This window comes from Protobothrops mucrosquamatus, unplaced genomic scaffold (genome assembly GCF_001527695.2).
Source record: "Protobothrops mucrosquamatus isolate PMUCROS unplaced genomic scaffold, P.Mucros_1.0 scaffold39, whole genome shotgun sequence".
Taxonomy (NCBI): Eukaryota; Metazoa; Chordata; class Lepidosauria; order Squamata; family Viperidae; genus Protobothrops; species Protobothrops mucrosquamatus.
Window position 1 is genome coordinate 2,208,985 of NW_015386421.1, and position 72,089 is coordinate 2,281,073.

Sequence of the window (72,089 nt, forward strand, 5' to 3'; positions counted from 1 at the left end):
TGCATAAATAACAGTATTGAGAAGAAATGTTATTCTAATGACTAACATGCAGTTTTAATAGTAGTCTGGACCTCAGCAAAGGATGTTGTAGATATTAGATGCAAAGTCATATTTTCCTCCTCCCATAAGCGCTTAATTTCCTGATTTTTTTTTTAAACATTACATACATTGTTTTGTAGGACTTATCAGTAATCTTGAAGGGGGAAAGGTGATTTGTAGTACACGGGGATGCTTATTTTTGTTTTTAAGTGCTCTTCAGAAAAAAAATATCCAAGATTGGTGATTCAGCATTTTTAAGAAATACTATGATAAGTTCATTAATTAGTTAAAGTCAAGGAATTGTAAAAGCTTCCTATATTATTTTACACATGGAAACTCAGAAGGAAATTTCATTAATTTTGATGCAATTAACTCTTAAGTTTTCAGTCTTAATCAAAGCTGAAATTGTTCACATTATGAGATGAAGTGGTCACAACAGCCATTTGTCTTGGATGCTATGGCAAGGTCACCTTACTAGGTATGTCACATGTTGAGTAGTCAGACATTTTTTGGATTTAAATACATAAAATCATAAATATATTATAATACAATCTAGGATCCAATGACTATAATTTTGTTCACAAACAATTGCCATGTATTTTGTATTTAAACAAAAGTAATCTGTGATAACTACTCAGTATAGATACATCATGCTGCATCTGAAAGTCAGTTAGGTGCAGTGGTTGGGATGCAGGCCTAGAAACCAGAAGACCATGAGTTCTAATCCTGCCTTAGGCAGGAAAACGTGGTTGGATGACTTTGGGCCAGTTACTCTCTCAGTCCAGTTTGCATCACAGCAGTTTTGTTGTGGGAAAATAAGAGCCAGACGAATTATGTATGTTTGAATTATAAAACAAGAATTATATATCTTTTTATATATAAGCTTAGATAATATATATAAGTTTATATACAAAAAGGGGAATATAAAACTGTAATAATAAAATAGTAATAATGTACAAATTAGATATTTTAAAAAATATAGACGCGTGAATTCTTGCATCTTGTATTTTGCTACTAATTTATCTTGCCACATTACATTCTACAAGGAGAAAGGCAGAGGTTAGTTTCTCTCATTTTACTTATCTTCATTCCATATACTCTCTTCTTAAAGTTCCACTTCCCATTTTTATTCCCTTGATCAGGAGCTGTGGGCCTAAATCTAATGAACTTCCAAATACACATCCAAGTATGAACACTTATGGTAATATTTTTATTTTAGCTAAATAAAAGCTAGAATAGTTAATAACTGAAGAAAAGCTAGAATAATTCCTGACTCGGGGTAGGTGGCTGATCAGTTAACTAAGACTGAATAGATGTAACTTGTTAAAAAAAGAACCTAGGACAGATGTTCAAGGAAACTGAAGACACTCAGGATTTCAGTGTTAAAGTATTTTAGATTTAATCAGTTGAGTCTAGTCCAAAATTATATTACTAGATCAGAAAAACAATACATAAAGCTGCCTGTCTTGTATATATCTCACACTGGCATCCCAAAACCAGCACAACTTCCAATAGGTCAGAAATTATTGGAGTCCGTCTTCAAGAAATCACAATAGATCATATTTAGATCACATATTTCATCTTGTTCTTTTCTGTACATATAAAGCCTGCTGCAACCTTATACAGAGGTGTGTGCATATATTAAATACTGGGGACAAACTAAGAAAATGGTGCTTATATTTTCAAAAGCTTGTTAAACCATCAATAGGAAGAAGTTTATCCCAATTATGTGTCAAACTTATAAAATTAATCAACAATTTTATTACAATGATTTAAGATAAAACAATTGCAGTTTGACTGGATGAGAGCAACAGACACATTTGTAAGAATAAAATAGGATATAATGATTAAAAGGGCTCTTAAAGAGTTCTTACTGCCTGCTCAATGATAAGCATATTAAAATCCTGTAAAATCATCTTCTAGATTTCGAAATGAATTAAACCAATGTGTAGGTGTACTCAGACATATTTATGATGTGAATTCATTTTTACAAATTCAGAAAGATTTTGAACAACAGCTCACGCTACAGTTCAAAAATATTTTTAAATCCATTGATACATATTAACTAGAGTTTATTTTCAATCTGAAAGCAGAAAAAAAAACTTAAGGAAAAGTCCCTATGCCTGTTGAATGAACCTTTGGCATCATGATTCAGTTTTAATATTGATACAGAAAAGTCTATTATATCTGGGACAGCAGTAACCTCCAGGTTAAGATAAGAAAAGAGAGGGGGGTATCTGTTTCATACTAAAAACATTCCTGGGGAATCAAAAGAATACTAACATAGAGAATGACTTTTGCTTAATACATAAGGGCCAAAAAGAAAAGGCTGCCCATCTTGCTAGATAGCACAAACCATTTAAATAAATACTAGGGAGACATCTATTCAAGACCCAAAAAAAGACTGGAGACATAATACTTTTTAAAAGGTAGCAACTGAGAGCAGTAAGATATTCTCATGTGCTTTATAATTGCCAATCTTACTTCCAACTTGAGAGGCAGTGTCCAATTGCAAATATTTCAAAAGTTGCTCCTTTGTATATATTTATATATATTGTGCTTATGAAGAGAGCCAATCTCTATAGTAATACAGCTTTAAATTCTAAATTAATACAGAAAAGAGATCAATACTGTATACTGAAATGTACATCTCTCCACTTCTTCTAGGTTTCCTCCAAATGCATTCAGGATCCTAATTAATAAAGGAAGAGAGAGACAGAAAAGGCTTTTGAGATTTTGTTCACCTGAACTTTGAAGAATTTTGCTTCTATAGGTAGTCCTCAACTTACAATCACAATTAGGACTGGAATTTCTGTTGTAAGTTGGTGCAGTCATAAAATGAATCATGTGACTGGATCTGATTTTACAACCATTTTTACGTGGTCATTAAGTGAAACGTGGTCATTAAATGAATCACAGTTAACCTGCTTCCCAATTGACTTTGCTTGTTGGAAGATCACAAATCACAATCTTGTCACTTTTTCTGAAGCTGTCTGAACCACTTTTAAATGAATGGATGTAAATATAGGGCTACCTATATCAACTGTTGCCATCATCTGTTGTGTGAACTTTATGCAGCAAGATAAACAGATAAATAAAGGGAAGGAATGCTACAGTCTTTCCTGGAGCCTCTAGTAAACATGAGCACATTTATCTTCCAAGATTAGATGATATGGGCACGTTCCAGATACTATAGACCTAGACTACAAGAGCATGTTTATAAATGGAGAAGTAGCTTTGCACTTTTTCTTGCAATATATCTGGATAAAAATTGTCCCCAATGACTGCACAACAAGAAATGAGACACCTCTTGAAAATGTACCTTCAGCTTCCTTTTTTCTGTCCCACAAAAGATAAATCTAAATATACATGAGCCCTTCTATTAGTCTTACCTATACAGGTTTGGGCAAAAACAGTGCAAAGCTTCCAAATAGAAATACCAATAATGCTGACCTCTGACATAATTTAACGAATATTCAAACTGGATTCAAATACCCCACAATTTGGGGTCATTGCCAGTGAGATGAAAGAATGCTCATTTTCTCAGGCAATCTGGTTGCAAACCTGGGCCCAATTTGTGGCCATTCCAAGCCACACAGGAATGGGAATCCTTGTAGTCCTTATTGCCTTAATTGAGGATATTTCCCAGGATTCTCTTGCCTGAGGAATGCACAGCGCTGAATGGCTCAAAACCTTTTCCTATTACATAGGTACAAATTAAACATATGAGTAAATAAGTCTCTGAAATATAAAATAGGGACAAAAGCTTCAAAGGTTCAAGAAGTTGGGAATAAAGAGAGCTAATAAATTTCACTCTCCATTCTTCAGCTCACTTAGCTCTGTTCTCAGACAGGTGATGCTTGAAAAAAAAGAAGAAGAAGCGTGCTCATGACAAAAAACAGGGTTATAAATATAAAAAGGAATCCATTGTCAAGCACCAGTAACATCACCAGCTTTCTGCAGGCAGGATGAGCTCAGAATGTCCCCCAGAAATAGATATTTAATCCAGGAAAAATGGGGAAAGTCATTTTTAGCACTACGACTATCTGGGCTACTCCTTGGGTGGTAATGGAAAGTTATCCTTCTGTCAAAGAACAGTTTGTATTGAATGAAGAAACTCACAGCTAACGGCGAAGTCATCGAGCTGGTATGAGCCAAATGCTTCATGAACTCAAAGATGTGCTCCGAAATGATAGCCTTGGAGTTTGCCAGTAAAGCGAAATCCATATGTTCAAGGTGCTACAGAGTCAGATAAGCTTATCTCATTTCTTTCTTTCTTTTTTTAAAAAAAGTGGGATATGAAGACTGTCTGTTTGGCTTCTGCTGTGCTGGGGTGCTAGAATCCATTTTGGGGTGGTCACTGCAATCCTGCTGCAAACTACTACTCCATAATGGCCCGGTACAGTGCAGGCTCGATGTAATCCTCACGATAGCGCGAGTTGATCACCCTCTGTCTTTTTCTCTCTTGTTTGACTTCTTTCTCCGTGAAGATCTCTGTGAAGCGCATGTCAGAGGCAACAGACTGCAAATCAAGTAAGGACAAGAAATGTTAAAAGGACAGTGGCGAAAACTGGACTATAGGATATAAGTGATAATGACTCTACACCATTTTCCTCCTGCCGCAGATTACCTCCCATCGGCCTGTACGCTCCCACAGAGTGGGTCTCCTCAGGGTGCCGTCGGCCAGACAGTGCCGGCTGGCGACCCCAAGGGGGAGGGCCTTCTCTGTGGGAGCTCCCACCCTCTGGAATGAACTACCCCCAGAGATCAGGGTGATCCCTGATCTCCCTTCCTTCCGCTGCGCCCTTAAGACATGGCTATTCCAGCTTGCAGGACTGGCCTAGGGGAAAGTTTTTAATGGGGGTTTTAAAGTAATTTTAAATAAATTAGACCAATTATTAATATTTGTTTTTAATTATGTTTTAATCTGTAGTTTTGGGATTTGCATTTTTATCTGGTTGTTAGCCGCCCTGAGTCTGCAAGGAGAAGGGCGGGATATAAATATAAACAATAAATAAATAAATAAATAAATGCATAATAAAAATCATATTATTTCACTGGAAAACAACAGAGGGTAGATTTTGGAACTGTAATTATCCAGTTTAAAGTCGAGTACTTAATATAGATGCACCTCAAGTCTTGAGGCTCCAAGTGGCTGTTTACCATTAATCTGCAAATTTGCAGAGTTCAATAATGGGCTCAACAAACAATATTCTGAAAATCTATTTTTCCTTTCCTTTGAAATGACTTTTGGAACCTTCAATTTAATAATTTTATTATATCTTTGACGTATCTGGAAGTGTCCCAGTGACAGAAGAAATGCCTAGTACTCAAAAGATCAGTTTCCTATGTGGGAACTGATGCTCTCTTGTGTGAGAAGAATTTCATGAATCAAAATCTATTCCTGTTTGGCTTACCAGCCTTGACTTGACTCTTTTAGGAAGTTCTTCATCAAGTGTATACACATCATCCCTTTTTGCCATCAGCTGGGATCCATCTTCAAACTCCACCTAGAATAAGATCAATCGGGTGGCTGTCAGATGAATATAAGCATCAATTACTATTTCTCTGCCATGCAATTCAATACAGAATGTTTTTATGGAGTAAGATCCCAGCCAACTGACATGCAATTTCATGTACTCTACATCATGAAGGAGGTTGGCAGATCAGCTGCTAATAACAGAAGAGAATATCTAGAAACTAGTTTATATAGCCACAACTATAATACATGAGAATTAACACCACTTTATACAAATATTGATATATCAATCAATGTATCCTTTGGAACAGCCTAATTATATGTTATACAACCTTTAGGGATTTCAGAACTCCCAATCTACAAAGAGTTAAAAAGAGAGAAAATGAGAAGATCGATCCCATTCCTCTTACTTACCTGGTACATCTGGATGACATGAGAAGCCACAAATGTAGCTCCATAGACCTGGCCATCTGTCCATCTCACTTGAACAACTTCTCCTGGAGGTGGAGGACCAAGCTGGAGGCAATCTCGAGTCTGTCCATGTTAGAAAAAGTTTGAGAAATATAATCATCTACTGAATAGCAAACAGAAGAAACATTGCCTAAAATAATGGACCCTGGAGAAGCTTGACGATTGAGCCGACACATGGCAATGAGGAGACCAGAAAAGTGTCTGATTTTTACTAAGTACAATTCTGTTAACATCAGAGGAGGTAGTTGCAATGAGCTTAATCTTATAATCAGAATATTCCTGCCCTGAACAGATTACAAGATAAACAAAACTATCCTTGTTCTGCAACTACTCATTTATTATATACAAGAAGTAAAAATCTGGCAACAGAATAGAATCTTCATCTGGAATTATTTTTTTCTCTAACGAAAGAGTCTAAAAGGTACTGAAGAGAGGGAAGGAGAAAGGGAAGAGATTTCTAATTTAGGAATCAAATAATCTATGCTATATTTAGCTTTGCATTATGCAGCTCAAAAGTATTGTCCGGATGCTTTAGAGATTTGACCCACTTCAGCAATCGGGGACTTTATGTTTCCTAGAACTGTATATTTTCTGGTGCAATAATTTTTGTACTGCAAAGCATACCACAATATCTTCTGGATATAGGTTATCACTGAAGGAGCCATCATCAAAGTTGACCTCATAAAATGTTTCTTTTGTCAGATTGATCACTTCACATTGATAGAAACGTCCATTCTTGTGCTTGCTTATCACAGGCTGCCCCACAGCAAGATCCTGTAGACCGGCCTTAGCACGCTGAAGGAACAAAGGAGCTATAATCAATGTTATATTCAGAAGATAAAACTTGATGGTTTAACCACATAGAATACTTTGAAGGTTGTAGAAATGCAAATGCTTCCTATGCATTACCTGGAAAGCACGGAAAGATTATTTTTACATCACTTTTGCAAAGCTTTTAAAGATTTTTATTATGTCTTTATATTTTTACTGCTAATGCAAACTACAGTATATACCATCAACTTTTAATGAAGCTATAAATAGAAGGCTCAGTAATATTGACAATAGCAACAAGACTAGCAATTGCTTTGAGCAGAAAAACATTTTAATGAGGTACAAAGCAAGCATTTCCATAATATAGTGTGCATGTGTGGCCTCCTGAACACTTTTACTACTGTCTTTCCACTGCCTGACTACTGATTAAGTAGTGTCTCATTTACAAATGTTAAGCTGAACCGAATATTAAGCCTCTATTTACTTACTTCTGCTTGAGATGGAATTTTATGTCGAAAGCAGGTAATGAAGACTACAAACGGCCAGTCGTCTGGCTGCATCATGACTCCAGCTGCCTGGGCGCAGCTGACATGGAAAGATGTAGGACAGCGGCCATGAGAGCACTGCATGCAACAACCAGCGATTCTCTTCCGCCTCTTCTTACAGAAGACACATTTCTATGAAGATACAAGTTTAGCACTTCAATCAAGGTGAAGTTCCAAAGGTATCAGATGCTTAGACACCAAAAGACACACATGGGCCTGTCAAATTCAGATGCAGATTGGTTATCAGGTACTGAAATCACGAACTACGTCATGAGTTTTTATTTTCAGGAATTCTGACAAAACCTGCATTCCATGTATATTTCAATAGTACTTACAATCTGCTTCAATGGTCAGGCATTTTCTTTAAAATTAATACTACTACTGTGCAATCTTACGAAGAAGAAAAAAATGCACGCTATTTAGTTACTACATAATTACACAATACGTAATTATATTTCCCTGTAGATTCTTGTAGGAATTGTCTTTACTCATATACTAAAATATATGACTATATATGGGAAGCCTCTGTATGCTTCCTTTTGTTCATAGTATATTACAGCACATACATTGGGTAAAATCAAGGCCCTGGATGTTTTCGTAATTTCCTTTTCCTTTACGTAACGGGAGAGGCTTTGTCCTATCCTGTGTTATTTAACATCTATATGAAACTGTTGGAAGAAACTCTCCAAAATGTTATATAGGGTGAAGTCTCACTCTATCACTATTTTTCCCATGCATAATAAAATCATGCAATGGGATAACACGGGCCTTCTTTACTGAATTATTGTACAGACAGGCCATGTGCTCTATGTCAGGGGTGTCTAACTCAATTTCATTGAGGGCCACATCAGCATTGCGGTTGCCCTCAGGAGGCCGGGTCGGTGTGGCCAGGGTGGGTGCAGCCTACTGGGTGGGCGTGGATGGAGTGGGTGTGGCCTACTGGGTGGGTGTGGCCATCTCTACATCGTTTGCGTCAAGGGGGCCTGTGGGGGCCTGGGCAGGAGTGGGATAGATCTGAGGGTCTCTGGCAGAAGGGGGTGGGACCGGGGCAAGTGCCAAGGCATGGTCCACTGGAGGAGTCTCACTGTTCCTCTCAGGCCATGCGGGGGGGAGGCTTATGGAGCTAAGACTGAATGCGTTTCAGCATAGAGGGCCACCACAAAATTGTACATTGGCTCCCGGCTGGCCTGGGCCAGGGCCAAGGCAGAGGGGGCCGTTCTCTCACTGTTTCCAGGATGTTTCGTGGGCTACATGAAACCACTTTGCGGGCCGCATCTGGCCCCCGGGCCTTGTGTTTGACCTGTCTGCTCTACGCTATTAATGTACAGGTACTCAATTCTACAAGTAATTGCTAAGTTACGCTCCTTATTATACTGCATACAACGACTTTTCTGAATCTGTCACCTTCCAGATATGCTGGGCTCCAACTTCCATAATTTTGGACACCATGACCTTTTCCCCCACAGTCTTAAAATAATAGTTTTGTCCAATACGTTTGAGTGGGAACAAGTGGGTAAAAGCTATGTACAATCATCCAAAATTCCACCACTTGCATTATCACAAATTATCTAATCTGAAAAGATATTTCCTATGTTCTCTGGGTTCTGATTTAAGAATCTCATAAAAGCATAGAATAAACATGCATTAATCAATTCAAAGTACTGTTTATTTTCTTACCAGTCGGAAGCGTTGCAGTGGGATTTTGCTGACATCAACTGGACTACGCTGGGCAATGTTTATAAATTTGGCCTCCAGAACTGCCACAGCACACATAACATGTACCCACCTGAGAAAAATCAGAAGTCTACTTAAGTATTTAGTAAATGTTTGTTAAAAATTGGCTGCAGGATATGGATAACCAAAACTGATATTGGTAAAACAGCTCAAAAACAATATGATCTCCCCAACTCTCAATACAGCTGCATAAAGTATTTGAAAAAAGTGCTTTGCAAAAACATTCAGCACAAAAACAGCCACATACTCTGGAAGGCTGTATGCATGAACAGATAATAGACTATCGGCAATGTGGCTATCTATGCACACAGTCTTTGCAGCAGTTTATGAAGACTATATAGAACGTGGTTGCTTTAAGTATCTGAGGAGGGGATTTTTTGCTTGCAACAGTAGGCTTTGCAAAACATCTCAGATGAATACAGTACTTTACACAACTAGCATTGCATCAGACCAGGGGAACATCACTAAATTTTTGCTTAGTATGAGTTGATGTCTATTAGTCCAGGGGTCTTCCATACTTAATTATCACAAAAACTCACTTGTTATCATTGGCTTTTTGAAGTGCACCTCCACGAAGTGAGCATAAGCAGCAATCCTGATAGACAAAAGAAAATTGCATTTACTTATTTGTACGTATTTGTATACTGCTTTTATTATTTTTACATATTTTTACTCAAGGCAGCAGACATATCCAACACACCTTCCTCCTCTTATTTTCCCCACAAGAACTACCCTGTGAGGTGAGTTGGGCTGAGAGAAAGTGCCTGCCCCAAAGTGACCTAGATGGCTTTCATAGCTAAGGTAGGACTAGAACACATGGACTCCGGCTTTCTAGCCTGGTGTCTTAATCACTAGACCAAGCTAGCTTTCATGTTATTGAAATCACACCAATTAATACTGTACTATTATAGCACTACATTTTATACTATTTTTCTGAAATACAGAAATATTCTGCAATGAGAACTATACAAGTTAAATAATTATTCTATGCATTAATTGTTTTTGTCTTACAGAAGATCTCATAGAAGAAACTAAGCTAGTTCTATAGGAAATGAAAGACTAGTGCTAGGTAGAATGCATTTTATTAAGTCCTGTTAGGGATGCACAAAGCAGAAAACTATCCAGACCAGTGATGGCGAACCTGTTAGAGACTGAATGCCCAAACTGCAACCCAAAACCCACTTATGCATCGTTGAGTGCCAGGTGGGTGTGGGCCATTGGCTGGGTGTGGCCAATTGGGTGGGCATGGCTGCAGTGGTAACGGCAGACTGGGTGGGATCAAAAAGTTCAACCAATCAATTCCAACTTTGCAAGAACTTTTTTCCCCCGCGAGAAGTTGAAATTGACTGATTGAACCTTTTTTTTTTTTTTTGCACATGGCGGTGGAGGCCTAAAGCGAAAAGGTTTTATAAAACCCAGCTGAAGGCCTAGGACTGGGGCGACGACGCGCGTGCCCAGAGTGAGGGCTCTGAGTGCCGCCTCTGGCACCCGTGCCATAGGTTCGCCACCACTGATCCAGACCTATGCGGAAGTGATGTAGGACATGTCTTACTTAGATGATTGTTCAAAAGCCTATTCTATCCTATGTAGCAAGGTGATACTTCACCAATCATGCATGACAGCAGAGTTGCACATCAATGTCTGCACCAAATGAGCCAAATATACCTGCAAAACATCATCTCCTAGTAGTATTCCATTCCCTAAAGTGTCTAAAACAATGATAAACATTTTTTTAAAATAAAAAGTAATCTCATTATCTGCGTAAATGTTTGATTCAGAAGAGATTCAGGGAAGCTACCTCCAGTAGGGATTGCTAATTAAGCCAGCTTGAAGAGGAGGTTTTGGTATCTCAGGACTAGATTCTGGAATACTGATGAATACATTTAATAATGGATGATACTGAATCAACCACACTATTCATTTAAAATATTCCATGAAGTAATGTCGCATCAGAAGCTAGATCTTCTTTTAGAGTCATAGCAATTTTATACTAGTGTGTAGTAATATGGAGTAATTGTGAACAGATTTGGATTATTCTGTGTTTATTTCCTAGATTAGCTTTGGGAAGTCCTGGGGGGGGGGAGGGGGGAAAAGGGTAGGTTTGTATTATAGATTTATATGTATGATTTTTTTTTTTTAAGGAGGTGATACCCCAACTGCACAGGACGGGATGGTTGAGAGTGGAAGGGAAGTAGGAAAGAGGGAGGAAGGAGGAGTGGTGGTAGAATGAGAGGAGGAAGGAGTGGTAAGTGGAAGAGGGTGGTGCGGGAGGGGTACACTGGACACGTCTGTGAATGTTTTGTTAAGTTTTATTCTTTTTGATTGTTATTGTGATAAAAGATTTATGTTTATGTTTTTTTAAATGGAAAATAATAAAAAATTTAAATACAAAAAAAAAAAGAAGCTAGATCTTCTTTCTATTTTAATGAAATTCTTTCATACAAATAAATCTATATCAATAACCATCTCACAACTGCAAACTTTCTAATGCTGCTCATGCATGAAAACAAAAGAATTTTAGTAGACACTGACATACCTCTTCCAAAGCATTGGCTTTGCATCTGGAGCATTTCCAATCTTCAGTTGCCTTCTCTGGGGCTACTCCATAACAACCTATAATAAAAATAAAAATTAGAAGGTTTGTAGGCTAAGCAAAAAAAATCAGCAATGTTTCAATTTTCATATCCCTTTTTATTTTAACAAATATTAATAATGAATTTATGTCCACAAAATAAGTTTGACCAGTCTTGGAAGACCCAAAGAAACAATGGTACAGAATATGACCTTAAGCATTATATCATCCACTTGAAACATACTAACAAAAAAGCAATACTGATCTATCCATAACCTGATCTCTCATTTAAAAAATAAATTTCAAACCTCAAGCCATAAAAATGGGCACGATGGGTCAAATCTATCTCTGGGCTCTGTCAATTCAATGAATTTTACAAGAGAAAAAAATAATTGTTATTATAAATTAACTCGACGTTAACTATTACAGTGTTTTGGGTCTTTGAATTTCTTTTACTGCTTTAAAGTATTAGTGATATCCAAAGCATTAGGAAAGGAACTCATCCAAGCTGCTTAGTAACTGGTATTCCAATGAGATTTTCCCCTCTGTTTACTTATATTGTGGGCTAGTTTTCCAGTGACAGCATCTTAATCTTCATATAGCATGAAAAATACAGTGGTACCTTGGTACTCGACTGCGTTGAAACTCATCAAATTTGGTAACACATTTTGACACAAAAGTTTTGTCCCAGTACTCATGATTTGTTTGGCACTCAACATACAAGCTAGAACTTGTCGTTGTCAGTTGCCTTGTGACTTATTACATTACTCCTTGTGGGAAAAATTTGTCTGGTACTCATCAGTTTTGGTACTCACTACGCCTTCCAGAACCAATTAATGTTGAGTACTGAGGTACCACCGTATCTGGAAGGACATATTTTGTGTTTATTGCACTTTAATTGTAGTTTTCACCCATGGTATTTTCAGATCATTTTGTTCATATGAATCGGGTGGACATTAAAGTGCAATTCCTCAACTTTTTTCTGTGCTCTTCCTTACAGGTAAAAATAACCAGGCATAAGCTGCCCATACTTACATTGCTTCTTTATAAACTATGGGAAAATGGAGGGGTAAATAGTAATATTTTATTTGGGGAGTCAATGGACAATCAGACCTAAATTATACAGTACTCACTGGCATGGACCCGGACCTGACAGTGATTGCATGTGATCAGAATACTGGTCCCATCTTCCTCCAGATATGGGGTAGAGAGATTGACATCTGTGCTACAGCCAGTGGTAGTAAAACACATCTCAGGGATGAGGGGCTTAGTTCTCATCTTTCCATTAGCAGCATTTGGAACTGCTTGTAAGCTCTGACTTCCACAATCTGCCTGCCAATGAGAAATTACACATTTTAGAAAAGAACAGCAACACAGAAATAAAAAGAAATATATGATCAGGAAAGCATTCCATTTTTGTTTGCATACTGAAAGAATTGAACTAAATATTATTTCACTATGTTATGCTCAAGGTAGAATGATTCCAAATTAAGTATGATATTTTTCCTTCCAAAGAGATAAATATTTCTGCCAAACAAATAATCAATAGGTCATTTTTTCATGTCAGAATAAGGAAAAAAATTACGTTTGACAAAATTGATATAAAATAATCCAAATCTTCAAAGATAAATTACATACTATGTTCATCTCAGGCACATTTCTGCAAATATGATTCCAGCCCTAAGATTTTTTTTTTAATTATTAAATAGGTTATTCCCAATATAAAAGTTCATCAAAAATAGTCTGGATTTGTTTTAAGATTTCCTTGTTCTATTGAAGTAAGAACTAAAAACAAATTATAAATTCTTTAACTGTTTTAAACAAGCAATTAAAATACCACTAAACAGTTTCTGTGTTGTGCTATTTAGTGAGGGAAAAATGGATCAGTAATAAAGAATGTAAGAAGCAGAATACATTTGTTTATAGAAAATATATTTGAGTCAGTTAAGTATATAGATACTTTTTGAAAAACTATTAACACCTTAACCACCATGGACCATTCCCATCTGAGATGACTGTGACAACTACTATACCACACAGCATCCATTATTACCAGACAGTTTCCCATCTATGTATTAACCAGGCTTAATCTTGTTTAGCTTCTATAATCAGGTACTAGAATATGTATATGGTTTATTTTTTAAGAAACTATGCACTTGTTAGAGTAACGTGACAGATGCTGTAGAAAATCAGTCCCACTTACTATGGAAACATTGGAACCAGGATTATACTAGCAATAATCAGTCTGAAAACACACAAACCACATTCTATCAGTGCTTCTGTACTATATAGGCCAGGAGAAAGAATCATCTACTTACCTGGTAGGTTTGAAAGAGCATGCACACTGCACAATAGGGGGCCTGCTGAGCCATGGCAATATTATACTCCTTTTCCGCTTCAAAGTTTGGAGGACGATTCTGCCACAGTTGGCTGAGAGGTTTGGCCCATGCTTCCATCTCTTCAGTTTCTTCTTCAGGTGTTAACTGCTCCGACATTTCTGCAGTAAGAATCACAGCGTCAGTCAAAATTTAGATAAATCATTTCCTCTTTTCTCCAGGCTGTCAAAAAGAATAACAGACTTAAACTACGGGCAATACAATAATGTTCCTCACTTTTCAGCCATGCCTGCCAATGTTTTCTTTGTCTTTATTAGCAACCTTTACAAATGCTGCCTTTTACAGTGTACAAAAGTTCAGCTCCACACATGGCTGCTAAGCCCATGCAGTGAGGGGAAAAAAATTATCTGATCCCCTGCTGATTTTGTACGTTTGCCCACTGACAAAAGAAACGATCAGTCTATAATTGTAATGGTAGGTTTATTTTAACAGTGAGAGGCAGAGTAACAATAAAAAAATTCAGAAAAACGCATTTCAAAAAAGTTATAAATTGATTTGCATTTTAATGAGTGAAATAAGTATTTGTGTCCCACTCCTCTTTGCAGATCCTCTCCAAGTCATTAAGGTTTTGAGGCTGACGTCTGGCAGCTCAAACCTTCAGCTTTCTTCACAGATTTTCTATGGGATTAAGGTCTGTAGACTGGCTAGGCCACTCCAGGACCTTAATTGTCAAGGCGTCCTCTTTGGTGCCCAAGAAAGAGCCGACAAACAGGAACGATCGACAAACGGTTGGCGTTTTAATCCATACAGTAATAAAGTTAGCACTGGGAGTGAGTTGCTCCCAGTGCTTTACATAGGTTCCGCGCGCTACTCCCACCCCCCACCCCACAAGCCAGCATCCGGCCTGTGGGGAACAAAACCAATCAACAGGGGCAACACCCCCCCATTCCGGTCGGTGCGCACTCCAGCCCGGCTATGGCATTCCAGGAAGCACAGCAAGGTGAGCTCCTTTTCCCCCGTTGCCGTCTCCCGTCGCACGCTCCTTCCCCTCTTATGTCTTGGCCGCCTGGCTGTCTGGACCGGCAAGGCGGTGGTCCGTGGGCTTCGCTCACTACACCGGGGTTCTTCCATTGGACTGGCAAGACGCTGGTCCGTGGGCGTTGCCCATTACCGGTAGCTGCAGTAACATCCCCGTGCGGCTGGAAGTCGGCAAAGTTCCCCGGCCCTCGGCTGAGAGCAGCCCACAGCGCGGCGACGGACCCCGGCATCCGTTGGCCACGTATCGTTCCGGCCTGCGCCCGTCAGCTAAGAGGAGGGTTGGCGGGAACAGCAGTGGCGGGGCAGGCGGGGTCCCTTCCTGCCGGCAAGTGTTGACCCCGCGGGGCATTCAGCGACGGTCCCGGCCATGGCGAAGGCCTACAGGGCGGCGGCGGTGCAGTAACCCGCTTCCCATCCACCCGTACATGTTGGCTCTGCGGGGCTCGACAAATGTGCTTCTTTGTCAGTGGGCAAACGTACAAAATCAGCAGGGGATCAAATAATTTTTCCCTCACTGTATATTTTGTGAAACCATTAATTTGGAAATAATACACAACCTCACAATTATAAAACCATGTTTTAAATATGTGCTCTCTTTCTTTTGCCTCAGAGATCAAAGTGCTGTATTTGATCCTAACTCGATAGCTGAAAATTCAGCATCAAAATATATCAAGTTCATACAGCCAAGTATACAACCTTCAAAAATTGTGAATCAGACTGTGATTAATGTATTTAGGTATATGTTGTACAAAATGCAAGAGATTGCTTTAAAAATGTAAAGGATGAATTGAGACATTAAAAAATGCTTATTGCTACAGGTTGTCCTTGACTTACAATCATTCATTTAGTAACCTTTCAAAGCTACAATGGCACTATTGCAGCATCCCTATAGTCACATGATAAAAATTTAAATGCTTGGCAATTGGCATGTATCTATGATGGCTGCAATATTCCAGGGTCATGCGATCACCTTTTGCAAACTTCTGACAAGTAAAGTCAATGGGGAAGCCAGATTCACTTAACAACCGTGTTACTACCTTAACAACTGCAGTGATTTACTTAACAGCTATGGTAAGAAAGTTCATAAAATGGGGCAAAATTCACAACTGTCTTGCTTAGCAACAGAAATCTTCAGCTCAATTGTAGTTGTAAGTCAAGGACTAGCTGTAATTCAGCATCACTATCAGGCAAATACCTCTATTACAAAAAAAGGAAGAAATTTAGAACTTACCATCATCACTAAGGCTATCTTTAACCAACAATGGGTGATGACGTGGGAGTTTGGTCAAGGGCTGGCGACGTCCTTTTGACTTCTTATGATCCTTTACAGATCTGATGTACTCCTTTGCCATCTGCAGAAATCAGACCGGATCAGAGACAGCTTGGTCTAGTGGTTAAGGCAACAGGCTAGAAAGCAGGAGACCATCAGTTCAAGCCCCATCTTAACCATGAAAGACAGCTAGATGACTTTGGGCTAGTCAATCTCTCTCAGCCCAACCCACCTCACAGGGTTGTTGTTGTGTGGTAAATAGGAAGAGGATGGTATGCTAGATATGTCCCCGCCTTGAGTTATTTGTAAAAATAATAAAAGTGGGATACAAATAAATATATAAATAAAACCAGTATCCATAACCTTATAGCAGTATAGTAGTAATCAGTTTTTTCAACAAAGTATCTACTGGATGGATTCAAAAACTGAAAAATTACTTATACTTTCTGCACTGTTTAAGCTCCAAGGTATGCAAGATGTGTACTATGGATAAAATAGTGTATTTCAGAACGCAGAACTACATTGACAATGGATTTATTTGATATCTAATGCGGCAAATAGAGTCCTAGAGATATTCTTTGCAAACTGCACATCAGCTGATAATGTCAGAAAATGAAAATTAAATAGAAGATTAGAAATTATAATATTCTACGATAAGTGTGTATTAAGAACTCATCCTATATATCGCTTTACCATTAAAATGTGTCTGAAGCATGTTATACAAGATAGATTGCAGGTATACCCTCTGATGGAATCTTACTTTTGCAAGCTCCTGTTCATCCACACGAGCTGTGGAACTGGTTTTCTTCCGGGAAGGCTGTTCTATCTCGATGACATTCATCTCTTCCTTAGCATAACTATGAACTGTGAGAACTTCAGTTTGGTCAACCAACTGCCTGGAAAGATCAGGGGGTTCAGAATCTGAAGAGCCAGAACAAAAAGAAGAGCTAGACTGAAGGCTGGACACTGGGCTTGGTTTCATAGTAGATTGGGTCAAAACTGAAGACACAGAATGTGAAATGGAAAGATCTAAAACAGCTGCTTCTGGTTCCTCTTCTTCTTCCTCCTCCTCCTCCTCCTCATCATCATCATCGTCATCTAGTTTAACATTTTTCAGTTCTTCAAATTTTACTTCAGAGGAATCTGCATATTCTGCATCAAAAACAATATTTGAAATATTATTTAGTAACTGCCACCAAATAAAATGCTCTAATTTATTAAAGCCTAAAAAATAATCTGAAACTAGGGCTTCAAGATGTGAACTATTAAATGGCCCAGTCTAGCTAGAAGTTTAATATATATTTTTTAGAAAAATACTCCTATAATTTGAATTTCCTCTAGAACTTCATTAACACATAACACAATATCATACCTTTAAATTCTCACTAACCAGGCATTTTGTCAATTTTTAGAATTTTTGTTATCAATTTATTTGTCCCAACTCTGCTCTTTGGTGCTGTATTCTTTTTCTGAGACATATTTCCAAATCTTTTCAAGTTTAAGAAAACAATATAAATTAAACATAGTCTAATGATTTCATATTTTATGTCATAATTGAAAGTCTTGTGAACAATATTTGGATAAATGTGTCCAACCCTGGAGGCTACTTTTCAATTTTTGAATTTCTTCTATGTTTTACTGACACAATTCTATTAGTTCCTTATTTTATGTTGCTAAAGTAAAAGAACATAACTTTTAAAAATTTATCTGAGATCTCTGCAGATGGCCCCCGTTTCTTCAACATACCCTTCATATTCCTAATGAGGCATTACCATCAGTTTTCAACTTGATGTTTTGCTCTCAATGTTTTTATGTCTGTTGAAAGCAGAAGTTGGGTTCATGCATCACACGAAACCTCATTTAGATTGGCTACATTCAGACAACAAATTAGGCCAATACTAAACAAATGTCATTATGGCTAGGCCCAGGGGTAGGCAACCTTGGCTCTTTTATGACTCGTGGACTTCAACTCCCAGAATTCCTGAGCCAGCATGGCTGGCTCAGGAATTCTGGGAGTTGAAGTCCACGAGTCATAAAAGAGCCAAGGTTGCCTACCCCTGGGCTAGGCCATAGTAAAGTTCCAATGAGATTGGCCACCATGAACAGTAGCATCCAAGAAGTTACCTGGAGGTGCAAGCCCTTCATCCCCTTGCTGTACAGGCTCTCTAGCAGGTCCAACTGGAGGGGCTGCTTCCTCCATCTCAAATTGCACTGGGAGCATTTCCTCCTTGGGAAAGGACTCGCTTTGGCTCACCTCATGAGGAACTTCTAAGCAGACTCGGTGCCGCTTGCTTCCAATGCGATGCTTTGGGACACTGCAAGAAGAAATAAACATGTCATCTTTTAAATCAAGCATGTCCAACCCGCAGCCTATGGGCTGCATGCAACCCTAGACAGCTGGAAATCCAGCCCTACAAGATTGTAAACTTCAAACATTATTACATGATTTATTTACACATTTATATACATTAATCCTATTATATATTTTATATGCGTCTGAAGATAATTCCTCTTAGTTCAATGCACCCCAGGCAAGTTGCCCATCTTTTATACAGAACTCAACACAACTTTAATATCAGATTGTTCTCTCTGAAAAATCGGTTGATTTTATAACTTTTCTGAAGTACTTGAGAAAGCACAGCTCTAAAAAGAAATATTTACCACTAGGAAGAAAAAATATTTGACGTTAGTTTATCAAAAGATGATAGAATACACAAGCTTTCAAATTCACATTAATACTTGAAACTGGTTTCTTCTCAGTTGTAAGAAATCCCATTTAAGGATTCAAGTAAAACGCACTTACTATGAGATAACAGATATTTTAAATTCAAAGTATCTGTCATTAATATAAATTTACAACAGGTCAGAAGACAGTTACAAGAGAATCTAGGAAGATATTTTATTTAACTTAAGGCAACTCAGAAATTCCTTTGAAATGCTTTCTCCAATTCTTTGGTCGACAGTCTGGTTCCAACCATTAATTTCTGTTCATATTTCACAGCCTCCAGAGAACTGAAAATCACACACCCATTTTCTAAAACTTACTGAATTTGGTTATTAAACAACTCAAGGAGAAAGGGAGAAGAAACAAGTCCCAATGTCATTGGTAGCCACTTAACATGGAAAATAGAAGAAGCTCCATAGATGCAACTGATTAGTAACACTGGCTAAGTCATGATGTATGAAAAAAAAAGCAAGCATACTTTTTTCTCTCCATATCTTCATCTGCTTTGCATTCTTCCTCTGTTTCAGTTTCTTCAGGGCACTGCTTCTCATTCTTAACTTTTTGAAGGAATTCGCCCTTAAAGAAGAACTCAGTTGCTTCTGGTGTGGGAAGAGTATGATCAATGGCTGTCACATCTTTCCCAGCTTTCCAGAGCTTGTAACGATCAGGCTGATATTTCCTCACAAAGACATCCATGGAGATTTTGACCATGTCCTTTCGGCATGAGCACTGCATGGAATAACAAAACAGCTGAGGCCACTTATGTTTTCGTTTCAATTCAGTATTAAGTTCACTCTGCAACTATGCCTCCTTATAAGAGAATTATACCATTTCCTAGTAAGAATGAATGGTGACCTCAAAGATTGGAGGCTAAAAGTAATTACCTGGAAAAAGGGAGAGGAGAACAAAATAACAGGTATTTAATATTTATTTGATATCACCATATATATCTGTTGTGAGCTTTCTTTCTGACAAAGCATTTGTTGTTGTACTGAGTACTTTGAAATATTAATAAATAAATAAAACAACAGTGCACAGAATGGCCTCTAGAAAGCTGAGGCTGCAGCTATATATCTGAAGCAGACATGAACCTGATGAGTCAACAGAACAAACATTAATCATTAAAAACAGGATATAGGAAAGCTAACATATCTGAAAAATATGAGAACTAAACAAGTATTATTATCTGATTTCCATTTCACAAGCTTTGTTTATATATCTAATGAAAAAAGTATCTTGAGAACTGTGCAAACAGGCATATCTTATCCTTAACTAAATATTTATACCTGGCACCGTGACATTTATATCAAAAACAGTAGTCCTATGTAACTAATTAGAGTGTTCTACATTTCTCCATCTGAAATCTTTCTTTCTTAAACTGTCTTAGAGGCTTTATTTGTATGAATTATTACATTTTTATGGATGTCCAAAGTTAAAACGGCCAGACCTACTTCATAGCGCATGTTTAGCAGCAAAAAATTGTTAATAAGATGCATTCCATCAACCACAAAATATTAAATTGATAAATGTTAATCTATAATTCTGTTTGATAAACATTTAGGAATAAGTAACAATTCTTACCAAAACAGACTGCTTTCCATACTCAATCCAACGAAGTGTGGCAAAATTAGTAGATTCAGCACAGTTGAAGCCATGATTAAAACCAGCATGATATCCATAAGGAAAAGTTATCATGAATTCACCTGCTTCCTGAGTCACCTGAAAGAGAATCAATCAGTATGGATTTCTATAGTTTATATAATCTCTAAAATTCATTTGATATTTTTCAGTACTACTAAGCTGGAAAGAGCCCATATTTCTAGCTTTTTCTAAGAATTATTTAATGAAAATATACCCTAGCAAAGTAAAAAATTGTATCCTTGGAATTTATGGATGTGAATTTATTCACATTTATGGATTATGTGAATTTATTCACATAAATTGTGTGAAAAAAGTATACACAGAGAATATTCTCAGTGTGAAGAATGACATGATTCCTGTTTTTTTTTAATTCTATTTCTCTGTCCCCACATGCTCAGTTCTGATTGGCCTTTTCAGAGTGCTCCCCACACTCAAGCTGCTTTTTCTAAACATGTTTTGATCACCTGTAAAAATAGGAGGGGTTCTCCTAAGTCTCCTGATTACCTCCCTACTGTGTGCAACTATTGCAAACTTAAGAGAGGTGAAAAGAAATTATAGGATGTTTTCTCATGTGGCCTTTTTATTTTCACTTCCTATAATCTTATGAGACTCTCTGCCTTCCTAGATTTCTGTAAAATGCCATCAGTTTTTTCTTACTTTGTCAAATGGGATGCCATATTTCTTCAATATTGATGGTGAGATCAAGGTCATTTTGTGACGGAGAAAAGCTTCACAACTCTGAGCACTTCCAGGAAAGAATCCTATTTAAGAAACAGATATTCAGCAAGTATTGTTGAAAAGGGTTGCTCATACAACATTCATTGGATGCAGGATTGAATAATATGGTATGGCTCTTTCCAAGGATGACAATGTATGAAAGACAAAGTAACCACAAAACCTAGAGGCAACTTTCAGACAAAAGTTCCAAATGGAGAAAAGAGAGGTACACTTTTCTTATCCCCTCTTGACACATAATGAAGCATCAGAGGCTTTTATTTATTTATTTTAGAAAGTCTTCGTTAGTTTTTTCACATGTAGAGAGAACTTTAAGAAAGTTACTTTCTGAAATTCAGTATTATATTTGTTGGACTTTTATAAATAAAATGAAATGTTCCAATATCTCAGGGATTGCCACAAAGAAGAGGGGGTAAAGCTATTCTCCAAAGCACCTGAGGGCAGGACGAGAAGCAATGGGTGGAAACTGATCAAGGAGAGAAGCAACCTAGAACTAAAGAGAAATTTCCTGACAGTTACAACAATTAATCAGTGGAACAACCTGCCTCCAGAAGTTGTGAATGCTCCAACACTGGAAGTTTTTAAGAAGAGACTGGATAACCATTTGTCTGAAATGGTATAGGGTTTCCTGCCTGAGCCGGGGGTTGGACTAGATGACCTCCAAGGTACCTTCCAACATTATTATTATTGTATAAGATTTCCATAATTTTTCTAAATTGTTGCTATTATATTACACATAGTCCTTGACCTATGACCACAATTGGGACCAGAATTTCAATTGCTATGCAAGACAACTGTTAAGTGAGTCATGCCCAATTTTATGACTTTTGGGGCATGATTGTTAAGTGAATCACACAATTATTAAGAGAATCTAATCCTAAACTGACTTTACTACAGATAGTCCTTGATTTATGCCCATTCATTTAGTGACTGAAGTTACAAAGACACTGAAAAAAGAGATTTAAGACCAGTTCTCGCTCTTACAATTGTTACAGCATCCCCGTGGTCTTATGACTAAAAATTTGGACACTTGGCACCAGAATATGTTTACAAAGTTGCAGTATCCCGGGGACACATGATTGCCCTTTGCAATTTTTCCAGGGGTCTTCTGACAAGCAAAATCAATGGGAGACCCCTGGAAAAATTGCAAAGGGCAATCATACTGCAACTTTGTAAACATATTCTGGTGCCAAGTGTCCAAATTTTGGTCATAAGACCACGGGGATGCTGTAACAATTGTAAGAGCGAGAACTGGTCTTAAATCTCTTTTTTCAGTGTCTTTGTAACTTCAATCACTAAATGAATGGTTATAAATCAAGCACTATCTGTAGTAAAGTCAGATTAGTATTACAATTAAGTTAAAAATTAAAAAAAACACAGCTGTCATTGTTCTTTAAGAGGCAATCAACTATACAGACTCATTTAGAGAGAGAGGATGTTTACCTTTAGCAAGACGCTCCAACCGCTTCCCATGCTCTGGAGGAATAGAGTACCTATGGTAGCACGTAAACAAATTACAAATATATTCACACAAAAAAGATGTTTTAGGCTTATATTATATAACAATGCTGATATATAAGCAAATTTAATCATTTCCCATCTTCATCATTATTCCTACACTGAGAAAATGTTAAATATGACCCTCAATTAAAAATGAATGCACATCTTGATATATACACACCCGTACACACACACACACTGACACAGAATATCTCACCAGGACTTGGGTTCTCCAAAATGCAGATAATTTATACTGTACAGGTCCATGTCCTCCGTGTGCCAGGCAAAGGAAGTTTTCCACATCCCAAAGTAGAGATAAGGCGTATTCACTCCCTCAATGGTAATACCACTTTCATTTTCTACTATATCCAGAATTGTATTCAGATGACCAATATTCCACTCAGTTATATGCTAAAAAGATTAAACACAGGTTTTTTCAAAAAAGCAGTAAGCTAATAACATATATTCCAATATCTGTATAAAAAATTCACTTTGAGGGTACTCAAATAATTTTATGAATATTGTAGATTAATTTTGCTTCATATATTCTATCCATGTACACATTACATATACATATTTCAATTTTCAGGGGTCAATCTAGGAAATTCAATAACATTAATGCTGAAAATGTAGATGAATCTTGAATCCATGCGAAAGACAAGTTAACATCAGCTAACAGATACGGAAGCTATTATGTCTCATTACTCCTTTTACCTTGTCATAGAGTGTGCCATTAACATCTGCCCCATAGATGGGAGCATTGAAAGTGAGATTCTTCCAGTACTTGCGTTCAAGATCTTCAAAATCTGTATACCGAGGAGTAAAGTACCTAAGGGAGCACAGGTTGACTGTCTTAATATAACTTGTCCATTTACTTTATTCACTGACAAATGTCATGAGTTATCACCAATTTTAAATAACATATTACTGTAGACAAGCATCCTGGAAATCAGAATTTAAGAAGATAGTCATGCACAAACATCCTAGATGAAAGAGCCAGAGTCAACTTCTCTATCATTTAATATTTGTAATACAATTAACTAAGATTTCAATCGAATCATGCTCAAAGGCTGAAACTGTTCACATATAAAGATGCTGTAACTTCTACCAATATTATTTCATTCTCTTGGTTTTAGTTAAGGCGGATAGCAGAAATAGGTGTCACATCAGCAGTATGTTATGGTTCCAGCTAATGAAACACTTCAAAGAACTTCCAGGCATTGATTTCCCTGCAAATACTGTATATTCTTGCTTTGACACAGTATCTTACAGAATCTTCTGACAGAAATGCATTTAAGAAACTAGGTTTTGATCTAGAAACTACCACACAAATACGGAGCTTGTCAGAGATGAGCCATTCAAATACAGTATTTGCTATTGAAATAGTGCAGTCCATTCATAAGAAATTTTTTTGGAGCTGTAAGAGTAAGGTACAGAAGCAAGTATTCTCAAGAAATTATATTCCAATTTGAAATACACTTATGCCAGATACTGGCAGGGACTTTGTTAAATTAAGATGCTTTTAGATTTGAACCATTACAAACTTATATTACCTATATAAATACATACATATAAATACATATATTTAGAGTCTTTCAAGTTTAGATCATCTTTTCTTACTTGTCGCTATTTGCTATCCTCCTGAATTCTCGGACTGTCATAGGTTTCTTCTGGATGTTATACTGAGTGAAGAGGCCTGACTGGCCAGTAACCACTTGCTGAATGGGAGCAGGGATGACCAGATCATCAATATCATCATACCATGTGCGTGGCTTCCATTCCTTAGGAGGAACAATCTAGAAAATGTAATTTTTATATGAGTAATTAACTGGAAAACTACAAGAATAGAACAAAGGTTATATAATAATACTTCAAATAGACTGACTCTTCAACTATACACAGTAGCAGGATTATCCTTCAGCATCATACAGTAGTAATCCACATGCAACGCTATTAATGCTCTTGACTATAAGTTGGCATTTTATAAAATTTTATAAAATTAAGCACATGGTAAATTAATATTCATAATCAAGAAATCTGTTTCAAATCATTACCATGTATTCGGCTCAGTGATTAGAGGCATATATGCCAAAATGACTCCTGATTTACTGAAGATTCCAAATTAATAAACACAAAGGAAAATGCCTACTTAAATGGTACATGATCTTTCTATTGCAAACAATAAGGATGTGCAAATCCTTTGAAAGCAATGTCTCACAATGTGTCAGTGTTAAGTGTTTTCTTATATCTTTGAAACAAGAAAGCACCCAAGGCAGGCTTTGCTTACTGGCTACACATACACATGCTGCTTATTGAAAAACATGCAGCTGCTTTATTGATTCAACAGAGATGCCTTGCATATGCTACTTCATGTTGTGAAGCCCAACTTTCAACAGATTGGCACAGACCTAAGGAACAATATTACTGCAGTTTTCTTTTTAGAATTCTGCATATCCAAAGTAATAAATCAGTTTGTTTAGGAATTAATCATCATGATAGTGCATACCACAGAAATAAAAGTTGTAAAATAGTTACATGGGTCTCCCAGAAACATTTAGGTTTGATTTCAAATCCTATATCAAACCTTCAAACGATTCTGTCTGCAGCCATCTTTACTTTGTTTTCGGTTGCCACAGCCATGGAGGGGGGAGATGTGTTCTTTTAGTTTAGCCATAACAAATACTTTCTTGTGGGAACCAAGGTCAAGATGCCTAAGTTTTGGCAGGCTGGAGATACTGTTAGAAAGCCCGCCAAAGTAGTTAATTGGGGTAGGGAGTTCAACTTTTACTTTGTAACCTTTGGGGGGGGGTGGGAACTTTCGGTCTTGGGTTCACCTTTGTTTATGCCGATACTATGTGGCCATTAAAAATATTCTTTGATGAAGCAATTGCCTCAAGAGTTCTTATTTCTACTGGTCTCATCAATCGGAACCATGACATCCTATGTCAAATAATTAGTTAAAATAATGTGCAAGAAAAGAAAAATCTAGAACTTCAGAATTTTCATTAAATGTTTGATTTTTTCCCAGCAAAAATGAATACTATTTCCTCATCAATGGGATCCAATAAAATCTTGCCATGAAACAACTTGCTCATTTGTATGCTGAGATTACCCATCAAATACGTTATATATTTCTGAATCAAATTTAATTATACTAAATATGGATGAATAAATTGCAGCATTATCATCATTGTTCCCAGCCCTTCTTACCTTTGCCAGTCCAGCTCTATGGGCTCCTTGAGACTCTATATAGGCAACATAACGGCTGAAATTTTTAAATTCTTCCATAGTTGGACGGAATGTCATTATTCTGGCACTTGGATTTAGGTTCTCCAATTCGGACCCCATGTTTTTTTTTCACACTCTTTCTTCTCATATGTGAACCAGAACTAGTGCACTAATACAAATAATTATAACAATTACAAATTAATCAGTATTATCCAGAGTTATTGAGCGTACAATAAAAAATGAGGAATAGCATCAAAATATGTTCACTGCTGTCCTAATTAAAACTATATCAAATCCAACCCATCTCAATTTTTATTGTAATTATTTTACACCTTTATACTCCTAAATATCAATTTCACATTCAGATTTACAGAAGAAGCCAGGTAAAGTACATGTACCAATTTTATTATTTGATAAAAATGCCTCAACCTTAAATAACAGAAATAATTTGAAACTAGTTACAGAACAAGCAGTCTCAATAGCTGTTGACAAATCAAAACCCGCCAATGTAAACTTCTCTTGATAAAAAGTTCTGTCTTAGATTGTGATACCACTTTCCCTCTTCTTGGAGGCTTGCTTTATATTAAAGAGGGCAGCACCCTTTGGATCTTGTTTTCCATAGAGAAAAGCAAGTTCCTACTCTGACATCTGTTTAACACAATAAATATCCCAGATAACTATCCTGTTATAAATATCCAAACCTGGTCCTGAATCTTCTCCCACAGCCAACTAAGGCTACAGGTATTTGTTTCTGAAAAAAATGCTTCTCCAAAATATCTATATCCTTGCCTTGCTCACTAGGCCCTCAAGAGAAATGGAGAAAAGAAAGGTGACAGATAAAACTAAAATTAATGTAGGTGTGTTTATTGAAATAGAGGCGCTAAGGGGGAATGGAACTTATAGTTACTTTTTAAATATTGAAACTCTTTTCAAAGCTTTAAAAAAAAACTGAAAGCAAAAAGATTATCGGAATGTCCCCAAAATTCTTCGTAATTTTTTCTTCCTATTTTTTTTTTTACTTTCAATTTATCCACTTCTACACATCTCAAGTCATCTCTGCCTGATGTTAAAACCAGTTGTATTTGTTTACCTAGTGCTCAGAGCACCCAACATTTAGAGGCTTTTCCAAATTCTTCATTTTATTTCCCTACCCTCATTCAATTCCTTTCTTTCCTTTTGTCGTTTTCTTTGCAACGTACTGAGATGCTAGATCAGAAAAATGTGTGATCTAAGAACGGCCTTTGTGCTAAATGGAAACGAGAGAGCCTGTTTCGTCTCAAAATTTCGAAACTTGTTCCTCGAAGTTCTTCTGCCTATTGCAGTGATGGCGAACCTTTTAGAGACCGAGTGCCCAAACTTCAACCCAAAATCCACTTATGTATTGCCGGGTGCCGGGCAGGCGTGGTCCGCTGGGTGGGCATGGCTACAGCGGGTGTGGCAAATGGGTGGGCGTGGCCAGGGTGGGCGTGGCCAGCCCGATGTTGCTCATGGGGAGGGACACCTGTGAGGGCCAGGCAGGGTTGGGGGAGATCCAAGGGTCTCTGGCGGGTGGGGTGGTGGGCAGGAGGCTGGTGCTGTGGGGTGAGGCGAGGCAAGGCGAGGCAGGGCGGGGGTGCCATGTCACAGGGCAAGGCGAGGCAGGGGCCAGGGTGGCTCCTGCCTGACACCATCGGCCCCCGCACACAGAGGCCAGCAAGTGCATGGGTGCTGGGATGCATCCGACCACGTGGGACCTCGGCGAGTTAGCGGGCGGCTGGTTGAAGAGGACGGTTGCCATCTCCGGGGCATGGCGCACGTGCCCACAGAGAGGGCTCCGAGTGCCGCCTCTGGCACCCGTGCCATAGGTTCGCCACCACTAGCCTATTGTGATCCTAGCCCTCCTAATTATTATTATTATTACTACTATTACTATGATTACTATAGACGGATTGCCCGGAGTGAGCTCCAAGGGGCAACAGCTGATTCTGGCATGTCTTGCTCCCCTGTGGCTGTGTTGTGCGGGGGAGAGGCACGGAGGAAGCGCCCCAGATGGGTCCTCCTCTCGGAAAGAGCCCAGAAGGCCCGGCGTTGACATAGCAACTTTCGAGCCTTTAATATTTGGCAGGATGGAAGGACGCTGAAATAGGGAGAGCATCCACCATTCACCTCGGGTTTCCATCCCTTCCCCCGGTTTCAAGGAAGTCCACCCTCCCCTCGGTTTTCGGTTCTCCCCAGCGCGATCCAGGTCGACCGAGGAACCCCGCCCGGACGTGGCTTTCCTTCCTCCCTGTGTATAACTCTCCCAGTCCGCTCCAGGACTAACTCTTCCCCGCGGTCCCCCCTTTACCGCATTTTCACTCACCGAAGGCCTCAAAGGAGCCACCTCCACTTTCTGACAGGGCCCGAAATAGAGTTCTGTATTAGCCTGGGGCCAATGCTGCCTTGTGTCCCGCCCCCCGCGTCACGTTCTTGACGTTTCCTGCCACGGTCCAATCCTCAAGAGCTTCCGCACCCGTTGTATCGTCTCATGGGTTACGCGAAGTGCCAATCACGCCCCTTTCCTTCGTTTCGTAAGCGTCGCGACGGCAGATCGCATTAGGACTCCCCGCTGCGAAAGTAGTTCCGTAGCGATTTACGGATTGAGCGCGACGCGGTTTACGCCACTATGCGTTTAAAAGCTGTAGACAGATCCCTCCGCTGGAGTAGCTTAGTCTTCTCTTTCTCTCGGCTTCTTACCCCTTTAGTCTGTAATTCGTCATTCCCTTTCCCCCCGTATCCCAAGTTTCACGTAATTATTGCTCAGATCCAGTCATTAAGAAGGGCCTGAATTGGCCAACCAATCAGTGAGAAAGGCTCTGTGTTACTAGGCGGGTATTGTTTTGATTAGATTTAGAAGAGGCGTTAGAAAAAGCGAGCGAGGAGAAGCTGCTGATGCTGAGGAGGCTATTATCTAACCCAGTGTTTCTCAACCTTGACCATTTTAAGGCATGTGGACTTCAACTCCCAGAATTCCACAGCCAGCATTGCTGGCTGTGGAATTCTGGGAGTTGAAGTCCACATGCCTTAAAATTGTCAAGGTTGAGAAACACTGAGTTGTGAATGCACTGCCAGTATCATGTAGGATTGGTGGAGAACGGTTACGTTTGTTACTGTTTTTTCCCCCCCCTCAGCTTTTATTTTGAATGCTAAACAAATGTGACACTAGATTCCTTCTCTCCTGCGGCGGAAAATGGCTGATAGGCCCCCTATAAATATTGAGTTGACGCCCTTTGAAATTTTGCAGGACTAAGCTTGAAGCTCAAGTCGGATCAGATTCAGGTGAAATACCGTAAGATGGTTGGAAATCTTTGATCAAAGAGGGTGATGGAGGCAGTGAGGTAACGCTGTATCGAGAGAGGACGTTTGTCTGTGGTTCGCCAACTCTAGATGTCTAGTCCTTGAGGCAAAATAACCAGCACTTTTTGCGATATTTTTTTTTTGCGATTTTCTTTCAAGCGCTAAGTAACTTTTATTGGCATTTCCATTCTTTTACAAGCTTTTTACCCCTGTCTTTTACAAAGTTTACTCTGATAAAATTTTATTATGGACTATGATGAAAATATGGATTATACACCTGAGAAATGAAATTAAATCATAAAACTGATTAATAGTAAATCCAGAGAGGACCGCTGTACTTTTAAATTTTGAATGGCACTAGGTTGCTGAAACGTTTTTATGCGTATGTAAAATCAACAGGGTGCATCTAGCAGTCCTAAAATATACCATATTTGCTCATATCTACAAACATTTCCATAGGCTGTTTATTTTTGCCTTATCCACAGGCAGCCTCCTCTGTGGGATATGATGTAAGATATTGCTTAGAAATACAACACACTGCAGTGTAAATCCTGGTTTACAAGTAATGAGATAGGATTTGTCAGATATATTTCTCTCACCCTGAGAGTGCTTATGATTCAGTCATGGCAACATTCAGTATATATTGACTTAAAAGGAAGTCCTGTTAGGCTCAAATATATATTCTCAATCATAAATTAACATGGCATCTGATATTTTGGCAGCACAAATTTGTTTGGAATTTCTGCCTTGATTGTAGGATACAGCTTGCTTGATCAGCCTGGAAAAATACAGTATTGGTGTAGAACTGAAAACAACTGAATGCCAATTGTGAATCTAAGATTCTGAATTTAATACTAAAAGAGGCTAATATACTTTTGGCCTGTGCCTTAGTATGTGGTATAGAAAAAAATCCAAAATTGATAATTTTCAGTTATATTTAATTAGTTCAATAATTTAGAAGCTGGTAGGCGGCATCAAAGTAACCATTATCTATTACAGTGGTTCTCAACCTTTTTAATGCCGCGACCCCAACCGGTCGTAAGTCGAGGACTAAACCGGTCATAAGTCGAGGACTAAACCGGTCGTAAGTCGAGGACTAAACCGGTCGTAAGTCGAGGACTACCCAACCGGTCGTAAATCAAGGACTTTCCCTGCCCGGGAGTGCCGCGCATGCGTGGTTCCACCCCCTGCGCCGGCCGAGGCGTAGCTGGCAAGCGGCAGAGACAGAGCAGGCCGACCACCAGCTGGTCCAGCCCAAGGGAGGTAAGGCACCCGCCGGAAAAGGGGAAAAAATGGTGGACAAAAAAAATGGTGGACAGCCTTGCTTGGCGACCCCCGTGAAATGGTCGATCGACCCCAAATGGGGTCCCGACCCACAGGTTGAGAACCACTGATCTATTACAAGCTTCAACATTGTAATAATTGTAAAACAGGGATTCATGTAATTAAGTTTTTTTCTGGTGGAAGTCCTACATTATTCTCATATTCAAAATAACTGGATATTTGGTTCAATAGATATATTTCAACTCCTACATACACACATAGACGAGTTTATGTGGGATAATTTGACTTTAGAATGATGCTTGGAAGGAGGAAAAGGGAAAAAGATGAGAATGTGCTTCACACTGAACTTGAGCTCCTCTAGTTGTAAAAAACAAACAAAAAAAGTAATGCTTCCTACCTTGTCATATTTATTTGTATTTGTAGATCATCAAATCAAGAAAGGACTTCCAGCAGTATTTACAGCAGTAATAAACAGTAGTTGTGTCTTTTTTGAGTTGAGTTCCACTCTTTGTGAAATCATAGAGACAACCATGTTTTCATGTCAATAATATGAAAATGGTTTATAGCATACAAACCTGGTATTCCCCAGAGGTCTTCCATCTAATTATTAATTGCAAATCAACTTAGGGAACTGAGTCCTGCCATCTGTTGAATCATTTATTTACAGGAGGTGTTACATCATAGTTCACTGCCGCAATATGTCATTGCTGAAATTAAACTATCCAGAAGAGGCTGCCAGCACCAATAGTACAGGCAGTCCTTATTTAGCAACCACAATTATGACCAGCAAGTTGGTCATTAGGCAAAGTGGTTGCTAAACGAAACTGCCATTGTTCTTATGATCTTTAGAGCTTTACAGACTTGCAAAGGTCATAAATATAAGGACTGATCACAAATTTATTTTTTCATCACCATTATAACTGCAAACAATCACTAAATAAGTCATTTACTAAATAGAAACTACCTGCATATTATAAACCCTTTGAAAACGGATTCATGTACACATTTAAAAATGTTTATCCTGAGCCATTGGCGTAATTTGGTATAGAAATCAAATGCATGTTTATAACTGTATATTCCAATAAGCAGATATATACCTAGTATCCCAGGCCAAAGATGCAGGACCTTCTGAGCAAAATTCCTCTTTCCAGACATATGCAAAATATGGTCTAATTGAATCTTTCCAGAACAAATCCAGAAGAAAATGGATTTTTTTTTCTCCAGCAACTGATAAGAAATGTAAGTTATTTTCAAGATTTCCTAATGCTCAGGAGTGTGGTATCAACATGTTTTAGCTCAGAGAAAAGATGGCAAGAAAATATTGTGAGTTGGTCTCTAAAGACTTCTAGAGATATGGGCTAAAAAAGTTTTGTGATGTTGAAAGAGCAAGCTGATGACTGAGAACTAGCTGGGGGGGAAATGCCGTTTCCATTTTCATAGGTTACCAGGCATATTGTTTCATTTCCAAAGTCCTGGAGCAACTTTTAATATTGTGCAAGATGACACGAATCATTTTTTAGAGTGATAAATGGTCTAGCAAAGGAAGTATGTGATGCTGGTGACACTTATTGTTACCATGGCTATAGAGTCTGCTTATTTAAAAAAACAGTGAGAGGGCAGCAGTAGACAGTTGTTGGAAGGAACTAGAATTATCCCTGCACTCAAAAACTATTACAAGAAGGCTGAGTGAAAGAAATTCTCCCTTTAGGGAACTCATAAATGAAAATAAGTGAAAGAAAAAAGTATGATCCTTCTTTGATTTGGTTTCCTCTATAAACCTTTCCATCTGGAGCAGACTTAATAGATTGCAATTTCAATTTACAATAATGCTTTCTTGATTGAAATAATCACACACTTCAGCAATACCAAATAAATTTAAAATGTTTATATTTGGGGTATGTTTTTTTCTTAAGGCAATATTATATGGGTCGTAGCTCTCTTATTTCTCTTTTTATGTGATGCATTTTTCAGTTTTCCCTCATCTGAATTTTAACTCTGAACAAACTAGTTTGTAACCGCTGTGGGGTTCTGTGGTAATTTTGATAGTGAGAGGAAAAGCTTTGGTTCCTATTGGCTGAACTGACAGGCCTTATTATGGCTGTAAATATGCCATCTGCTAAAGAAAATGATCAGCCATGTCTTTGGTTTCACCAGATGAGGTAAATGTTTTTCACAAGAAAAAACTGATGAGTGAAAAAAGCTTGATGGAAAGAGGATCCAGGAGGTAGAAAAGCTGAAAGGCAAATGCTAAAATACAGGGAAGCTGAAGAAAGGTGATATTGAAGCTGATGGAAGAGGAGATAGCGGCAGCCTTGACAAATGAGAAAATTTGTTATCAATTCCTTGCCAGTCTTTCAAGAAGGGAGGGGAGGCAAGATTAAGGAAAGGAATGGCAGTGCAAAAAGAATCATCATGCAAGTGTTTTACATGAGGAAGGAGTCAAACGCTCAAGTGGTGAATAAGGCCCTTGGGAAATGCATGATAAAGAAGACTTGAGAAAGGTAACAGCCAAACATATGCTTTCTGATTTAGCTTATAAAGTAGGATTAATCTCTATCCTTAAAGGGGCAGGGAGGATGCACATCCACTATTTCCGTCCATTCCACTACTTAGAAAGGCTGTAAAGTAATGCAATACTACAAAGATATTAGTTTGCAATAAAAAATTGTAAGAAATATTAAAACAAAACCTTGATATGATCTTATCTGGTTTGAAAGCAGTACTCAAACATGAGTGAGAGAGTAGCCTTTCCAAAACTAGGACCATTTAGATGTATTGGTCTTTCACATACTGTAAGATTGGGAGACTCCAGAATAGAACATACAACAGACTTCAGGCATCTCTGATGACGTGAAATAGAAACAGGATGGGGATCAGCAATGGAGACAGCAGACCTACACTGATACAAATTTCTGCCTCTTCAAGATGGGTGGACAGTGCTTTTAACTCAGCATTAGTGAAAGGAATAATTCAAAATGTAAACCAATGCATTACACCAGCTCACGCTTTTAAAGGAAAATGATAGTGATAATGATGGAATGATTTTAGCATTCAGAAACAAATTTGTATTGGCTCTGGAAAAATGAGAAAATCCTCCTACATTTAAAATCCATGAGACCTCAAGAAAGACCTTAGATGCAATAGACAAATGTCAAGGAGCAGACATAAAGACCATAAGTTTCAGCTTGCGCTATCTCAGCCTCTCCAGCTAATAATGTCGCTCCTGGAATGAGGGGGGGAAACCTTCATAATCAAGTTTGATTGCATTTTTTCTGAAGGAAGACTAAAACAAGGAGTTTTGTTTGCAATTCCATCCTCAGTAAAATCTAACATAAATGACAATAATCCTGGAAAAGCATTCTTGACTGAATTGGGCTTTCATAATAACTTAAACATCCTGGCACTAAGAAATTAATGGACATCGGTAATGAAATAAAATCCTATTATTCTATTTAGTACAGAGGTGACAGCCCTTTGTTAATTAATGCTCCAGTAGACCACTTTAAGAGATACATTGTTTTTCTGCCATTATAATTTTTCTGTTCCTTAGCTAATGTTAAATTATACTTTTACCATACATTAAAGAAGAGTTCTTTTCTATGTAGAAGTTGCATTTGAGTTTGGAGTATAATCCGTGTTTGCATATCTGGTATTTAGCCTTTATTTATTTATTATTTATTTATTTATTACCCCATCTTTATTATTTTTAAAATTAATTCAAATCAGTGAGCATAAGTAATATTTCTATTTTCCCCACAACAACCACCCTGTGAGGTAAATTGGGCTGAGAGAGAGTGGCCCAGAGTCGCCCTGCTGGCTTTCATGTCTCAGGTGGGATTAAAAGTCAATCTTGTGGTTTCCTCCTGCTACCTTAAACACTAGACCAAAGTGGTGAGTTGTTAGTGAGTATCTATATTAGATTATCGACTACAAGTAGTCCTCAACTTCTAACCACAAAAGTGTTTTGTTTAATGTTCCTATTGAGCCATAGAATATTTATTGGTCACTCTTCCAGAAACTGAGCCAAATGCCCATTTTTATACTTTATTATTATTTTCTTACATTATCAGGGAATATTGAATTTTCTAGAAACATCTATTTCAGAGTAACTTTTGCTCTTCCCTCTCCACAAAGTAGAACGCTAAATTAGTTTGGAAAAGAAAGGACCGATTTTACTTGTTCATGAGTATTTCTATTCAATATAATGGCAAAGGCATTTAAAGTCCCTGGGGTCCTTGCTTTATATCTGTAATTTACCTTCATTGAGTTTTACAGATGCCTGTTAGAGCAAATTCTTAAAGTGCAATTGCATTAGATGGGAATGCAGAAGAAAAATTACAAATACAAAATACATTAAGAGAATCAAGAAGTGGGATAAACCTCATACAAAAAGGAATAAACCCTGAATACATTATAGCTAATGATTGTCTGTGGGAAACAAAGACTAAAAGAAGGACTTGCGAAAAGGTTTAGCTAAAACTTGTTGGAAGAGGTGATACCCTGGAAAAGAAGATAAGGTGACATTTTAATGGAAGGTGAATAATGGGGAATGTGCAGCTTAATAAAATTTATATAAGAATGTTAAATTAATGGGATTATTTAATGGCATTTTTCTTGTTTAAATAAGAATGAAATGTTAAGCACTATTCAGTACAAAAATAATATATGAAACTTGAGTATGTCCAGATTTGATAATATGTTTTTTCCTTCTTATCCCATGTAGCTTACACAATGAAGTCTCCATATTTATGCTACATGACAGATTCTGATTGTCTGGTTTGTCGCTATCTGACAATATAATGAGCCACAATTAAGAGCCACAATCCAACACTCTCTTCCTTTTCCTACAGTTAATATTTCCCAAGTCCCTGTATCTGTCTTTCTTTGTGCTGAAACAGAACTTGAATGGTGCAACCATAAGAATTGGAGATGCACTTGGGATATATTAGCAGCCTCTCTTCCTTTGGTGCCTCTCCCTCTTGACCTCTGTCATTAAAAATAACATTTTCTCCCTTTTACTTCTTGACCAAAGAACAAATTCACAGAGGCTTTGCTTTGGTCTCGTCCAGAGTAGATCAAGGGAATGTAGAGGAATATATGTTTAGTTAGTTTCCGTCACTGATAGCATTAGGTAGTGTTAGAAAAGGACTACAAGTGAAGAGTGCATTTAGGGGAAAAAAATAGCGATGGTGGTTGCTCCAAGTAAAGCTTTAAGATGAATTCTGAATGTGGTCCTGCTAATTCTGTTAGATCTTTATTTTAAATGACAATAATGAGTTTGAAACTTTGAATCTTCGTTAGATTTGTTTGTAGCTCATTCTACCAATGTTAAAGCAATATATACACCCCACATTCCCTCTCTTTAGACTGAGCTATGAGCATGGTTATGAGCTGTATAATGATAAGAAGAAAAAATGGTATGAAACATGCTTCTCAAGCAAGTTTCTTCCTTAATGAATTGTATTTAATAGTACTGAAATTCCACTCTCAGCTGGCTTCTTCAGCATCTTGTTATTTTCTTCTACCTAATAGCTTTATGTTTTGGAGCAAAATTGCTGTCTGATTAAAGAACAATTCTTCCTATTCTTACATAAGGATAGCCCAAGTGCTATAGCTTGGATTTGGAGTTTTATAATGTTGTAATGATTTTTCTTTGGCCACAAGGAGTTTTTTGATCTGCCTGAACAGGGATGAGAAATATGTAGCATTCTGGATGTTGCTAAACTGCAGCATATAGCAGCTGAAAGCTAGAGTGAGAGTCTAGTGGCATCTGGAAAGTCAACTGTACTCCAGAAGGAAGTAGGCTGCTGAACTAGATCAATCAAGAAACAACCAAAAGGAATGCACATTCAGTTTACTCAGTTTTAAAAAGAAGAAATTGTTGGAGTTTCATATTAGACACAGAAAACTCTACCTTCAGGATCTAAAAATAAGTATTTTATTTGTAGTTAGTTTATTCTAGTTTGTGTTATTTGTAAGTATCTTAAGCCACAAGGCAATGAACTTCATGATTTCCCCTATAATTATTAAATTATTTGTTTGTGTTATTTGTGAGAATATGCTAAATGTAAAAACAATGGAGCTGGAGAGTAATGGAGTTAATGTTTCTCCTAGTATCTTGATAGAATCAGAAGATAATCACAAAACCAATCTGTAGGTGGCAAAATGCTGCCTAACCTGAATGGGGAGTAAGCGGGGATGACTTTAATATGAACAATTTATCTCCCTTGAAATAGGAAGTTAGCATCAGAAACTAAAATTTGAAAAGATTAAACTTCAGTTACCTTATGTTTTATTCTTGGTTGTAAAACAATTGTTTTCTATTGGGTGGTTTTTTTCAATAAGTTCTAAAGTTCACAGGAGGTCCAAAAAAATCCTCTTTGGGAACTGAAACTTAGAAGGTGGATATCCTACTTACAAGGAGAACTGGAAACGTAAGAAAATTATACTGCCTTATTTATTAAATTTGTTGCCGCCCATCACGCCACAAGGCGATTTGTGATACTTAAGAGACTGGGAGAAAGAAATAATGTGCATAAGTGTAATTATATCAGAGCCACTATGATATAATGATTAAAGTGCTAGAGTGAAGACACTTAGATTCCAGAGCTGCCTTGCAAACTGAACCTGGCCTTGGGCCAGTCAGTCTCTCTCAGCTGTCAACTTGAAAGTCAAAAAACATCTACCTTCTAATCTAATCCACACTGCATCAACATAATAGAGTATGGTTTATAATATTTAATGAAGAGGCATTCTTCCTGCAATGGATTAAATCAGGTTGATAATAATTATTATAATTGGCAAGCAAGATACATTCAAAATTGTGAGAGAAGGAATGGATGTAAGTTAGTTAATGGGTATAGTTTGAATAGGAGAAAGGATGTGTAATTGCAGTTGGGTTTGAGAGCCAAGTGTTTCTACTAACCAGCTGTGTATATCACTTTGAATACACGTTGCCTTTTAAAAGTTATGTAACTAAGGATTTATGAATCCTTATTATTAGGACAGTTGGAGATTTGAAATTGAAGGAATAACATGCAATTTAGAACATGAGTAGGCATGCACATGGCTCCTGTACGGAACATCTTAAAACAGCTGAGGCTTATCTTAAGCTCCCGTGGCTAATTATGTGTTCCATTATATGCATGCCCTTGAGCACCATGAATCACAGTTTGTCCATAAAATTCAGATCTCTTCAAAGCTCTGTTATGTTACTATTATTTACTACTGTAATGAATTCCATAGTTTGACAGTTTTTACCTTTTAATTTCGTTTTTACTATTCATGCATACATGCATATATATTATCTACATCATATACATTGATCAGTATTGCTTAACCGTTGTGAAATAGATAGGAAGTGTAGAATTTAAATGCAACAAATAAGCAATAATGGTAGAAGAACTTCTCTTTTTAAGCTATTCACTTCAGTCCTGACTAAAGTACAGATAGTCTTTGACTTACGACCACAACCGAGCCCAAACTTTCTGTTGCTAAGTGAGACATTTGTTAACATTTGCCCTATTTTACAACCTTCCTTGTAATTGTTAAGTGAATCACTGACGTTAAGTGAATCACTGATGTTAAGTTAGTAACATAGTTGTTAAGTCAATCTGGCTTCTCCATTGACTTGGCTTGTCAGAAGGTCGCAAAAGGTGATCACATGACCCTGGACCAGTGGTGGGATTCAGATATGTGAACAACCGGTTCTCTGTGTGGATGCCGCTTCCGGAGGTCCGTTCTGGGCCTAGGCAACAAAAAATTAGCTACCGGTTCTGCTGAAGTGGTGCGAACTGGCTGAATCCCACCACTGCCCTGGACACTGCAACTATCATAAATATGAGTTAGTTGCCAAGCATTTTAATTTTGATAATGTGACTATGGTGATGCTGCAATGGTCATAAATCACTTTTTTCAGTGCCGTTGTAGCTTCAAATAGTCACTAAATGAACTGTTGTAAGTCGAGGACTACCTGTAAAAGAAGTGTGGGGAGGAATGTATTTTCATTTTCTCCCATAACCTCTGTAGCAATGCTAAGGCTTTCAAAGTCTCTAAGCCCCTCTCCCAAAAGCTCTCTGGGTCTTCACATTCTAGTCCCACTCCTTGCTTTGGGATAGTGGGTTTACTTGTTTCTGTTGATGTGACCTATCTGCTCTCTCTGTGTATCTGTGTTTGTATTAGTGTGAAAAAGGCCTTTCACACACCTCCTGGCCTGTTTTCTGATTATTAATGAGTAAAATAATTGCAAAAATGCTTCCTCTTTGACCATGTGGTGTAATGATATGATGGCTAAAGGATTCAGCCCTTCCTTTCCTCACCTCTTTACCTTTCATTTGGGAGATAGACCAATGTCAGGTTAGGTAAACAAAACTTTAAAAAGACAAAATATTCTTTTTCACTCTGAAGTCTTATTTAGCACGAAAGGAAAAGATTACAGAGCTGCACATAACATAGAAATACAGCAGCTTGGAAATTAAATGAAAAAAAAAGCAATATCTTGGAATACTATAAATAAAAAAAAAATTGCCCAAATCTCTAAGGAGCCTGGAGAGCGTTAAAAATATTATAGATCCCTGTTTAATAAAAAAAATCTTCATGTAATTACACAGCCTAAAATTAAGCACTGATTATTATAACTTGTGCAGACATATGAAGAAAATAAAACTTATTACAATGTCGAAATATAAATTAAAAACCTAGCAACCCTGTTCCTTGCTACAGGTATTCTGTATTTCTGTAGGAGTATACCCACTCCTAGAGAAATAGAAGAGTTCCTGAACAATATTGCTATCTGTTTCCACTTCCTGGACTTTTCCAGCTCCTTGGAGATTCCCAATGATGATCAGAGGCTGCTGGGAATGATTGAAACCCTGTAGTATATCCAGTCTCTCGTCACTCCATTTTTTCCCCTCTGTCCCTCTTTTTAAAACAGACCATTTTTTCTTATATCCAGCAGAGGGAGGGGTTGAGATAATTTGAATCTGAATCCATGTACGTGCAGAAAGTCATAGCTCACTTCTGGGATTCTATGGTGGTAGATAGTTTGTTATCCTTTGGACAGATGAAGCGTTGAGTTCAGTTTTGTGCATATGGAGGCTTTTTGCTTATCTTGGTTAAATCCACAAATATTTCCTCAACATTTTGTGGTGTCTGGATCATAAGGCTGGGAACTAATATATATACGGAATATTATGGAACACATAATTAGCCACATGATAAAAAGAAAGGTGGAAAAACAAAGCAACTTTTCAGGATTTCCAGTCTATTGGCTTCTTAAACATAAAATACATTATAACTTGAGTTTTCAGAGTCTAGAATTGTGTCTATTTTCTCATTCTGGGTTACTAAAACTCTTCTAATTACATTTGGGGAAGTACGCTAGGGGTGCTCTCTGAGCTTGTTTGTTTGGTTGCATACATTTTATTACCCAACATCATCAGTACTAGTGAGTGAGGAGTTTGCTCCCTATTTATTTACAGTAGCTTGCCCTGCCAGTATTGGTGGAGATGTGGTTTTCTGTTTGATAGTTCCTTAATTAGGATATTGTCTGATGTTAAAATCTCCTTATCTGGGTGTTGGTTGCTGGAGTGTATGTGTTCTGTTTTTTTTGTTTTCTTATCTTTCTATTGTATCTTCTATTGGAAACACAATATATATATGTGTGTGTGTATGTGTGTGTGTGTATGTATGTATGTATATATATGTGTATATGTATATGTACATATATATATATTCATTCTATCTTAACTCTCTTGTTTTTGGTTCAAACTGTTCAATTCAGCACGTGTCCAGTAATAATTCCAGAAATGTATTGTACTACAGGTTTAGTCAAGATATTGATGGTTTTAATGGTGTTTCCACCATTCAAATTTGTCTAGCACTTTTCTCACTCTTTGGATGTATTCACTAATCACATTTTTAACTTGTCCATGCTTGATGTTATCCAACTATCAAATGCCAAGATACCTTTAGACTTGATTCTGATATCTCCTGATGGTTTCACTATTTGATATTTCAATTCATTATTGTTTGTGATTTGATCCCAATTTATTGCTACTATAGCACATTCCTCTAGGCCAAATTATATTGCAAAATGTGTGGCAAATTTTTTTACAGTATTTATCAATGACTAGATTTTGAATTTTGATTTTCCATAAAACTTCAGATTATCCATATAAAGCAAATGTGAGATTTCATTAGCTTTTTTTTTGCTGTTTATTAGGCAAAAATTGTTTTCTTCAAAAATTACTTAAAGTGGATTGATACAATAACAATTAATAAGGATAATAATAATTGTCACCCTGGACAATACCTCTCCTAATGCTGATAAGCCTGTATTTTTCATTTCCAATCACCAATTCTGTCTTCCACTGCTTCCACTCATTTTTTCTATAAACATTCTAATGTTTTACTGACACCAGTTGTTTCCAAATATTTAATCCAACTATGCCTTTTTATAATCAAGCCAAACACAGATAAATTGGTTTTCACCTTTTACAATACTCTAAAGCCATTTTATCAATTGGAAGTTGATCTTGTTTTCATATGCACTTTTATAAAATACCTCTCAAGGTATGGCTGATTAAAAAACTGAGTTTGTAGAAGGCAAACATGAGATTTTTTCTTGCCTCTCTGTAGCCCCTCTAAATGTTCTTAACATTCTAATGTTCTTCCTGAAAAGGTAGGCAGATATTTGCTAGAAATTTACCCAGGGAATATGTGAGGCCCAGAAGCATTTTTATAAAGTTAATTATAGAATGCCAGCTTTCCATTTATTTTTTTAAAAAGTCAGCAAGGAAGTAAACTTGGTGGATACCTAAGGAAGTTTCTGCAGAGACCTTGGTCCCTTGAGCATAACATTGCTTGTCCCTGAGGAATGGAATAGCAGAATATAGAGATTCCCAAGGTATAAAACTATATAGCTGTACGCCAAGATATTAAAGATTGCTTCAGGAAATTGAATGTTTCCTGTTGCTTTTGCAAATCTGACTTAATAAAAACAAGACTTGTACGTTACACTATTGTTTCATTGCACAGTAAATGGTTTGTTAAGTCATAGCTGGCTGGATTCACATAATATGCTAAACCAGATGCCATGGTTTACAATAACTATGGTTACACATTGTATTAAATCATAATGTAATTGCCTTATTGGTGGCTTAGTGTGATATGTGAACCCACCACTATGTTTAAATAAATCATGATTTAAAGCTTAAGAGTTCTTTTTAGGTTTAATAAGCAAATCATGATGTACATCAGGGGTGTCAAACTCAATTTCATTGAGGGCCGCATCAGCATTGCGGTTGTCCTCGGGGGGGCTGGGTAGGTGTGGCCAGGGTGGGCATGGCTGGAGTGGGTGTGGCCTACTGGGTGGGCATGGCCAGATCTTCATCATTCGCATCAAGGGTGCCTGTGGGGGCCTGGGCAGGAGTGGGACAAATCTGAAGGTCTCTGGCAGAAGGGAGTGGGACTGGGGCAAGTGCCAAGGCATGGTCCACTGGAAGAGTAGGTGAGGGCCATTTGCTGGCCACTTCCAAGCGATGGTGCATTTCTTCATTCCTCACAAAGGATGACACCTCTCCAGCATGCACCCAGGGGACGGGGTCAATGCGACAGGGGTCGGTCTCTTGCTGTTTCCAGATGGCCTTGTGGAGCTAAGACTGAATGCGTTTCAGCATAGATGGCCACCACAAAATTGTACATTGGCTCCCGGGAGACCTGGGCTGGGACCAAGGCAGCAGGGGCCGTTCCGTCACTGTTTCCAGGATGGCTTCACAGGCCACATGAAACCACGTCGCAGGCCGCATCTGGCCCCCGGGCCTTGTGTTTGACATGTCTGATTTACATCTTCATAGCTTATGGTAATGTATGATTCATATCCTGACAACATTGCCTTAAGATTTTAATGAATATATGTAAGTTCTTGAAGTAAGTTGTCAGCTTTCCTGAATTAGCAAGAAAGAGGTTTCTACTGTTAAAAGCCATTATGCTATACTAGTTAAGATGTTGGGCAAGTGCCAGGGAGACCATTCTTAACTATACAAGCTCATTCTTTTTTAGCCTCATAGGATGGTTGTTCTGGGAAGAACTGAAGAAGGGGATACTCTGTACACTGTCTTGATAAAACTCTTGACACAAATAGAATTGTTAAACAGTGACTCATATCTGGGGTTGTGGCAATTTGCCACTTTTATTATCCAGCAGATTTTCTTAGAAAGTACAATTGGTATCAGAAGCTAATATTTTAACAGATAGCACATTTAGTCGGGTGACCTAGATCCAAGTCTAGGTTAAGCTGTTGAATTTCTGTAGTTCTCCTTTGTAGTATGTAAAATTGCACCATACAGATACGTCTTGAATTACAAGCATAATGAACCTTGCCCGCTAAAGCTGTAAGTTGTAATGATCATAAAACAGACAGGCCCAATTTTACAATATTTTTTGCAGTGGTTATCAAACAAACCTGATGCTCAGAAGGGTGAATGCTGTGGTTGTTAAGCAAACACCACAGCCGTTAAGCAAACCCATTGTTTTCTCTGATGCCTTTTTGCCAAAACTGAAGTATCTGATTTCCAGCAGAATTGTTGCTAGGCAACCAGTTGTGAATTGAGGACTATCTGTAAATTTATATGTAACTGTTAAAGTGCAATAAATTTTGATGTCCAGTAATATCAGATTGTTTAAAAAATGAATGAAATTTTTAATAAAATATTAACCTATTAAAATTGCTATTGCTCATATAAGAATGACAGTGTCAGTTTCACTCAACATCACATGAAATACAAAGTGAAATAAATTGACAACATTAATTGATTAATGCTTTTGGATTGTGATCAGATTATTCTTTTCGCTAAAAAATGGTCAACATTTTAAAATTTGATGGTTTTATATTCATTATGTCAAGATGGTGTAATTGTCAGATTTTGATGAGGAAACCCACACTAAGTTCCATTTAGTCATAACGTTCAGAATTACCATAAAATAAATTGGACTAAGAGATAGTAACTTGCCCAATGTATTTTATGGTAATGCTTTGAGGAGAAAATGAGATTCTAATGGTAGTCTCATGGATTTTCTGTAAGGAAAGCCAAGATATAAATTATATGTCTTTGTTACTGCAAAAAAATGCAGCATGAATAATCCATGTATTTCAAGAGTATTTAATTAAAAACATCGTAGCAATTTTTCTGTGGGTGATAGGGAAATAAAACATCCTTCTATTTATTCCTTTAATTTTATAGCTATTGCTATAAACTATATATACTAGGAGCTATTGGTACATCTGAACCTAACACACAGTGCTGTTTTGCTGAACTAAGGAAACTGAAGAGATTATTTATAACATGTACTGTAATAAGGAACCTATATACTAATTTGGAAATTTAAACTATTTTGTCTTTTCTTGTAAAACATGACCATGGGATTCATTTTAAATTTTCAGACTTTAGGATTTCTTTAGAGCAGTGTTTCTTAACCTTTTTTTCCTCTCAGAAATCCTTTTAAAAATTATGGGGGACCACAAAACAGCTTTTGTTTTTATGGCTTTGTATGATATATTTATATGTAAATATCTATCAATACATACTTATCAATATTTAATTAAAAATTAAAATTGATGTATTCACTACTACTGTTTCTCGCTATTGGTTTGATGGGATTTTATTATTGTATTATTTTTCAAAGTAGACTGACATGATTTTGATTTTGCAGATCCCTTAGGGAGTTTGGAGGAACTTCAGGGATTTGGGATCACATTTTGGAAACCACTACTTTAGAATGTCTTGAAGCACACCTTGATTTCTTACTTCCTTTAAAGCAGCGGTTCTCAACCTATGGGTCGCGACCCCATTTGGGATCGATCAACCATTTCACGGGGGTCGCCAAGCAAGGCTGTCCGCCATTTTTTTCCCCTTTTCCGGCGGGTGCCTTACCTCCCTTGGGCTGGGCCAGCTGGTGGTCAGCCTGCTCCGTCTCTGCCGCTTGCCAGCTACGCCTCGGCCGGCGCAGGGGGTGGAATCATGCATGCGCGGCGCTCCCGGGCAGGGAAAGTCCTTGACTTACGACCGGTTGGGTAGTCCTCGACTTACGACCGGTTTAGTCCTCGACTTACGACCGGTTGGGGGTCGTGGCATTAAAAAGGTTGAGAACCACTGCTTTAAAGTTATGAGCTGTGGTGGCTCAGTGGTTAGAATGCAGTACTGCAGGCTACTTCTGCTGACTGCCGGCACCCAGTAGTTTGCCAGTTCGATTCTCACTGGCTCAAGGTTGACTCAACTTTCCATCCTTCCGAGTTCAGTAAAATGAGGACCCAGATTGTTGAGGGCAATATAAACCACTTAGAGAGGGGCTGTGAAGCAGTATATAAGTTTAAGTGCTATTGCTATTAGTTAATAATTTTCTTGGAGTTTTAATCTGAAATCATAGTTTTGGGTACCTTATGAGACCGCTTGGAGTTTTCCAAGAGCAGCCCCAGTTTCCTATGTTGTGATGAGATTTATTATTTTTACTTATTTTTACTCCTCCTTTATTATTTGTATGAATAACTCAAGACGGCAAAACATACCTAATATTCCTTCCTCCTCCTATTTTCCCCACAACAATCTTGTCAGGTGGATTGGGGTGAGAAAGGGTGGCTGGCCCAAAGTCACCCCGCTAGTTTCATGTCTAAGGTGGGAGTAGAATTCACAGTATCCTGGTTTCTAGACCAAACTGGCTTTCCAGAGATTACCAGAATTGGGGATTATAACTACAGATGTTAACATGCAATCAATTCAATTAGTTGAATAAAAGAATTTAGGATCTTTTCCAAGTATCTCTCATTTAGCAAGATATCAAAATAGGAGGGTAGGATTCAGCACTGCTTTGCTTGAACTGGAGGTTTGGGATCTTTGCTCTGCAGCCTTCCGGCTTTATGAGGAGCCTGCTTGGGAGATTCTCTAGAGTAGCAGTGAGAAGGGAGTACAGGGAAGGAATTAGCAATGGTTGGATTTTCTTCCTGTTTCTCCAAAAAGGGAGCCTCAGCTGGATTCTGGTGCCTTCGTTAAACAGGACGACTATCCAGTTCAGACCCAAAAGCCATTTTTTTCTCTCACAAAGGACAGGAATTACTTCCCAGGAATCCTCATAGCACTGGTAAGTGCTTTTACTCAAATGGGAATATAAGTAGTAATTGCAAATGGTTCAGAACCTTCATCTGTTAATGAGAACCTCCAGACTGCAATTGTATGCTCATAACAACCAGTCAGCATACTTGACTATATTTACCTACCGTATTTATTAATTATATTTGTAATATGTTGAAATATTAATGGACCTTCACTGTATGTGAATGCTATCATTTAGATTTTCTTCTTGAAATCAGTAGGAACTTACTGCGAAAACGCAATTAGAGAATGAAGAATACTGCATTCACACACTTTTTATTTTTGTATACACAGAGCCAGCTTTTGCTTTGGCAAGTCTTCAGAATGGCATCCTTCTTTGCACAAAAATGCAAGCTCATTGGATTATGCTTGAGAGAACAAGTAATGTTAAAGTACAATGAAACCTACTGAGTTGTAAAACATGTATCATCTCCTTCCACTGCTGCCCCCAATAGGTGTATTACATTTAATGGGTGTACGTATATTAGCACAGTAAGATGTATATGCACTAGTTTGTGCAGCTTTCTTATTTTGCTCTTGGTTGCTTCAGAATTCAATCAGGAAATCGTGTGTGACTGGTAATATTAGCTATCACTGTTTGGGCCTCATTTTTATTCGTCCACTGAGTATTTAATTAGCATGTTACAATGATCTCTTTTTTATGTTTTTCTAAAAAAAAAGGGGGTGAGAATTGATTGGATTCACAAGCTAGTTGATTGTTTTGGATTGCCACTCTGTGCACAAGCCTTTAATGGGCTGCAGCATTTCTATAGCCTGAATAACAACGCTTTATCCTAATGGTGTACAAAAATTACCTCATCCTGTTTGAGGACATTCCCCCAAACCCAATACTACTGAAATTGCTGCAAATATTTCACAGAACAAAGGGCGTGTTTCTTATGTACTGTGCAGAAAATAAAGTGGCCCAGTGAACTAAAAAGCTACAGTGAAAGGAGAGGTCAAAGACCCACCATTGTGGTAGAGCTAGTAGAAAATTGAACAGCAATAGACGAGGCTGCAGTAGTTCTAAATTAAAGGACTGCCTTTACAAAGGAAACAGTGATGGCTTTGGCTGTTACTGAAATAATCATATGGAAATGCGAAATGTTCTTCCAGTAGCAAAAGCTGTGGAACTTCTGGTGCAGATTAGCACAAAAGATGGGCAGAAACAAAAGCATAAAAGCCATTCCTTCCTTCAACAGTTTAGTGATCCACAACAGCTCATCTCCACTTCCTGTTTAGATTTCATCTACAAGTATATGAAATACAGTATATGAAATTTCACGCATTCACAAGTACTATTCCTTGACTATGTGAATATTGTTTTAGTTTGGCTGTCAAATGATTTTTAAAAGATACGAGTGTTGTTTTAAATGTGAAATGTATACGATCTCAGTTCAGTTGGATTCTAGATAGTTTATAGTCTGTATATTAAATAATAACACTAATAGATAAAAAACAATATAAATAAACCAGTGGGAGCCTCCTCCCCTTGGAAGGTGCTGTAACGCACTATGAAGCGGTATATAAGTCTAGGTGCTATTGCTGCAAGCTGTTTATTCATGTTTTATTTATAGAGCTGTCTATCTCACAATCAAATGACTCTGAGCAGCATACAACAACGTTCAAAACAATATATAAAAACTACTATTAATATTAAAAACTTCAAAATGATAAAAAGCACAAAACTAAAACAGAATAAAAAAGTGATTGGACAAAGAACAGATGTTAATTAGAGAGGATCCATCTCAATATTTCACCACTTCCTGGAGTCCCCAGGCCTGCTGACAGAACTAGGTTGTGAGGAACCTCTGGAAAATTAAAAGAGGTGAAGCCAACCCCCCTTTGGAGGAAGGATGTTCCAAATTGGAGGGACCACAGCAGAGAACACCCATTGCCGAGGACCCAGAAAATGAAGCTTTCTAGCTCAGCGGTTCTCAACCTATGGGTCGCGACCCCATTTGGGGTCGATCGACCATTTCACGGGGGTCGCCAAGCAAGGCTGTCCGCCATTTTTTTTCCCTTTTCCGGCGGGTGCCTTACCTCCCTTGGGCTGGGCCAGCTGGTGGTCGGCCTGCTCCGTCTCTGCCGCTTGCCAGCTACGCCTTGGCCAGCGCAGGGGGCGGAACCATGCATGCACGGCGCTCCCGGGCAGGGAAAGTCCTCGACTTACGACTGGTTGGGTAGTCCTCGACTTACGACCAGTTTAGTCCTCAACTTACGACCGGTTTAGTCCTCGACTTACGACCGGTTGGGGGTCGCGGCATTAAAAAGGTTGAGAACCACTGTTCTAGCTGATGACACAGCATGCTCTCTCTGCTGAATCGGGCGAGACAGATGAAATGGGAGTCCCAACAGAAAATGCTCCTGTTGCATCTCTTGGTAGGTAGGTCCATTCCTGATACTGAATGAGAATCTTTGTTCCTCTCAGTTCCTGGAATAGCTAAATATAGCTAAATTCCTATTAAACTTTAGACTCGAGGGATGCTATTACTTTGCGTGTTATAGCATTACCCATGTCCAATGCTTTGCTCAGGGACCAGTTTCAAAACTTTTCTAGTTTAGGAGGATGGTTCATCTGATCGTGCAGCACATTTCTGAATTACAGTTGCTTTTACTATTTGTAGAAGGGTCCCAAATGAAGCTCCAAGTACACATATTTAACCTTTCAGCTGCTGTTTCAGTAAGCAAGAGTATAAGTTGGCAGGCATCACTTTGAATTTCCAAATGAACTGTTGTCTCAGAGTTTTACTAGAATGAGAGGCATGTGCAAGGAACAGAAGACTAAAATTCTTAAGACTGTAGATAAATCGCCACACCATTAATTTACAAATAATTTAACTTAGTAGTTTATGTATGGCATGGATATCTCAAGTCATACACTTAGGTTTACGTACATGAAGAAAAGCAGTGAAAACATGAAGCTCATTTTCTTGTAAGAATCACTTTGTAGTATTCTCATGATGCTTTTTCTAGAGCATTGTTGAGAGTTTCTAGATGGGTAAAGGATCTTATTTAATTAGTTATAAATGAATTCATTGAGAATAATAATTGCTGGATATGCCTAAGTTCAATACCCATTAAAACTGTATGGCAATTGGTAGACCGGGTTTTCTAACTAGTACAATGAAAGCTGTATAGATTGCAAATATATCTTACTGGCTTTGCCACAATAATACATGACCCAAATCTTCATCACTGCAGAAGTAGTGGGCATTTATGCCTTTATGCCAAATGGGCATTTATGCCAAATGCGGTCACCTCATTTCACATCTCAGTATGGTGCTCATAAGGACCAAAATTAACAGGAAAGCCCTTTTTATATCTAGTGTACAACTATAGTAGATATTAAATTTCTAAATCATGCTAATCATTTATTGTGGCTATTTAATAATGGTCTAAAATAGAAGCTTCTAAAGCCATGCAGTTGACTCTTCTGTACCTATTTCTTCCCAAAAAGTAGTACTGGTTTCTCCTTTATTGATGGGGCTTAGCAGGAAAACCAGGGAGGTAACTTTTATTCATTTTGCACTACTACCTTGCAATCTGGAAGCAAGAAAGGGTAGCAAATGCTGAATATGTAAAATTCAGTTGACCTAATGAAATCTTGGACTATGGCCTGGTAGACAATGAGTGACACTTTGCTATTTGCTTTTTATCTATTGAGGAACACCCCCCCCCTGAAAATAACTTTTGTATCTAAATGAAGACAAATATTTTATCAACAGACCCACAAACTACAAGACTGATGCCATTATTGTTGACAGTTCTGCCACTGTCAGTTCTATAAATAAAACAGCAGGCATAACAAATACAATGCTGCTGGCTACTAGTGAAGTTATTACTCACTGCTTATATTGCTTGAACTGTGGCAATGGCACTAGATAGCGCTATGCAACACTTCCTGGTCTATCCCAAAATGGCACCTTGGTTCATGCAAATAAATGTAGCTTCAGATTCAACAGAGCCGTCTCTTCTTTTGCGTTGGTGCAAAAGGGAGATTATCAGGTCTGGGAAAAGATGCAGCTGCTTCAAAGCGCTGTAAACAGATGCTGAGATACTGAGACACTTTTTTGAAATCAATCCTAGAGGGCTGCACAATTATGGCATTTTATTTTACATTGTATAGAGTGGAAAACTGATCTGTAAAATGTTTTGTTTCTTCAGCATACTTCTATTGGGATATATGCAGTGCGTTTGTGTATTGACCCCTGTACAAATTATGCTAGATAATAAAAGTCATCCATCTTTTAAAAAATATTTAGGGCTTAAACATGCACTCTGCTTGCTGTGGCTCTGAAATATTCTGCTTATAGTCGAGGATGGGCCCTCACAACATAGCCTCCATCTTGGTGGCAGCCTTGATCCAATAGGAAGGTGCTGTTTTCCATTGAAAAATGCAATAAAACCTACTATGCAAACATTCTGTGTCATGTGGAAGATGCTCAAATGTAAATTATAGTAAAAGAGTAAAGGAAAAAATGGTGGTAATTAGTTTTCAGAGCAATAGCTTATTTATGTATTCCTGCAACAATAACCAAGTGTTTTGTGACACTTCAAAAATTAACCAATTTATTTTTGCATAAACTTTGTGGTATGGTCTGTTTAATCAGATGCAAGCAGTATGCTCTTGTGAGAGATTATATACTTGCACAGTTGCTGCTAGACATTTCTTTCTTATGTATAAGAAAGCAGTCTTTGATTCTAAACAGCTATTGGAAAATGAAAATATAACATGCCACATTTATACAGGCATGAGCCCCAAACCCTGTGGCTGAAACAAATGCCAGTCCTTCGTTTGCATCTGTGCTGTCAATATGTAGGACCAAAAAATGCTACACACACTTTCAGAGACATTAACACTTGCTCATTCTCCAACATACAGTATGCATTGGACAACTACTCAATATTTATGCAAAAGGAATGGATACAAATCGGGAAAGGCAATAGCCCAAAGCTATTGGGGGAACATTTCAAAAGTTCCTAGGCCACTTTATCTCAAATTTCAATAGCAATTCTTGAGAAAGTACGGGGATTAATTTTGTTATAAAGCAAGTGAGCTGGAATTTATAGTTTGGATGTAATTTCTCCACAGATCAAACACAGGGATATGTTAACTATGTATTAAACGGGAGGCTATTGTGCTTATTTTGTGCATGGAAACTTTTATTATCTTTCCTCTCATCATTCCCCATTTCCCTTTCATTCTGGTCTGTCACTTTAGCTCTTATGTCTATGCAATGCTTCTTTATTCACAAGACTTTGATGAAGGGGATTATGTTTCACAAATAGTTTTGTGAAAATGTTGATAGCCTTCAAGATGCTAAGAATATATTATAACTGATTTAAGCCAGTCTTTCTCTTGAAATAACATTTTTAGTTTTAATTACTCAGAAACCTGGGAAAATAATAAAAGCGGGATACAAATAAAAATAAAAACTGAAAAGAAAAACAACAGTGAAAGAAATTATGGCTATTTTTTTTTTTTTTTTACAAAAAGTCTGATCTCAGTGAGCTGGATCTGTTAAGCTAGTTTACTAGAAAGGAGATTAGGAAATATTGCTGAAATACTGTTAGGACATAAAGCTGCTTGAAAAATCAAATTCTGAAAAGAATTAAGTTTTTCCTGTTGGTTAAAAAAAAATAAACATTTATATCAGGGGTGTCAAACTCGCAACGTCACGTGACATGTTGCGATGTATCGCAACTTTTTCCCCATTGCCTGAGCTGGGGCGGATGCGGTTTCAGCATGACGCATCCGGCCCATGGGCTGGCAGTTTGATACCCCCGATTTATATGCTGCTTTAAAGGATACAACTTGTTGGATTTACAAAACAGCAAATCGAAGCAAAAGAGAATTTCAAGTCAGATTAAAATCATTGGCTTAGACCAGTTTTTAGACCAGGCATCCATTTTGTCCTTCTGAGTGAGTGGAGGCAACAATTTTAGCCCCACCCACTTTTGGTCAGTAACACTTGACAAGCTGGTATAAACACTTGTGTGGTCTTTGAACCAAGATAAATGGTAGATTTTAGTATATTAGAAGCCTTGAAAAGAAATCAAAGGCAGTGTCACTGGGAAGCAAATTCCGAAAGGATGAATGCAGCTCACCTTTTATAGTGCAGGTGGTATTTCTGGTGGCAATCTGATTTTCTATCATTTTGTAATTTTAAAAGTTAAACCTAACCCTAGGATTCAGGAGCCTCTAATCTTAATAACTTTATTGTAGGTTTGGGGAGTGGGGGGAGAGGGTTAATCATGGCTATTCAGGGATTAGAAAAATAAATTCTGTAAATGCTCAGAACGTAAACAATATAAATTTATTTCATAAATTTCAGGATTATGAATTCTGATTGAAGTTGGCATAATAATTATGAGTGCTAATAGAGAAGGAAAATGTATTTAAAGTACATCTGCCTGCTAAAGCAAATCTAGGGCAACTACATAAATATAACAATAAGGAAATTAAGTACTTAACTACTCAAGTCTCAAAATCATTAAGTAGCTTTTTTAGAAATCTTGCAAGCATAACAAATCTGTTTCAAATCAGTATTTTTGCAGTGTCGGTGGATTCTTGTGGTATTTGAATGTCCCAACTCTTCTGTATTCAGCTTACTTGCTTAGATTGGCTTTTATTGAAAAAGTTCCTCAACTATGCATGGATTCTGTGCATTTAAGTCAGACATGTCAAGCTCACGACGTCACGTGACGTCGCGCTACGTATCGGGATAGTTTTGCCATTGCCGGCAATGGGGTGTGCGCGGCTTCCACATGACACGTCCGGCCCACGGGCTGGCAGTTTGACACCCCTGATTTAAGTGATATGTACTGATTGACAACCAAGTGGTAGGTTAATAGATATAAAGGATTTTTTCAGGAAGAGACAAAGGAGGTCCCCCCCCCCCCCTGGGAACAGCCCAATGAGAGTGCATCCCTTCTTTTTTGCTTCAACCCTGCTTTGTACTGTAAGAGCAGTTCCAATTCTCCCACAACTATGATTTTACAGAGCTCCTTCCTGAGAGTTTTATCTTTTTACTTATTTCCAAATAAAAGACAGCATAACAAATATGTAGGAAACCTGATTATTCAAATTTATTAACATCAAGAATTATGCAATGATGCTGTAGAATTTTATTAACAAATAGAAAACAGACTGTATACAACAGTGACCCCTACAGCACTATGCTATCACAAGGTAAAAATGAATGTTCTCTCCAACATCACCACCCAGGATTGTTGATTTCAATGCAGTTTGGATACATTGGATAATACAGTTAGAGACCTTTCCACCACCTTTATTTTTAGAGCTTTGCACCTGGGAGAAGGCTGTAATCTTCCTGCCTTTAGTGCAAGTGTAAGTTATAAAGAGGAATAATATATAGTACCGTTAAATTACTTCCAGTAGTCTTGCCACATTAGTTAATTAAACCATCTTTACATTGTTGAAAATAACAGCATTCTAATGACTTTTAAATGTTTACAGGATAGCAAGATTTAGACCCAAACCCAGCTTCTAAGAAGTGATTTCCTTACTTGAAAACCCCCAATCCTTCTCCCCCTCCTATAACCAAGGCACTCCCATTTGGGAGCTGTTTGTGCAGGAAGGCTGGCCTTCCGGAGTTGTGCTCTTTTGCCTTGGAAAATACATTGATATGCTTCGTTGGCCACATTGTCTATGTAACCACACTTCAGGATGCTATTGGCACAGAAAGGACTAAATAAAGGAATGTGTTGGTGAGGTCCCTTTTTAGAACTTGACAATAATGCCACATTTCCTCCCATCTTAAGACAAGCTCTGAGGACAGTGGGTCTCTTTTTCCATTAGAAAGTTTACATGGGATCTGTTGAAATATATGAGGTCACTGGACACATGTCAACTGGATCAAGCATCTGATCTAGCTGCTAGAGCCCCATCTGACAGACAAGTCTATGGAAAAAAGACTTTAGAAGTAATCATTAGGTTGGCTCCAACTCTGTGGAAATGGATATTCTACAAAGGACTGAAGAGGGAGTTGGAGGATCCCAGAGCTTATGAGCCAGGTGCTAATATTAACCTGGGAGTGCCCGAAAATGGGCAGCGCCACTATGGTTGAGACAACATAAAGGGGGGGGGAAGCAAAGGAAAATTCAAACCCCACCACCTCTATTCTCCTGTTTTGCCTGAGCAAAACATTAAGACTTGCAAAAGAATTTTTTAAAAAAGAAAAGATATAAAAGGCTAGTTAACTATTTTACATATATAAAAAATTCTGTCCCTTCCACCTAGTGACCCTCACCATGAATTGTTATTGGGGGTGGTGGAGGGAGGAGGAGGAGGAGGAGGAAAAGGAGTGTAGGTATTAACGTAAATCCATCTGGTACTTGGAAATGTTAGAAGATGGTCCCATTTTTAGCATGGTGGCAATGTACCTAAATACTGTGGTCAAAACTGGTTGGTCATGGGGAGGCTGTTGCCGCAACAGCAGCATCTGCACAGAAGGACAAACAAATGGGCGGCTGGCTGGGAAGAACCCGTCTTTGCACTTAGACATTCCTGCTGCAACTTGTTGAAAGCATTAGTTACGTTGCATAGTGATCAAAGCTGCCAAGATACTCCAGAGCAGCCCGATAACACAGCTGATACTGGTCCTGGAAAGGGGAGAAAAATAAAAATCAGTGCTAGCGTAAAGTGTAATGGTAGCTATCAACTGTTCTATTACATCATAGTTCGGAAATTCAGAATAGGAGGTCTTGTGCATTTTATATTAGTCGGTATGTTTAAAAACTTGATACAATTGTGTCCATTTCTGAACTGGGAGGCCTTGTTCATAGTCACCCATGGCTTAGTCACCTCCCATTTGGATTACTGCAATATGCCTACATGGGGTTGGCCTTGAAGACCATCCAGAAGCTGCAACTAGTCCAGAATGAAGGGCAATTTTGGGTGTTCTGTGGTTCACTCAAGTAACACCCTTGCTGTGTGAGCTGCACAGGTTTGCAGTTGCTTTCTGGGTACAGGTCAAGATGCTGGTTATCACCTTTAAAGTCCTACATGGCACAGGTGGAACTGTCTCTCCCTGAGGGTAACTGCCCATCCTACTAGATTAGGATGGGTGGGTGTGCTTCATGTCCCATCCTTTAAATGTTGCCATCTGATGGACCTTGGAGTTATGCCTCCTTCGTGGGCACCCTAATCCTTTGGAACAGCCTCCCACTGGAGATTGAGAGGGACCTCTAACCTTTTAGACTTCAAGAGGATGGTGAAGACTTGGTTGTTCACCCAAACACTGGGCCAGGATGAGAAGGTTAAGGGTGTTTGGTCTTATGCCTGGGGGGAAATTATGTTTTTAACTGTGTTCTATGGATGTGTTACAAGTCACCTAGAGTGTTTGTATGAGATAGGTGGCCATATAAACCCTGTAACTAATTAATTAAATACAGGAGGTGACTAGCTAGTACCAAGCAGATGCTAGATCTTATACCAAATGAAAAGAAATATCAGACTCATCTTTTTACTTATCACACTTCAAAGTGCCAAGCAACAAGACTGGTGAGAGCTAATTCCCAGTAGAAGCTATAGGTTTAATGGCAAGCAACTAGTTGCTTTCATTATACAGAAAATGCAATTATGCAGAATTTTTGGCTGCATTTACCCTTAACCACTTCACATTAAAATTTGTTTACTACTAAATCGTAGTACTTTTTGGCACACAGTTGTTATAGGTATAAAATACAGAATGGAAGATGAAAGATGAGTATCTATTCTCTCCCATCCAACCCACTGAAAAAGAAGGGTTGGATGGATAATATCAAGAGTAGCAGTTGGGAATAAGATGTGTAGATCAGAAGCAAACTGTTACAAAAACAGTTTAGTTTTCTTCCAGCAAATAAAGACTGGAATCTCCTTGCAGTTCTCCTGTAAGGGGGCAAAGAACTCGACTGGTATCTGGGGCTCCAGCTGTCCTTTAGGTCTGGCAGGCTGATTGGAGATCATTAAATTATTCACAGTCCAACGGTATTCAGGTTGCCTTTCAGGATGAACTTACAGAGGGCTGGTTGATTCCCTTGTAAATATCTGCTGGAGCTGTTGTTTTTTTTATCCCGTTTGTATCACTTGTCCCAGCGTTTGCAGATTATAAAGTCAGTTTGGGATTTGTGAATGCTTCAAAAAAGGGACTTGGAAAGAGTGTTCTGCTATTTATTAAAGTACCCTGGCTTTTTTCAAGTGCAAGATTAAGGAAAAGATGATTTTTTTAAAGAATGAATTCATTAAGTTAATTAACCTGTTACAACAGCAGCATCTTTTTCCAATCTTGTGTAGAATATGAAGAAAATTACTTTGAAACATACACTATCTGATATGATCCTGCATCATGTGATCCCTGAAAACTTTGGGTAGTTTATGTATTTGTTTTATTTAAGTTAGGCGGCATATTGCCCTCCAACTATTACATAATTGTAGTTTTAGAATGATAAAGCAAACTATTTCCTACCTGACTGAAAAATAACTGCATTATTCAATTGTAATTAAATTTGAAATTAATAAAATCAAATTATACATTTGTCCTGTTTTCCAGAATGCCTCCAGTGTATTATTCAAAGACCAGTTGCAGGTCTTGGCCAGAAAAAGGTGGGGACTATATCTGTTTCTTGTAATAATTCACACAGTGCTCCAGAAACTTTTTTCTATCCAGCAACTGGCCAAATCAACTGTTTTCTCTTACTGTACCTCTTCTATGCTTAAAAAAAGAGACTACAAATGTTTGTTTGAAACATTTTTTCTTTTAACTAACCTTACTATCTATAGTCTAAATCTCATGTTTCGTATAACACTATATTATTATTATGGAAACGAAAGCACGGCCAATAGTGGTCAATTAGCAGATAAGTTAGACTATCCTAGTTTCAGAATTAGCTTTCTCATATCCTCACTCCACTTTCATCTAATGAATGTTCAGGTTTCACCCTCTTCCATTATAAGGCAGGAAATAGCATGGCAAATGGCTTTACCTCTGTCTGCACCATGGCTGGTCGCTGTGTTCTCAGGGTCTTCACAGTCTGGAACATGTCAACTACACCTTCATAGCGCATACGCTCCAGTACAATACTCAATGTGATGAACACCCCTGTCCGTCCGACTCCCGCACTATGTACAAGGAAAATAGTAAATGAGTAACAATCCCAGCTTGGGTTGGGATTTGATACCCCAGAAGCTCACAACTTCACACAAAACCTCCCGCCTTCTAAACAGCTTCAGTTCAAATGCCATGCTACACTTTTCTGCTTAAAACAGCAATTCGCTTGTCTTCCTTCTTAAAATGCTTCTGTTTACACAACAGTGACACCAGAAGCTCTCAAGATTTCCTGGCAACCTTATTTACCTCACCATTAGCCTATCCCTAAATGAGTTTTCAGAGAAAGCTTAATGCCCAAACTCACCTGCAGTGTACTGTGATGGGCCCATCCTGGCCAAACTGCTCTTTAGTTTTATGCACTTGGCCAATGAAGTCAATAAAGCCTTCACCTGTTTTTGGTACTCCCTGCTCTGGCCAGTCAGTGAACTGGAATTGCCGGATAGTTCTTGATTGCCCATCCTAGTTGTGGAAAAGAGAGTAAAGTCACTGCACCCTGATTTCACCTTACAGTGTTGCTTACTCCTGGGAAGACCGAGGGGAGTAAATTCAATCTGGCTGTTAGGACAGTAAAGCAATGCCTGATGATAAATGCCTTTCTACACCATGGAAATTGCAGTTTGTGATGGAAACAGCACTGAGGAATTCAGAATATGCTGTGTAATACTCACTCTAGCATCAGTGACCTTAAACTCACGAAGGATATATTGAGGCATGTTATATTCAGCCATGGGATCCACTACAAAATACTGGTACCGAGCAGAGCGTTCTGCTGGCCAATACTGGTGGCATTTTTCCTGAAAAGCAAAAAAGAAAAAAAAAGATACAATTCATTAGTGGCAAACAATATAGTACTACTTGCACGAAAACTATAGTATTGAAAAGTGACAGTGTAAGGCTTTTCTTAATAAATGGCTCCTCCCTTCCGGCTGGAAGTGACTGATGAGTTTCGCCTTGAATAGCTCTTTTCCCCCCTCAACACTTTCCAATAAGCAATCAGGTTGTACTCTCATTTATCTTCCTGGTTCAATGTTTGATAGGCTTTATTGCTTCACATGAAACTTCTCATTGTGTGGCCCTCGGTAGTTTCTGTCAGAGAGGGTGTTTTCAGATGAGGCTTTAAAACTTGCCATTAATAAATTAATGCAGAGAAAAATCATATAGATTTTTTTATATTTAAAAATTCAGATGCCTCCTTAGGTATTAATGCATCTCACTAACCACAAAGTTCAATGAATGAGAACTACAATGAACAAAATAGCCTGAAGGTTTAACTCTCAAATCTGTATCTCCCTCTTCTGTTATTTCTATTCATGTTGGCACCAGTATTGTCCTAAATTCTCACATTATTTATTGCAATACTCTATTTTTCTACATTTTTAAGAAACACGATTGTCATACCCACTTGCTTAAATAACTTCTAAAAAAAACGCCAGACTGATAGTCATTATTTGCTGGGAGATTTTCACAAGTTTCTGGTTGTTGCTACAAAATGTGCCACTGAAGTAATTTCTTCCATATGGCTAATGTCAGGTGTGCTGTCTGGCATACCAGTAATATTTTCTTGACTGTAGATTTGCCACGATCTTCTGTTTGACTTTTCCTGCCAGTAACTGTATGACCCCATTTCGAATTGTTTTCCGAGATAGATTTCTTTGGTTGCGAATTTTCTTAGATAGTCCTAATCCACAGCATCAAATTCAACCGTCATCTCTACTATTTTAAGAAAGTTTCCCATTTTTGGCACATATAGCTGAACTGAAGAACCACTCAAAGCTAGAGTTGGCCAACATTCTTACAACTACGGTAAACCTTTTCAGAATGTTTTGGCAAGAATGAGACTCTGATACAGCCTTCTCCTGGTGCTGTTCATCTGTGGTGGCCTTTAATCTTGGTCTCAAGCTCTTCCCACTTATGGGACATTAATGATTTGATGCCTTCTCACGTGGCATGACAGATTTTTGCAGTCCTTTATTCCTGTAGGACTCAAGGTAGCTTGAACTTTAGACTAGAAGAGTTTACCATAAAAGCAACATGCAAGCCTTGGTTTCTCCACTTTCTAATCCCTGGGGGATTTTATGCCAATAATGTGTTAGATGAAAAACTTCTGAATTCACTGTGGCTGGGAGCTTATTGTAATCCCTGTGCCACAAGGAAGTTCTCCAAACCACTGAATCAGCAGTCCTGGATCATATAGACTTAGAGCATTGAAGAGCAACTTAAAAAGCAGCTTTTGCAACTTAACCACATTTTTCTCTGATCAATACTTTTTTCAGTAATGTGCATGGTTATATCCATTTGAGATGGAGACACTGACGCAGTAGTAGCCGCTAAGTCAAGAGTATCCTGACTAGAAGATCAGGCATCTCCTCACTTCCCTGTGAAAATCTGTGTGTTTCAGAACTCCTTCCTGCTTAAATACAAAAGCTCCTGTACTTGTTTGCTCTTTTTGAATGCTGCCAAAGGGTTATTATCTTCTTTCACTTATGATATAGGCTATAGCCACTTTTCTCTGCCAACTTCGGAGGCTCTCATGCTCAATTCAATGAAACAAACAGTAGTAGCAGAGGTTGACAAGAGAAGATACTACCATCCTAAGGGCCAAGTGGCTTCTAGTATTATTTTGTCTTTTGTTTGTGATCAAGTTGACTGCCTGTTTTCTTCAAATGGATTTGGAGAAGTAGGAGTTCCACAAGAGGATCCCTCACAAAGTGGTGTTAAATCAATCCAGGCTCTTGGAGAAAGTGTTAGATAAGTATTCCCCCACCTCCTCTTTCTCCATCAGTTCCTAATGCTTACTATTTCCTCTCACCTTCTCTCCTATCCACCAGTTTATGCTCCTTTAGTGACTATGCATCAACAATAGGCACAATTTTCTTCACTTTTCACAACAGTATAAGATCTATTATTTGAGGCAATTCCTGCAGTTCACCACAAGATGAAGCCGGCCCTAACAAAAGGCTGAGAGGTTGCTTTCTCAGTTGATTTTAGGGGACAGATCTTTTGGCCACTAACTGGAACCCAGCAGAATCTACCAGCCCTGAAGGTAGAATCTACCTTTTATTGATACATTGTCCTCGGTTCTAATGAGGGAAAGTATGCTTGGTTGCAGGTCCCATCTATTAGGGATGTACATCTAGTGGGACCACGAAAAAGGGCCTTCCCTATTAAACAACTCCCTTGGAGGTATAATTGGCCCCCATCTTGTTGCTTTTTCAAAAGGCATCTGAAGATGTTGTTTTATCACTAGGCCCGGGGACCCTGAATAGAGATGGAGCTGATCAAGTGATTAGTTTGTGTTCCTGCTGCCAAGGAGGGCGAGTTGGGTTTTATGGTTTTTATATTGTGGATTTTTTAATGTTGCAAGCCACCCAGAGTCACCTGTATGTAAGTTAGGAAGCCATATACATTTGTTAAACAAACAAACAAATAAATAATCTCTTTATGGAAGATCAGGTTTGCAGTGCAAGTCTCCCTCTAGAACATAAAATGCTTACTAACCCGCCCCATTTCTCGCAGTTTTGTCAGCATCACTACAATGGTGGAGTTGTGTTCCCACAGCATTCGCCAGAAATCCTCTGTGGTCTCAGCCAAAGGTCCCTGTGTGGCGATGTAAGCCTTCTGTTGTCTGCAAGATAGCAAAGATTAGTGACCAACTCTGGCACTTCTGGCATGGGAAGGAGACTGTAACATACATCTAGGTTGGGTTTGGGCAGTCTTTGACAGTTTGTTCAATATTTTAGGGCCTATGTTATAATTATTTTCATTTATTGCTTCAAAATTGCAGGAAACCTTACTACTAATTTGGGGAAATCATGCTGCCAAAAATTCAGTCACATAGTTGGAGATTACATATATTTGAGACTTCTGATGAATACCTGATCAATTACTATCACCTGAGCCATCATGAAATACATAAGAATACTCAGAGGAACAGTGCTGAAAAGATTTATGTCTATATATGTAAGAAATCTCGTGTTTTCTAAAACATACACATGGACTGAAATAACAGGCTAGATCATAGTTGCATAACTTATGAGCCCATTCGCAGCTACTACTGGATAATCTGAGATGTACCTTTTGCAAAGGATCTAAGCAGGTGGTACATCACCTGCACCCTGCCTCAAAGGATCTAACATCACAAAATCTAGGTCCAGAAAAAATAGAAATCATTGAACATCTGCATGCATAGGGAATTCTCTTTTAAAGCCTCCCAAAATCTAAATCTTGTGAAGGCAAGGATAGAGGTCTAGATTCCATTGCGACATTTAGAAAGAATGCAAATCCAGTCAAATCTATAACTGAGACTGTGATACCTTTATTTTACCACTATGGGGCACTACAGATCCTTGTATATAACCTTAGACTCCTCACTCATTTAATCTGTCAGTGGTGCTAAAAATTAATGAATCTGGTGTAGGACAACTGTAATGATGCAGGACAGAGATGCAAGCTGCTCCATGGTAGATTTATAAGACATCATAAAAGGATGAGAGCACAGCGAGGGTGAGGGGAGGAGAAACAAATAAAAATGCAGCTTCAGTAGCACCTTGGGCCAGTTGATCCCTTTTGATAAGCTGGAGAATGATTGCTCACTTCAAATAGAAGGATGGGAAGAGATAAATGGGAGCCCTCAGGGACAGTTTAGGTAAGACATGAAATGCTATCTCCTCCAGTTTGGCAGGCACTCAATAGTCCTCTCTCAATAGTAGCATTTCTGTTTTAGCACTATATACATGAAAGTGTATCACACCATCTATAGTTGCTTTATTGGTGGTGGTGGTGGTGGGGCACATATAAATTTAATAAATAAATAAATAAAAATAAGGTGGCAACTCATAGGGTTAATGGCAGTATATGAAGCCAAGGCATCATCAGTAACTTCTGCTTTTCTAGCTTTAGCAGAACCCAGACATCTGATAACTGCTGAAACTCTTTATTCTTCTGGGGTGAAAACTTATTTTATATTCATAGCTCTCTGCCGTCATGTCTTTTTAAAGTCACCCTTCATATTGCCAATTTATTTGGCAGTCCATAAGATGTCGGGGGGGGGGGAAGATAATAAAATAAAGGTCAGTGCTTCCCCTAAAGCAGAAATTATTATCCTATGAAATATCTCTGAATCCACTACTATAGGTAAACTGCTCTGCAGCCTCCTTTCTTCCTTGGGCCACATGTTCTGCATCAAACCTTTCAAGTGATAGGAAGGGCTCATTTGCTTGTATTGCAATGCTGGAAGGAGAACTGACAAGATGTGCATGTTTTGGATAATGAATTATACAGTAAGCTGCCTACAGTGGGTTGGCTGCAGGAAAACTAAGAATGCTGAAACCTGTATCTCTCAGTTAACTTAATTAACTAATAAAGCTTGAAAGGAAAAGGTAGGAAGAAAAGAAAAAGTACTTTAATATACGTTCCATAAATCGGACTGATTATGCATGCTTTCCCTGTCTCAGTACTGCTTGACAGAAGTGTCCAAATTAAAGAAGCAGGACAAACATCACAAAACAGATTCAGACTTTGAACAGGATGGTATACTTTACCTGTAACCATCTACAAAGCTAGCATTGATATAATCCGAGCCTTCAACACCTCGGATTGGCTGCAGGCAAACCCGTGTCAGCTCATAGGGCATGATATTCACTAGGCGGTTTTTGAATTTGTTGCATGGAAGATTGGCACTGATGAATCGTGAGGTATGTGCTTTGGAATTGGCAAGGAGCTGTAAAGAGAAGTGACAAATTGGCAGGAGAAATCAAATGCAACACTCCAGGAGCAACAGGTCCCACAACATCGGGTACAATTTTTCACACTTAATACAGAAAAAAAGATTGCCTGAAGAGATGATAGACCTTGTTTAGGTAAAAATCACTACCATGAATTCCAGCAGGGAGAATATGCTTGCTCATATTGAAAGCTTCTAAGAATTTGTTGCTGAGCCACTGTACCATTAAGATTGGAAAGCACAACTGTCACATTCCCATTTTATATTTTTAAATGAGCACCTCAACACATCTTGCTCATCTAAAAATTCATGAAAACAGACCCAGATTTGATCTTCACATGTATCAGCACTGCACAATATTGTCATTCAGCAATATTGCTTAATACTTAATACCCCACAAACAGCCCAAAGCCACATAATCATTTTTACGGGTTTTCCAATCCTTACACTAAACAGGTACAGGAAGATCTATGAATATCCACATGCCTGGCTGCACCTGCTCTTAGTTCTGTGGAGTTTATTTGCCAGAAAACTACTCATCTGCTCCATCATAAACGAAACGCCTGGAAAGCAGGCAAGAAAATTATATTGCTTTTTATCTAATGCAAAGTGAAACTGAATTTTTTGAATAGACTTTAGAAGCATTTTCTCCTGTAGCAAGCCATTTCTGTGATTCTTGAGTCTAAGACCGTCACTTTTAAAGATAGGGTTGGTATTTGTATCCATGGCAGTTGTTGAAATCTACTGTCAAGTCCCTGATTTTATGTTCCTGCTCTTACCACTGCTAATAACAGGAGTCACTCAGAAATGGTAGACTTACCTTAAATCAAATCTTATCATAATAGAAAGGAAAATGGTATTAAAAATGAGTACTGGTGGCATAATAATAATAATAATAATAATAATAATAATAATAATAATAATGATGATGATGATGATGATGATGATGATGATGATGATGATGATGATGATGATGATAATAATGATAATAATTTAAAAAAAAAGTTGGAAGGGACCTTGGAAGTCATCTAGTCTAACCCCCTGCTCAGGCAGGAAAGCCTATACCATTTCGGACAAATGGCTGTCCAGTCTCATCTTAAAAACTTCCAGTGTTGGAGCATTCATTGCTTCTGGAGACAGTGTTTATACTTGCTCACTCCTTTTTCTACTCTCTGAAGTTTTTTGAGTCTTGCACCCGTCTCCTCTCATTAAAGCAGAATCAGACACCCAACTGTGCTGACGGCTTTTTCTTGCTTGCTCCTGCCACTCTTTCATAGGAATAGCATTTATAGGAAAAAAGAGCAGCTGCTGTTAGCCATCATTCACTCACTCCTTTCTCTGGCTATAGAAAGGATTAAGCCCAGAAACAGAGTGTGAGTAAATGGAGGTATGGTGAGGAGAATCAAGGTGACAATGTTCAAAATTCAGCGCTAGTTTTGCCTTCTGCTGCTTGCACAATAAATAGTTCTGTTGACTTTAAAACTATGTCCATAGCCTTTTCTGGGAAAATACACATATTGAGAGAATTAGCAGAGCTATTAACCAGTATCAAAGAGGTAAGAAATATTGGTATGAAGATGCAGTAAATGCCAACGAACACTGACACTTGTGACCACAAAGGCTAGACGCACTGGAACTGGTTGATTTTTCAAGGACTTAAAGTAGAAGTATTTCCAGGTAAGCTTTTCTTAGTGACATCACGAATACCCCAATTTCCACTGGATTCTGGATACAGCTCCAGCTGCTCTGCACAGTAGCGAGGCCAAGAACTCCATTTTAATCTGCCTTCCTATATACTTTTCTAGAAGCTCCTCAGGACAGGACAGACATTTTGAGGACATACAACTCTGCATCTAAATATATTTTAACACTCTCTACAGGTGAATAAATATACTAAAGGACCATTATCCTTAGAAAACTATCGTCTTTCAACCCAGGAATAAATTGTCCATGAGAAATGACAAACAAGCATCTTATCTAATCCTATAGTTGCTCTGTAGATTTTATATGCACAGGTAACATTGTAAACAATCTTCTCACCTTAAACTCCAGTTCCATTGCTGTGACACTCTCACCTGGAGGTACCTGACTCAGTTTCTGGATGTGGGCAAAAAGATTGCGGGCAGGCACTTCAGTGTTTCCACAAGTGGCTGCTTCTAGCAAGGCTTCATGAATGAAGATATATTGATCCTCAGTTTGCACCATATAGTTTCTCTGTGAGCGCATGCATGTCACATGCCCATAGATGTCCACTGTCTTTTCATGCTTCATCCTCTCAAGCATGGCATCAATTACAATGAAGCAGCCTGTTCTGCCTACACCAGCACTGTAAAAGCAAGGCATAAAGCATGAAATTGGGGTCTGCGCAGTGGCAAAGCGCTAGATATTCTGAATCTTTTCCTAGCATGATGCAAAAATGGCTTATTTTCAAGGTCATCTTTATATTTAAGGTACTATTAGAAATTCCTATAGGAAACAGATTGACCTTTGGAAATAAAGTATAACCTGCGAGGATGCTGAACTTCTGAGCAACTCTATGTCCTACCTTACATAAGCATCTCTTACTGTGGAAGGCCAATGTAACCTAATCTTACTTAGTGATGGCAGTCCTTACGGGACAAACAACTGACAACCCATCAACAAGCAACAAATACGGTATCTGACAGCAAAGAATTCTGCAGCAGGACATTTCCTTGCAGCTGCCCACGTGCAATTCTTTACAGGATTTTAATAGGGAGAGAGTATCTGTTAATTATACGTTACTCCCATCTGAACCAGAGCATGAAGAGAGAACATTAAATACAGTTTCTAAGGAGTTTGTGAAAGCTGCAATGATGAAGAGGTTTGTTCAGTAATAGTTCCCACTCAGCTGCAAGAGATAAATCACTGGCTGGATAAGATGCCAATTCCTAGTGAACTAAAGTTTATGGCTGAAGCACTTTTTTTAGCTCCAGACTGCAGCATGAGAATTTATCACTATGCATGCAAATAGTGTGTATCTGAATACTTAGATAATACCAGCAGTTTTGTGCTTTTATGTACATGCAAAATGATGCCAATATGTTTTTCTGTTGTCACAAAAATTTTACTACCATGTACATGTCCGGTTTTGGGATATTTCACCTTACTGTTTTAGTGAGGTTTTCATGTTTCAGTTTTAAATGAGAAATAGAAGAAATCCAGTAATAGTAATAATGGCATGTTTTGTGAAGAGTCACATGTGCACAGGTTCAGTGACATGGTGTAGTTGTGCTACTGGACACATATGTAGAATTCCATTCTAAAATTCCAATATTGATGCTTAATTGTTTCTAATAATGTGGTTATTTCTTAAAGAAAACAGTGGGTTAAGAATTTTGACTATAAAATGCTGTATATATTAGCCAATACTATTGTTGCTGCAGCAGTAGTTTGCCTGTAAATCCCCAAATATGCAACATTGCCAAAATACAGAGATTTATAGTTTTTCCCATCATATTACCCTGATAGTTCATCAACACAGATTTACATATGTAGGAAATCCCCCTTACCTGCAATGTACAACCACTGGGCCAGCATCTGGAGGATTGCATGCTTTCACTCGTCTTAAGAATGCTAAAATAGGAGTAGGGTATTCTGGCACACCATGGTCAGGCCAAGCCATAAACTGAAACTGTCGCAGTTCCCGTTTTTCACTCGACCCATTCTGCAGATAAAGCCAAAACATTTTAGCTGGAATTAATGGGCAGCAGATGAATTCCTTGATTTGGTACTCATTTAGTATAGAATATTAAGGACTTTTCCACATGCAAGACGATTGCGCATCTTCTCTTACTACATGCTTATTTTCCGCATCATTAGATTCTATTTTTTAAAAGTATTCCTATAGATTCCGTGCTGTGATTTATTGTTCAATGAATTTTCTTGTGTTTGTAATATGAATCCGTGTGCCATTCTGAAGACCATATACTGTACAAGACAGTAAGGAAGATGACTTTAATAGAGATGTGCAGGAATTGTTTACTAAGGCAAGAGGGGCTGAAACATTTTTGAAGTCAAGACATAACATTCAAAAGTAGTTCAGGCACATGATTCCCTAATTCACTGAAGTATAAATAGGAGGAAGTATAGACTTATAAGATTTTGTTATTAAACCCATCTCATTAATAATAGTTTCAGCCTTCCAGTGGAATTTATTTCCTGGTTTACCTGGTAGGCTGATAATATCTGAGGAACTGCTTTTAAGTATTAAAAAAAACATTCCTCAGGCTATTTACATATTTAATTACAGGTAATCCTCGCTTACCGACTAATGTTCTAGCAACCATTTGCAATTAGTACTATGCTGAAAAAAAGACATTTATGACCAGTCTTTAAACTTCTGGCTGTTGAAGCATATCCACAATCTCTTGATTGTGAATCGGGTGTGCGGCAACTGGCGCATATTTATCACTGTCGTGGCAATCTGTGGGCACATGATCACCATTTGAAACCTTCAAGCCAGTTTCTAACAACCAAAGTCAATGGAGTAGCTGGCAGGAAGTTGCAGTCACGTGGTATCATGTTTAGCTGGATGACCCACTGGAATTGACATAAGTTAAGCATGGTCATGTGATGTTTCACTTTATGGCTGTGTCACTTAGTGATGGAGTTGCTGGTCTTCATTTCAGTGGGTAAGGGATATATACAATATATCTTAACACACCTGGCCTGCACTTCAAACTAAAGTTTTTTACAGTCATGCGATGCGCATATTTATAAAGACATATAATATGTACAAGACAATAGCCTGTCCAATTCCATTCTCTTTTCAAACTGATTGGACAAAAAAATGCTGAATATGTTTTTGGGAAGTAAGGAAGACTACACTATCTAGGGGACTGGGATTTCTACTTTATTTATCAGCCTTTTTTTATTAATGAATTCTTATTATATGTCATGGGCCATTTTGTTTATTTTATTTTATGATGCTATAATTGATTGTAGCATGTTGTTCTACATCTATACTGCACTTAGTTATAAACATGTAATTCCTTCTCTTTCTCAAATAATTCATTATAACTCATTTCCCCCCCTTTTCCAGTACCTTGTATAGGGCAAATGTTCGGACTGTGTAAGTTGCAAGTTCAACAGTATCCAGCAAAGTCACTTGGATCAATCCATAGGTCTCTGTACCACGTCCAGGCCAGTACTGATCACATTTCACCTGCAATAAAACCCCAAAATTAATGGATAGTCCCTGGAATGTAACTTTCATTGGGTTCCATAACATAGATTGATACTCTTCTCCTGTTGTAATTTTTAAATTTTACCTGTATCTACTAGAATTTATTGACTGACAGAAGACGACATATTTGGGAATAAAATACAGAAACACAAAACACCCAGACTGCATTTGGCCAAGACATATAGAGAAATTGAATACTTTTTATCATATCTTACACCTCATTTTATAAAAGGCCAATATGGCTAAATGACCAGGTAGGGAGCAAAGAAAGATACTTGATGTTCAGAAGCAGGGATAAGAAGCAAGGATGCTAATAGCTATAAAAGAAAGAAACAGAGAGAAATGGTCAATTCAAAAGCAATTTCTTTCCATATAATTTTATGTCCTTTCCCTGCTCTTTGGAAAGATTGGTATCTGTAGACAAGCATACTCATTTATTCTCTTCTCAGGGTGAATACGGGAAACCTGTCTCCAACCTGTAATCCTCTGCTTGGGATTCTGCTCAGGTTCCTAACATAAGGTCACCAGTTTTTTTTCCCTAGGTATTAGTTGTGAGAGGAAGGGCAGTGCTTTACATGGGCAGGATAGTGCAGGTGCCTAACAGAGACTCACAGCAAGAGAGCTTGACCAAGAGAAACTTAAGAAGCTGTGCAAGAGCAACAAGCTCAGGAGTGGAATGGGTTTCATCCCTTTGTCACAAGCCTAATGCATGTCTGGTCTATGTGCACACAGGGAGAAGGGATAACCTTCAAGGGATAACCAAAAAGGCTATTCTTGGCTGAGGTCATTAGTCTCCTTAGTTGGAAAGGGCCAAAATATAGGAAACTAATCAGCCTGTAGCGCCCACTTTACTCTGTTTTTCATTCATACCTCCACACCTGCAATTACTGATCATCCAAGCCAAAGACTAAGATGGAAGTAGCAGCATATTTTTTTGCTCATAACACAACTATGGATTTGCCTGTCTAACTCCCTGTCTTTTCTACTGAGAGGAGCTAGCCCGTTTCAGGTCAGGTGGAAGTAGCAAAACATGGACTATCTTTCTCCATGTCCAACTGTCATATTTCGAAACAGGCACGCATGCTAAAATTTTCCCAAACATATCTTGCCATCTGCTTTTTATTCTTCTACATTTCTCTCTGTCTTGTCCTTTTACCCAATGAATCAATATTTGATTAAAACAGGATAAAATACTCTGCCCAAGAAACAGTACATGTAATTGTACAGGACGCGTAGAGAAAGTTAAGAACAGACTAATTGGAAATCAATGACATTCTGCTTTTTAATAGTCAACACTTTTAATGGGGGAGCCTTGTAATCATTCCTGGATGAAAAACGAAAGAGTATCCTAGAACAGTTCTACTGAAGTGCACTTTGTTTGCTGTGATTATCTGGAATTCTGTGTTTAGCTTGGATGGCCAAAGAGCTTTTTACATATGTAACAGACGATATAACACAGGAAGGAAAAAATTGGGCTGGCAGTGATTTGAGCAAGGGCCTTCTTTTCCACTCTTTCTCCAGGGAAATTGTATTACTGTGTATATACAAGCATAAAACAAACTTTGAAGTAATCTATCCCAGGATTTAATAGAGAGCCCTAGCTGGTAATTGAAAATTATTTATTCATGACCAGATAAGAGTCACTCACATTTTCTGCCAAATTTACTCATAATGTTTATGCCCCATTTTCAAGCTCTGTAAATTTTACGCTGAAGCTGATGCAGGATGGCACTAAACCAGATAAGAGAGCCTTTCTTCTGGCATTGCTCACTTCTCATTAATGTCAGGAATGCTCACAACCTGGAAATTCATTTACTGCTGGCAGCCCAGTGGTCCCTCAGTTGCTGGGAGAATAAGGCGGCTTCCACACAGAGCTTAAACAATGGGAGAAGAGTTAGTCTGATACACAACTCTACTAAGACCTAGTCCAGTGATGGCGAACCTTTTAGAGAACGAGTGCCCAAAAATTGCCCCCACCCCCGCTCCACCCTCTCCCCTGCCCCGCCTGCCAACAGGACCATTCACCACCTCCAGGGCCCGCCGCAGATTGCACAGGCAGCCCAGCAGCACTATGGCGGCCACACCCTCTGCCTGCGCCCTGCAGCATCAACTGCATGATGGGGTGTGAGGGCAGAGTCTTGTCTACGCTGCCTGGCTGCCATGTCCTTGGCTGCGCTGCTCCGTGTGGGCCACGCTCAGGGGTGACTCTCCTTCAGGGGGGCTGCTGGAGAGGAGGGGGTCCCGGGGGGAAGCAAGGCTGGGGCAATGGCACATGTGTCCACAGAGAGGGCTCCGAGTGCCGCCTCTGGCACCCGTGCCATAGGTTCGCCACCACTGACCTAGTCTAAGGCTTGCAGTCTGCAAATCGGGAAAATCTCTTCATTTATTTGGACTTGTGTATTTATTAAATGCTATTAGAAGCTAGAATAGAAACATGGATGAGAGATAGCCTGGATTAATTTTGCATTTAAAAGAGCCTTAGAGATGGCATATACTACTGATTTTGTTGCCAATTGCAAAGACACTGGATGTAGAAAGTCATCTGCTGTTTGTAGGTTTTATGTAGTATACAACTAAAAATGATGCTACTATCACCATGATAGGATTTTCGAGTCATGAATACCAAGCAGCTCACAGATTTTTTCCCCCAAGACTGTTGCTATTTCACAAGATTTGGAAAGTATTTGAAGCACTAAACTCGAGAAATCCCAGATGTCAAATGTTTAAGGCAAGAATTCAAGGACAAAGCATCACTAGGACTGAGAGAGTGACTGCACCTGTTAGCATTTGTCTGAAACAGCTTTCAAAACTCCTGGGTTGGGAAGAAGCCCTCCTGCTTGGAGGTAAGAAAAGGGTCAAGCTTGAATGAGCACTGAAAAGATGCTTAAGGGTGTATAAATGCACCTCCTCTCATTAGAAAGCTCCCAGGGGCAGGGATGAGGCTTTTTGTTCATGCTTTACTTCTATTCCTTCAATGCCTCTTTGACTGGTTCCATTCTAAGGCTATTATGATTCCTCAGAGACAGGGTCTCCTAGGTGGGGGTTTCTATTCTATAGCAACCGTATTGTATCTGTAAATAGTAGCAAAGGCAACCAGGCCTCTATTAGTACTAGTATGAACTCTGTTAAGTGAAGGGGAACAAATGGGTAAGCATTCTCCCCCCACTCTACTTGGCTGAGTGGGTGGCCAGGCTAACATGGTGAAGTATGTCACCTCAAGGGTGCTACTGCATCCTCCATCTTCTAGTAAGTAATTAGGAGAGTGAAGGATGGGAAGTGTGCTACCAGAAGATAATGTGCGTTTCAACAGCAGCAAGGCAGGAAACAGAGACAGGTGCCCAAAGGGCCTTAAAAAACATGTTATCTTGGAAAAACACACTCTGGGGGGCATCTTCTGATAGCTGGGCAGCCCCCAAACAAAACTAGCTGGACTTTGGATATTCATGTATTCTGACACACATCAAAAAAAGGAGAGGGGACTATTTCTCTTTTAACTCATCTGCAAACATTATTCTAAACACAAAGCCCTCTTCTAGACTAATAAAGTCTAATTAATAAAGTGCAAGCAAATAATAAGGCTACTGCTTAAATGCAATTATGTAGCAGCAATTGAAGTGATTAAATTACTGGAACTTGTGGGGCATTCACTACATACCTCAAACTGTTTAAGGCACAAAGCTATCAGCATTTTGCTATGCCTAAAGCACAATCAGATGCCACATCAAGAAACTGGGTCTTATTTTTTATGTTTGTAATCTATTTCTTGCCACTGTTTTGGTAGAATAGGCTTATTATAATGTTTCTCTCTCCCCACCCTCTTCATCTTCACCACACACAGAGTAATGTTCTGGACAACCGCACATCATTCTGCTCGCCCCACCTTAAAAAAGCAAAGGGTACCACTGCAGAACATGCATAAAAGATGAGAAGAAAAACCACAGCATATATGGACTATCTTTAGTTGAATAAATCTTAAAAAATAGGGGGTATTTAGCTTGGAACAAAAGATTACTGATGAGGGATCCAAGAGAGATTTATGAGATTGTGATTGATAGAGCAGGAACAATTAGAAAAAAAGACCTCACAGAAAGCTTGAAGTTACCTATTAAAGATGAAAGGTATGCATTTATATATTTAAGTTAATCTAAAACATTTTTCAAAAATGCCTAGCTAACTTATTAGAACACCCACATTAGAATGTTATGATGCCACATGTACAAA

General features: G+C 38.4%; 2 protein-coding genes across 2 annotated transcripts in view; both read right to left on the bottom strand.

Annotated features, from left to right (window-relative positions):
* Positions 1 to 3,946: 3,946 nt before the first annotated feature.
* KDM4A (lysine demethylase 4A) lies at positions 3,947 to 28,495 on the bottom strand. The gene is made up of 22 exons (XM_015811362.1): positions 28,426 to 28,495; positions 26,067 to 26,253; positions 24,477 to 24,652; positions 23,571 to 23,685; positions 23,074 to 23,267; positions 22,800 to 22,849; positions 21,279 to 21,382; positions 20,562 to 20,699; positions 19,459 to 19,709; positions 18,380 to 18,570; positions 17,016 to 17,407; positions 16,217 to 16,337; positions 13,930 to 14,108; positions 12,745 to 12,943; positions 11,576 to 11,652; positions 9,579 to 9,634; positions 8,983 to 9,091; positions 7,249 to 7,437; positions 6,614 to 6,784; positions 5,933 to 6,052; positions 5,457 to 5,549; positions 3,947 to 4,561 (listed from the first exon to the last, which is right to left on the bottom strand). The coding sequence occupies exons 2-22, from the start codon at positions 26,202 to 26,204 to the stop codon at positions 4,421 to 4,423; spliced, it is 3,204 nt and encodes a 1,067-aa protein (XP_015666848.1). The 5' UTR covers positions 26,205 to 26,253; positions 28,426 to 28,495; the 3' UTR covers positions 3,947 to 4,420.
* A 24,399-nt stretch (positions 28,496 to 52,894) lies between these two features.
* Positions 52,895 to 72,089, bottom strand: part of PTPRF (protein tyrosine phosphatase receptor type F) — a 342,535-nt gene continuing 323,340 nt past the window's right edge. Inside the window, exons 24-32 of the mRNA XM_029283209.1 lie at positions 67,728 to 67,847; positions 66,193 to 66,347; positions 64,703 to 64,988; positions 62,481 to 62,659; positions 60,439 to 60,565; positions 57,609 to 57,734; positions 57,245 to 57,399; positions 56,816 to 56,951; positions 52,895 to 54,454 (exon numbers count right to left, since the gene is read on the bottom strand). Coding sequence (XP_029139042.1) covers positions 54,386 to 54,454; positions 56,816 to 56,951; positions 57,245 to 57,399; positions 57,609 to 57,734; positions 60,439 to 60,565; positions 62,481 to 62,659; positions 64,703 to 64,988; positions 66,193 to 66,347; positions 67,728 to 67,847 — 1,353 coding nt within the window. The 3' untranslated portion in view covers positions 52,895 to 54,385. The remainder of the gene's footprint in view (positions 54,455 to 56,815; positions 56,952 to 57,244; positions 57,400 to 57,608; positions 57,735 to 60,438; positions 60,566 to 62,480; positions 62,660 to 64,702; positions 64,989 to 66,192; positions 66,348 to 67,727; positions 67,848 to 72,089) is intronic.

Excerpts from the sequence above, each read along its gene's own strand:
- KDM4A (XM_015811362.1), bottom strand. The coding sequence starts at position 26,204 with ATGGGGTCCGAATTGGAGAACCTAAATCCAAGTGCCAGAATAATGACA. Across the intron at positions 7,438-8,982 it reads CACTGCAACGCTTCCGACTG|AAATGTGTCTTCTGTAAGAA; the intron begins GTAAGAAAATAA and ends GTATCTTCATAG. Across the intron at positions 6,053-6,613 it reads TATATCCAGAAGATATTGTG|ACTCGAGATTGCCTCCAGCT; the intron begins GTATGCTTTGCA and ends TAACATGGACAG.